The 72,089-nt window shown below is 37.2% G+C and overlaps 1 protein-coding gene across 1 annotated transcript; it reads right to left on the bottom strand.

Annotated features, from left to right (window-relative positions):
- Window positions 1-57,254: 57,254 nt before the first annotated feature.
- Window positions 57,255-63,821, bottom strand: LOC121984234 (60S ribosomal protein L34). The gene is made up of 4 exons (XM_042537072.1): window positions 63,663-63,821; window positions 63,330-63,409; window positions 57,620-57,729; window positions 57,255-57,524 (listed from the first exon to the last, which is right to left on the bottom strand). Exons 1-4 carry the CDS (start codon window positions 63,739-63,741, stop codon window positions 57,431-57,433), a joined length of 363 nt encoding a protein of 120 aa, XP_042393006.1. The 5' UTR covers window positions 63,742-63,821; the 3' UTR covers window positions 57,255-57,430.
- Window positions 63,822-72,089: the final 8,268 nt, after the last annotated feature.

Here is a 72,089-nt window from a genome sequence, read left to right as displayed (position 1 = left end):
GGATAGTTCTTTTCATAATCCTTAAGTTGTCTGGAGGCATAGGCGATCACCTTGCCATTTTGCATCAGCACTGCTCCTAGTCCCAACTTCGAGGCATCACTATATATGTCAAAGCTATCTGCGTTCTCTGGTAGAGTCAGAATAGGTGCACTGGTCAATCTGTTCTCACAGTCCTCTGTCCACTGAAATTTTCTGTTCTTTCTGGTAAGAGCTGTCAGTGGGGAGACTATCCTGGAGAAGTCCTCTACGAATTTCCTATAGTAACCTGCTAATCCCAGAAAGATTCTGATCTCACTGGCATTCCTGGGTCTTTTCCAGTTGCTCACAGCTTCTATCTTACTGGGGTCTACCATGATACCATCCTTTGAGATGATGTGACCCAGGAAGGACACCTGATCTAGCCAAAATTCACATTTGGTGAACTTGGCGTACAGCTGATTCTGCTGAAGGGTCTGCAATACTATTTTCAGGTGCTCTACGTGTTCTTCCTGAGTTCTTGAATAGATAAGAATACCATCGATGAACACGATAATGGACTTATCTAAGTATTCTCTGAATACCCTGTTCATGAGGTCTATGAAAGTAGCTGGAGCATTTGTCACGCCAAAGGGCATGACTACGAACTCGTAATGTCCGTATCTGGTTCTGAATGCTGTCTTGGGTATATCCCTGATGTGCGTAGATTATATACTCTTTTATGCATGTTTTTACGCACATTTACATACTTTGAGCATGCTTGATCTATGCATTTTTATACTTCCAGCTTTCCTTTTAGCATATTTACTCTTTTGGTTTGTAGATCTGCTTTTTGTGCATTTTTTATACACAGGAGTCGATTTGTTGAAGAATCTACATCTTTGGGCAAGCCTTGGAGGAAACAAAGGGAGAAAGCACCAGGCCTTGCACAGGTATGGAGCTCGGGCCGTGTGGAGTTTGGCACCAACAGAAGAGGAAGATGACATGGCCGTGTGAACCTCACACGGCCGTGTCAAGATTTGAAGCCAACCAGAGCAGAAGCCTTACATGGCCGTGTGGATCTACACGGCCGTGTGAGGTTTCCAGAAACCAAGCAGGTTGTGGCCGTGTGCACCACACGGTCGTGTAGCATTTCCAGAGAGCAGAAGGGTCCTGGCCGTGTGAGTCACACGACCGTGCAGCTTTGGCAGAGAAGGAACTGGACATGGCCGTGTGAATCTCACACGGCCGTGTCACGGGGCCGTGTGGCGCCCGATTCCCTCCTCTATTTAAACCCTCCTTCATGAATTGAAAGGGGATCTCTCCCCCTTTGGGAGAAGGCAAGATTTGGTGGTTTCCTTCCATTCTTGGGAGGATTTCTGGGCGATTCTAAGGGAGTTCTTGACGATTTCGACTCCGGAGCGAGGATTGGATCCGAAGACGAGGCTTCTTCGTAGATAAGTTTTCTCTTTCCCCCTTTTCTTGGTTTCTTGGATTGGGGATTTAAGAAATGCTTGTAATCTTCATTTCTTCGGATATTCTTCCTCGATTCATGGAGTAGATCTTGTATTCTAGGATTAAGGGAGTATTTGTATGATGGATTGATGTAATCTCTTATGGATTTGCCATTTTCTTGTTTCAATGACATTGTCTTGCTTGTATCAATTAGATCTTGAATGATTAATGGTGATTTGTGCTTAATTCTCATTCTTGATTGATTGTTTGGATTTCTTGTGGCCTTTGTAAAGATAAACTCTCACTCGATCATCCGAGGGATCCACGTGACAGGTGCAAGCCCGTGTAAGGACATTTGAGAGATAATCTTGAAGAGGAAATAGGAATATTCAAGAGAGTCGGATGGATTTTGTGATTAGTTTCTTGTATCTTGATAGATTAATAAGTTGTGGGCTTCTATGTTGATATCCGAGGAAGGCATAGTAATAGGTGCGCTTCTGTGTAAGGACAATGTAGGTTCACGTCTAATTGATCATATTTAGATACATTTCTCAGTCCTTAGCCGGTTGTCTATTGCAAGAGAGAATCGGCAACTTTCTACAAGTGTTTGGCAATTGAGGGATAAGAATTGATGAACCATTTACATTCAAGAAATCTTACAAAGAAACCGAAACTCCTAGAATCTCCCTTATCATAACCCAAGACACTAAACTCTTGTTTGTAGATCTATAATATTAGATTTGTTTACCTTCACTTTGCATTTGAAACGATTGGATAGTTGTTTAGCTAATTCGCATTGAGACATTTCTAGTGCTTATTCCAGTCCCTGTGGATACGATAATCTTTTATATTACTTGCGACATTTCCGTACACTTGCGGAGCGTGACATTTGGACGCCGGGGACTGCGCTATAACATTAGGAATTATCAATTGAGTTAGACTAAACATAACTTTTCTTTCTTTCTTTACATTTCCATAGTTGTAACTAATTTTTTTTTTTAGAATTCTGTTTCTATAAGCTTTTCTTTTCTTGAATAACATTCTTGACAATTCTTTTTGTTGCAATTCTAATTCTAATTCTAACTTTGCATTCTTGATTTCTAGCACTCTAATCTAACTTTTTTCTGTTTTCTCTTTTGATCTAGTTGCTTTCTTCTTTTCTTTTGTAAACATATCTTGCAATCTTTAGCATATGAATTATTCTAGACATTTTTCTTTTTCCTTTTATCTTTTCTTTCTTGTTTTCATTATGCATTTTATTTCTTGTCTTTAATTCTGCATTTTTAGTTTCGCTTGTAATTTTTTTTAGATATCTTGAGCACTAACATGTCAAGCAGGGCTTCAAGAGAATTTTTCACACCCATGAGCGCAAGATCTTCCATTGATGAATATTATGATTCAGAAGATGATCAATTTGAGTTTCTTTGTGGAGTGTGTGGTAGCACATCTCATCTAGCTGCTATTTGCCATTTTTTTCAAAAGACTGCTATAACTCCGGAACTTCAGTGTTTGGTTCAACCTCAATATCAAGATACATATGAGCAAGTTCCTGATACTTATGGCTATGACTGGGAAGATCATCAAATTCAGTACCTTCAATCCCAGCTAATTTCAGAGCAGAGTGAGCAGTCATTATTCCAACAGCAGATCTCTGACCCTCCTCAACATTATAATCACTTTTGGATGAATCAACAAAATTTGGACTACAACTACATACAAAATGTTGAGTATACTTCCCAAGTAAATCAGAGTTTGTCAAAATTTCAGGATGATTCTTCATTAGATGGACCACATCGTTCACAATTTGATGAGCCAATTGTTTGGGAGGACTCCCAAAACTTAAATACTCTTGCTCCCAATCAGATGAAGACCACAACACAAGATTCTGAAGAGCTAATGGTACAACGGGGAATCTTAGCTTTACGTCTACTACTACAAAATTCCAATAAAGTTGTTGATTCCTCTATTGATGATATTGATGTTAGTGGACTCTTCACTACTTATGATGATGATGTGGTGGATAAAAGTGTAGGTACATGTACTATGGAGGATATGTCCCAAGGATCACCTCCTTTGGTCACACAACCAATTGATACTATGGAATGTGTAAGAATAGAATTGGTTGATGATAATTGTGTAGGGACTTATGCAATGGAAGCAAAGTGCCAAGAATCACCATTTTCAGAAGCACCACCATTTGAGTCTGAGCTAGAGACACTATATAATTCTGAAGAAGTCACATCCCATTGTTTAGAACTTTCAGGTACATCTCAACAATGCAAGGTTAGTATTCTTAGTGATCTTTTAGAAAATTTCATAGATGTACCTATAATTGATTTTGTTGGATGTGATTCATTTTTTGATACATACTCAATTCATACTAATATGGTTTTAGTTCCTTCTTATATAACATGCTTGTGGGAGGTTTGTTTTTCTTTTTGGTGTGAAGGTTTTCAAGAAGCCAATAATTGGAAGCTCATACTGAACCGTCTTCGACCACCTGAAAGAACTTTAAAGAAGGCAAAGATGGAGAGGGCGATACTTCACTTTTTAACTCCAATATTGAAAGCTCTCTTCATAATAAGAGCCCTTGGTAGGAGGGTTCTAAAATATCTTACCCCTCCAAGAGCAAGATTTAGATGAATCTAATGAGGTGGTCGAGCTAAAGACCTTAAACAAGCGCTTCTTGGGAGGCAACCCAAGAGTTCTTTTAGTTAGTTTTGATTTGTATTTTAATTTCTTTTAGTTTGATGCATTCTTTTGATTTTGTTTTCAGGTTAGGTGCAAAACAGAGCTAGACCGTGTGCTATACACGACCAGGTAAAGGTTGCAGAGAAGGGAAGTGTTAGGGCCGTGTCATCCAGACACGGCCATGTGGGATCTCCCGAGGAGAAAAAGGTATAGGCCGTGTCCCAGACACGGCCGTGTAAAGAATCACGAGAAGAAGGATGGAGAGGCCGTGTCCCAGACACGGCCGTGCGAAGAATCCAGAGAGGGAAGAGGGGGAGGCCGTGTGGATCTGCACGGCCCGTGTAGGAGAGTTATTAAAGTCTTCTTTCTACCTTACACGGCCAGATCTTGGCCGTGTTCCGCACACCCCCAACTCTCCAAAACATATCTTTCTCTCCCGATCTCTTAAAAACTCCTCTCTAATCTCTCAAGATCTCTTAGATCCGATTCTCCTCCTTTCTAAGACTTGGACTTTTTGTTCTCCTAACCTAAGATCTTTGTTCTTTGAGTTCCATTTTTCCAACTCTAGATAATTCTTCCTCTATCTAAACTCATCAAGATGTCCAATATTTTGAAGAAACTTCGCAAAGGAGGTGGTGGATCCAGTGGAGACAAAGAGAAGGAGCCGTCAAGGGACAAAGGAAAACAACCAGTGAAGGGCAAAGGCAAAAGGACTTCACGCAACGAAGGTAATGACAATGAATTTAATATTGTGTTTAGAAATGATGATCAAGTAACTAGATTTGCAATTCTTGTCAATAGAAAGATAGTGTGTACTAGATATATGGACCCAACTGTTCTTGATATGCTTGGAATTAGGGAAGATGTAGATTTGATGATTGGGCTTTTGGATTGGAGTGATATTATGTACACACATTTGCCTACATATCCTCGTCTTGTTTTGGAATTTTTAAGTTCATTGGATGTCCATTTTACTAATGAAGATGATTATTTTGGAAAAATCTCTTTTAGACTAATGAATTAAGAATTTCTATGGGAATTTAGTGACTTTAATTCTTGTTTTGGATTAACCACCGGTAGCCCTCATAGGTTTGATCCAAGGTTTAATTGGAATCATTTTTGGAATGCAATAACTGGGTTAGATCAACCTTATGAGCCTTCAAGAGCTAAGGCCTCCCATATGCAAAACCCTATCTTTAGGTATCTACATAGAGTCATGGGTAAAACTATTTTTGGTAGGGGAGAGAGTGATGGGGTGGTTAAAAAGATAGAGCTTTATGCTTTATGGGCTATGCTTTATAAGGTTGAATTTGATTCTGGTTTTCATTTTGTTCAAACCTTATTAAGATCTGCTAGGGCATCATCGGGATCAATTGTTTTTGGTGGTTTGATTACCCGAATAGCTTATAATTTAAATCTTGATGTTGAGGGGTTGGAAATAATTCATGGTAATGACATGATTGACATTGATGCATGCCTTGCTATGAAAATGATCGTTCGGGATGAGAATGGTTTCGCGTTTCCTAGGAGGAGTGGTTCTCCTTTACCCCTTCCTTTTCCTGAACGAACTACTATTCGTAACCCGGCTAATTGGGTAATTTCTGAGTTAGATTTTGAGGATAACCCTTCTATACCTGGAGACACTGAGCCACATCATGAGCCCTCGTCATATGGACACCCGCATCCTTCTAGTTTTATGGAGCCCGCTAGGCATTCTTTTGCATATGGCACGAGATCTTCTAGGTTTGATTTTTCAGATTTTCGTACGTCTCTAGAATCACTTCATGAGAAGCAAGATTCCCAACGAAAAATGTTGGAGGGGCGCTTCTCTTTATCTGATGATCAGTTTAGGGAGGTACAAAATCATTTTCAGTTTACGAGGAATTTTCAAGGTCAAGTGGCTGAGTTTGTGCAGGATTATAATACTGATCAGGCTAGGATGAGAGATTTTATGCAGAGCATGATGCTTACTAGCCAACAAGTAGATGCTTTATATGAGTATCATAGATCTTTGGGTGAGATTCCAGGTTTTCCTAGTTTTCCTATTGGCCAACCACGTCGTAGACCTCCTTTCCCTCGTCCACCTCCACCTCCTCCACCATATTGATTCCATCGGGACTATGAAAAGTTTAAGTCTGGGGGGGTGTCATGTACTGTTTAGTTTGGTTTTCATTTTCAGTTTTTATTTTTTGTTAGTTTTTCATGTTGGTTCTTGTTGCTTTATTTTGTTTGTTTTTGAAATAATCATGGCCAAAAAAAAAAAATTTTTTTTAGAACATCAATCTTCACTTATATGCTTTCTTGGATTCAAGTGAAATGTTAGCACGATTATTGTCTTGATTCATGGTGTTCGAATGGTGCTAGTAGTAAACTTTGTGTAGTTCTTTTTTCTATCTTGGGAAGCATTAATAAGCTGAGAATCTTATGGTGATGAGTTTTAGTTTTGGTTCAACCTTAAGGATTTTATCTTCACTACACTTGTGCTTGATGCTTGAATAGTTGATGTCATTGAAATAGTCATGATTCATCTTGTTTGCTTAGTACTTGGTTTCCATGGTGATTTCTCAACTTTCATTTTGGTTACTGGATGAGGCTCAAATCATTAAAGCTCATTTGGAAAAATCAGAATATCCCAACATGTGTGCTAAAAAGTACATTTGTGAATAAGTTTTGCACAATGCAAACACTTATAAAAAAAAAAAATAAGGGATATAAAAAACAGTTGTCATGAGTGGAATCTAGCAAGTCACCCCTTTGAGACCGAGTTAGGTTACTCGGGAAATGACTGCTTAGCTTCCCTTGAGATTGAGCACACCTTTGAAACCTTGGGTTAGTTGAGAAATATGAACCAAGTGAATGGTGAGTAAGTGCCTATCACTGGTTACTTGTCTTTCACTGGAAACACTAGGAATTCAAATTTGATGACGACTTGACTAGGACATGGATTGAAACTTGAAGGGTGTTGAGTTACTTTTACACTGTGCACAAGATTCTTATGCTTGAACCATACTTTACTTGTTTCTATGATCATGCTTGTTAATGAAACTTTTTGATAGAGTTAAGAAAGTGCACTAGGTTTTATGAATGTATTGTAGAACATATGAATTTAGACTGCGGCATTTTGCTTGAGGACAAGCAAAGGTTTAAGTCTGGGGGTGTGATGTGCGTAGATTATATACTCTTTTATGCATGTTTTTACGCACATTTACATACTTTGAGCATGCTTGATCTATGCATTTTTATACTTCCAGCTTTCCTTTTAGCATATTTACTCTTTTGGTTCGGAGATCTGCTTTTTGTGCATTTTCTGTACACAGGAGTCGATTTGGTGAAGAATCTACATCTTTGGGCAAGCCTTGGAGGAAACAAAGGGAGAAAGCACCAGGCCGTGTACCTCACACGGCCCTGCACTGGTATGGAGCTCGGGCCGTGTGGAGTTTGGCACCAACAGAAGAGGAAGATGACATGGCCGTGTGAACCTCACACGGCCGTGTCAAGATTTGAAGCCAACCAGAGCAGAAGCCTTACATGGCCGTGTGGATCTACACGGCCGTGTGAGGTTTCCAGAAACCAAGCAGGCTGTGGCCGTGTGCACCACACGACCGTGTAGCATTTCCAGAGAGCAGAAGGGTCCTGGCCGTGTGAGTCACACGGCCGTGCAGCTTTGGCAGAGAAGGAACTGGACATGGCCGTGTGAATCTCACACGGCCGTGTCACGGGGCCGTGTGGCGCCCGATTCCCTCCTCTATTTAAACCCTCCTTCATGAATTGAAAGGGGATCTCTCCCCCTTTGGGAGAAGGCAAGATTTGGTGGTTTCCTTCCATTCTTGGGAGGATTTCTGGGCGATTCTAAGGGAGTTCTTGACGATTTCGACTCCGGAGCGAGGATTGGATCCGAAGACGAGGCTTCTTCGTAGATAAGTTTTCTCTTTCCCCCTTTTCTTGGTTTCTTGGATTGGGGATTTAAGAAATGCTTGTAATCTTCATTTCTTCGGATATTCTTCCTCGATTCATGGAGTAGATCTTGTATTCTAGGATTAAGGGAGTATTTGTATGATGGATTGATGTAATCTCTTATGGATTTGCCATTTTCTTGTTTCAATGACATTGTCTTGCTTGTATCAATTAGATCTTGAATGATTAATGGTGATTTGTGCTTAATTCTCATTCTTGATTGATTGTTTGGATTTCTTGTGGACTTTGTAAAGATAAACTCTCACTCGATCATCCGAGGGATCCACGTGATAGGTGCAAGCCCGTGTAAGGACGTTTGAGAGATAATCTTGAAGAGGAAATAGGAATATTCAAGAGAGTAGGATGGATTTTGTGATTAGTTTCTTGTATCTTGATAGATTAATAAGTTGTGGGCTTCTATGTTGATATCCGAGGAAGGCATAGTAATAGGTGCGCTTCTGTGTAAGGACAACGTAGGTTCACATCTAATTGATCATATTTAGATACATTTCTCAGTCCTTAGCCGGTTGTCTATTGCAAGAGAGAACCGGCAACTTTCTACAAGTGTTTGGCAATTGAGGGATAAGAATTGGTGAACCATTTACATTCAAGAAATCTTACAAAGAAACCGAAACTCCTAGAATCTCCCTTATCATAACCCAAAACACTAAACTCTTGTTTGTAGATCTATAATATTAGATTTGTTTACCTTCACTTTGCATTTGAAACGATTGGATAGTTGTTTAGCTAATTCGCATTGAGATATTTCTAGTGCTTATTCCAGTTCCTGTGGATACGATAATCTTTTATATTACTTGCGACATTTCTGTACACTTGCGGAGCGTGATAATCCCCTTCTTTAACCTTCGCCTGATGATAACCTGATCTGAGGTCTATTTTAGAGAACACTACTGCTCCCTTTAGCTGATCGAACAGGTCATCTATTCTTGGAAGAGGATACCTGTTCTTAATGGTGGCTTGGTTCAGTGCCCGGTAGTCTATACACAGGCGCATGCTCCCGTCTTTCTTCTTCACGAACAATACAGGTGCTCCCCATGGTGAGTGACTAGGACAGATGAAGCCCTTGTCAAGCAGCTCCTGTAGTTGCTCATGAAGTTCCTTCAGTTCTGCTGGAGCCATGCGGTAAGGTGCTTTGGAGATAGGATTTGTACCGGGAATGAGCTCTATCTCAAATTCGATCTCCCTGTGCTAGGCCCGGTAACTCTTCAGGGGACTGCTGGTAGTCACATACGACTCGGATAGCTGTTGGTCCTTGTCCCCGGTATTGACTACATGTGCTAAAAATCCCGTACATCCTGAATCAATTACTGTGCCTTCATAGCTGAGAGAAATTTCTTGGGCTTTCTCTTTGTTCTCCGACGAACTCCTGCTTCAGGTTGGAATACAACCGCCACTCGATGGAGGCACCGTATCGATCAAGAAGTTCATTCCAAGGATGACATCGTAGTCGATCATATTTAGCACTATCGATCACAAAAGAGCTCGTTTGCTATAATGACTGCATCGCCTCGAGCGATGCGTGGATGCCATAATTTCTCCCGAAGGTAAGGTCGTCAAAAACTAAGTACCTCTGGAGGTCTCGCTAATTTCTTTGCAAATGCCCCGGATATATAAGAATGGGTTGCCCGAGTATCAAGCACTTTACTGTAAAATACTAATCGACCTGTAACAACCGTCGAGGCATTTGCTATGTCCTCTCTGGTCGGTGAATAGATCCTCGCATTGGTCGAAGCTGGAGGGGCTTCTACCCTGGCCGATATGTGGACCATCTAAAGCGGCCTGCATCTGATGTAACTGAGCTGGCTGGCCTCCATACTGAATCGGCTGTGGCTGAGGAAGACTGGTCTTGTTTGGACACTGCTTGGCCATATGCCCTTCCTGTCCACATTCAAAGCATCCTCGTGTGCCCTTACGACAAACTCCAGGATGGAATTTTCCACAAGTAGCACACTTTGGATAACTGGGCTGCTGGCTGGCTGGCTCTCCTTTTGGGTAACTCCCTGGTTTGCGCTTGTTGCTGGAGTTCCCTTTCCAGTTAGAGCCATGGGAGCTGTGGCCCTGCTGTTTCTGAGTGCCTGAGCCTCCTTGACCTTTAGCTTCTGAGAGGACTTGCTTCTACTGCTTGATGCTATTCTAGTAATGCTCAGTGATTAGAGCACTGCTCACTAATTCTTCTGTGGTTTGTGGCCTATGAACGCCACCAGCCACGTTCATTGCTATTTCCGGCCTCAGCATCTTGAGCATCAACCGAATTCGTTCCTCTCAGGCCGACTAATTGTGGCATGACGAGCCAACTGTTGAATTTCTTCACGCTTCCTCAACTGATAGGTTGCCCTGACGAAACTCGGTGAACTCGTCGTAGTGCTGGTGACCCGCACGTGAAAGAACTCCTCAAAGAATTCCTTCTCAAGTCGGCCCATTTCATCTGGTTCACCGGGCGCTTCTGATTCTCTCCCACCACATACGTGCATCTCCGGTCAAGGAGGCGCACTTCACCTTCTCATGTTCCGGCCATCCAGAAGCCCTCTCCAGTGTTTTGAACCATGCCCGAGCATCCCATGGTTCATCTCTGCGAGAAATTCTCGGCTTGACTCGCCACCGGATCGATAGGCTTCTCTGCGTTCTCGCTGGGCCACCGTGTCGAGGGTCGGGTGGAACCTCTAATCGCCGGCCCGGGTGACGTGGGAGTATTATGCCGATTAGCCTTTAAGGTGGCTATCTCTGTTGCTGTTCAACTAGTTGCTGCTATAACCGAGCCACTAATGCTGTAAGGTCTGGGGGAGGGTGCCTTCTAGCTGGGCGTCCTCGTGCCATTTCTAAAGACATAGAGGACATACATAACTAAGGCAATCATGTTTATATATCTACTATCATTATCATGTTAGGTGTTATCATCAATCAACATGCTACAATATCTATAAACATGAAAGAAAGAACATAATAAAGTGAGAGACGTTTCTTACTTGGAAGTTGCAGGTTCTGATGTGTGTGTAGGAAGTATGGAACATCGCTCTGATACCACTCTGTAACGACCCGCCTTCTAGACTAGGTTAAAGGCCTATCGCTACATTATGCCGTGCTAAATTACTATTGCGGAAATCGGACCGATTAAAATTTGACTAAACTGACGAAAATCTGAACTTAATATTCTAGGTGTACCTAGGAGTTGTACACATGCTAGGAAGATAATCTATGCCTCTCGGATGTCCCGCTAGCGTAATCAGACATTTCAATCGATCCATGAATCGACATCGGATCGATCCGATGATCGATCCAAATTGATACCGCACGAGAAGACTCGGATCGGTCGGTGGCCGATCCAATGGCTATATGGCTTCAGATGGATCGGTCTACACCGACCGATCCAGAGTACACGGATCCTTCAGATATCGGATCGGTCCATCGACCGATCCAGAGTACATCGATCGGTTGGTAGATCGAAAGGTCTCATCGATCGATCGCTGAGCTTCGTTTCATCCGGATCGGTCGGGTGACCGATCCATAACAGACGCCAACTCTCTGTTCGCGACTGGATCGGTCAGCTGACCGATCCAGTGGCACAACCCAGTTCTGATCGATTTGTAGATCGATCTGGGTTTCTGATTTCGCACTTAAACTCTGATTTCAGCACTAGTTCGTGCCAAAACCTCACACAACAATTATACAATGCATGGAAGACATTCTAATATCCACTAACTAGCATTCTAACATGACATAGTGCAAGGTTTATTAATTCATAGCATTTAAACCACTAGAAATGCATAAAAGTGTCTTAAGAAAAAACTAAGTTCTTAATTTGCTAAACTTCCTAAGGATCTTCATTCCAGGTTCCTGCCACACACACCATCACTGCATTGACCTTCAGTTTCCTCTGCTAATCCATTTTCCCTTTACCTTTATCTGCAGTATAAGGAAAAAGTATCTGTAAGCTTTAAGCTTAGTAAGAAACCATCTACCTCACAAAAACATGCAACGATGCAATCATGTTTTTAAAGAATGCTATTTAAAAACATGCACTGGATTTGTTAAAGCATGACATACTGAAGTTACATGGCATAAACACTGAAACATGGCATGCATAATAAAATCTAAGCATGGAGCTATCTCATGGTATCAACTAGGAGAACTAAACTGAAACTGAAACTAAAACTGAGCTAAAACTATATTCACATAACTAGATTACGAATTTGAAAGCTATTATCATAATAAGTGAAAATAGTAATCATGCTGCTATTTGGGCCCGGCAACTATACTTGCTGTGCGCGCATCCCTAGCTAGACCCGGGTTTGCAAGTCCCGCATTTAGTAGGGTTTACTAGGTTATCTAAACCTAGGGACGACTGTGGGAGCTCAACCCAATGGATATCTAATCCTGTACAGTGCCACTAAAAATAAAATACTGAATATAGCTACTAATTGTTTATTTTGCTGTTTCTAGGTTATCTGAACCTAGAGCTAGGTTATCTAAACCTAGAGGCGACTGTGGGAGCCCACCCATTAGACCGTAGTCCCATGTAAGCTGAAACTAGACTAATATACTGATTTAAATGCTACTAATGCATTTAACTGAGCTGTTAAAAATATCTGAGGTAATATTTAGCTACACTAATCATTTTGTCGAACACTTGGTGTGCTCCAACTCTCCCCTCTAATAGGGAGACCACCTCTAGGCACCCGACAACGTCTAGAGCCTCCAACTGAAGGAGAACAATGTGTCTGGCCCATCTAGAGGTACTCAACTAGATCCCTAATCTGCAAGGAGGGTTTAAACACACCCTATGTGTCAGAAAAATCTGCATATAACTAAACTAATGCATAGAAAACCAAACGGAAGCTACTTATACTGCAGGTGAGGGGTTTCTTACCTCCTATTTGGATTTTCTTACAGATCTAAGCGCTAGGTTTCCCGGAGAAGAGATCTCTTCGATGATCTTCTCGCGTCTACGCGTTCTTCTCGCGGAGAGGAGCGTCCTCGTATCCTTGATGTTGCTGGAAGATGCTCCTATGGCCCTAGGGATGGAACCCTAGGCTTGCTTGGCTTGGGCGCCGAGAGGTGAGGAAGGGAGAGGGTCGGCGGGTGAGGGTTTGAGGAGGAAAAGTCACGATCAAAATAATCTCCTCACTCATTTATTTCCTATTTATATTAAGTGGTAATTTCCTCCCAAACCTAACATAAATATTATTGAATCCCTTTCCTTTCAGCACGGCCCTGCTGGGTTCATCTGGTTACTAAGGCTAACTAAAAGTTATCGGATCCGAGAGGTCCCGGGTTCGATTCCCGCCTAAGCTATTTTGCGGTTCTAATTATTTTTGCTACTTCCGCTATTCTAAAAATTCCGGAAAAATATCTAAAAATTCCAGAAAAATCATAGAATATTTCTAAAATAAGTTTGAGAATTTTCGGGCGTTACAAATATATGCTAGTCTAGAGGATAATAGTTTTGAAATTATCTCGTAGAAGATGGTGCAACATAAGATAGGCCTAAAATCTACAACTTAACTAGCTTGTGGAACTTTCATCACCAAGGAGATGAGTGACTGATTCTATTGATTGAGTAGCTTCTTATGCCAAAAAAATTCATTAACTGCTGCTAGCAAATCATGTTTAATAGTATCCCATGAGTGCTTGTAGAATTTGGTTCCATATCCATCCGGTCCGAGTACTTTTTGATCACCAATGCTGAAAAGGGCACTCTTTATGTCATACTCGGTGGGCACTCTATGTAGGGCAGCTTGCTAGTCTGGAGTCACCATTTTCCCTAAATCTAGGCATCAGGTTGGAAGGGGTTTCTTTGAATGCTTGTGTCAAGTAGACCCTAAAATGTGTCCATTAACTCATCCATAATCTCATTCAGATGTGCTACTACCATTCCTCTTCTCAAGCACTAGTATTTATCTTCTTCAATTTGCCATCTTCACTAGTGCATGGAAGTAAGTGGAATTCCAATCCACCTCTTTAAAATACTTGCACTTTGCCTTTTGTCCACAAAATAGATAGTCTGCCCGACTTAGTTGAACAACTTGCTTCTGGACTTGCTTATAATTGTCTTCAAAAGTACCTAAGGTATACCCTAACTGTTGTAGGTAATGCAACTTCTCTTGTGCATGACTTGCTCTTTCCTTGATATGCTAAAAGTGTAATTTGTTAAACTTCTTGAATTCATCCTCAGACTATTCAATTTTTGATTGACTCTATATTGTGATGTGCCTCTATGGATTCTTGAGTCAAAGCTAGTCCATGTACTATCCACCACGGTGCTATAGTCCTCATGAGTGGTCCACATGTTGTAGTACATGAAAGGTTTGTTGATGCTCTCTGCTTCTCCCATGATGGTCGTTAGGCATGGTGTGTGATCAGATATATGGCCGAGTGTGAGAAATTTTGCCATTCCCCTCATGTCTTGTTCCAACCATGCTTTGTTAACCATGCACATATCCAATTTGCATATTTGACCATGTGTAAGAGCACCCAATTTGTGGAAGGTCTTCTAGATCATTCTACATAACACAGTCGTAGAAATCCACAATTTGATACGATGTAACCGACAAGCCACCTTGCTTATCTACAACCAAAGGGGGGAGTCGAAATCTCCAAGTAGAATCCATGGTATTTCAAGTTTAGCACCTATAGCATTGAGACCCTCCCATAATCTCCTCCTACTTGTAGGATCGAAAAGCATGATAGTAGAGGGAGTTGAATATCGCTAATTTAAAAACCTTTATTTCTTTTTAAACACAGACAGAAATGCGTAGCGGAAATAATAAAGTAAGACAAGAAAGACTCGGGTGGTTTACTTGGTTCGTAGCCCAGCCGAATACTACTCCAAGGCCCACAATCCTTTGGACTGTTTTTGAAGGGCCAATCACTAAAATCTCTTCTCAAAAAAACTTTTAGAGAAGGAGGAAAGCGTATAGAGATAAAGGTGATAGTAATAAACTACTATCCCTTTAATAATAAATACCTGAAGCAAGGTTCTAAAATTTGCTAGGAGCTAGTCGGGTGATAGACCAGCGCCTAGCGCCTAGGCAGCCTAAGCGGAGACTAGGTGTCGTTAGGCGAATTCCTCAATATCCCTTGTTTTATGTGGACTATGGACAATGTCATAAGTAAATCTAAATGTTGTCTTAAATAATTTCATAGCAATGGAGATCTAACTATGTATGCTGAAATAAATGCATACTTTCCAATACCAAAAGATGAAAACCTATAAAAGACAACTAATAGTTTTGTGCAAAGAAAATATACTAGACTCAGTAAATATGAGTAAAAGAAATAGTTGAATAGTAGAACATTCAGTAAGTTATCAGAATCATGTTGCAAATAGTAGAACATATATCCAACTCGAATTTTAAAACCTTGTAATAAGCTAAAACAACTTTAGTGGTGGAAAATATTAGAAAATAATAACAATAGTTCAATTCAAGATTACATCATTGTGAACCAGTAACCACTAAGCAAAATATAATTGTTGAATAACATAAATCATGTCTTAACAAAATGAGTTCAAAATTACACAACTAATAATATCTCATAGACTCATATTTATTCTACTTCTTCTCCATAATTTTCAATAACTTGTTCTTCATCAGACACAAACTCAATATCATTATTATGATCCTCCTCTTCTTTTTTAGATGTAAAATCATCTTCATGAACTTCTCTCACTCTAGAGCTTCTTCGGGGTTATAAATTTTCATCTGCTCCACTTGCTTCATCAACCATTTGTCATGTGAACCCAGAACCTAGTTCAACTTCATCATCTTCCCCACCATCCACAATCCAACATTGTGCATTTGAAGCATCTTTTGCAAGAAGGACATCGACATTTCTTTCTTTTTCTCTTTTTTATTTGTTCAACAATCTAGCATTAAATTGGACAAATACTAGATTGTTCAACCTGTTGGCATCGGACTTATTTCTTTGTATGAATCTAAAAAAATAGAGAAAGTAAATATTATAGTTAGTACCTGAATATAGAGTATAGACGTTAAAAATTATAGCTAATTTAATTAAAGACTGAAAGTTTAAAACTTACTCTTTCAAATGTACTCTAATTTCTTTCACATCCAGATGAACTTGTAGTTAATGAAAGTATCCTCAATGCCACCCTTAGCAAGTTAGGTGTGTGAGCACCGTATGTACTCCACCATGCACATGGATCAAATGTATCATCATTTTTTTTACATGCTTCTGCTGCCAATGTTTTTCCAAATAACCCAGTCTTATCTCTATATTTTGGTAATTCCTTGTTAATAATTGTATCTTATAGTTCTAACTCATTGGCATGCAAAGTTTTCATGCATTCAAAAATCCCCGCCGCGACCTCCTCATAAAGAGTAATAGCTATCTTTATAGTAAAAATAAGGATTCAACAAAAAAAAAAGCAGTGGTATGTAATGATGTATCAAGTATATCCTTCATTTTTGACTCAATAATGACTATGATAGGTTGATAATTTGATTCCACATTGTTCAGAGCTATCTTGATATCTTCTTTAGCATGAAGAAGCTCCCCATATAGAAACTCCATCGATGGCTTTCTATCTCCATCTACCAATTAAAAAACTCTTACCAAAGGAGCAAATATTTTCAAATAAAGTGTCACACCATTCCAAAAACTCATGCTTATCACTGTAGAGTAAACTAATTTTCCTTTGTTTGTTTTTGACCATTTACATTTCTCCCACATATCACTTGTAAACATGACCCTTAAACTAGCTTTTTTTTTCAATCAAACTTTGCAATGTGAGAAAATTTGATACAAATCTGGTAACTTCTGGTTGGACTATGTCTCTCTTCTTCGTGAAACTTCTCATCAATGACAAAGTCTTATGGTGAGCATAGATGAAAATGGTAAAAAGACTTGGATTGCTCAATAACCTTTTTATATCATGGAAGTTTGCCAATACTTTCAAGCATGAGATCCAAACTCCCATCCGATGTCATTTAACTTTCTTCTAAGAATCCCGGATTCTGGTTGAGTGACAAATGTTGTCGAAGATGGATTGCTTGCCATTATGATAACAGATAATCTGAAAAAAAATTATATATAACAACATAACATAATAATAAAATTTAATTATATCGTACGATACAAAATAATGAAATATAACATTAACAAGTCTGAGAATATTTTTTTTATATATCTTAATCTAATTAATAATTTTTTTTTAGATATTTGTTTTTAAAAAATAAAATTTAAATCTATTTTTTTATATTTTTAAATCTGTTTTATATATAAATTAATAATATTTATTGGAATTTTTAAAATTTTAATTTAATTTTTATATTTTTTAAAACTGATTTATATAAATTAATAATATTTATTAGAATTTTTTAAATTTTAATATAATTTAAAATTTTTAATATTTATAAATCAGATTAATATAAAATTATAAATTAATAATATCTAAAATTTATAAATAAGATTTATATAAATTAATAATATCTACTATAAATTTTTAAATTTTAAATATTTTTTATATTTTTAAATATGATAAATGATAATATTTATTAGAATTTTTTAAATATAATTTTTGAAATCTGTTATATAAATTAATATTTATTAAAAAAAATAAATATATTATTTATATATATAATCAGATTTATATAAATTAATTATGTTTATTAGAATTTTATATATAATTTTATATATTTAAATTTGTTTTATATAAATTAATAATATTTATTATAAAAAATTAAATTTTAAATATATTTAATTGGGATCCTAATTTAATTAGGCTTTATGAACTCTATTATTGAAATTATCTCAGTTAGGAATTGTTTTAATTTATTAAATCTTAAAAAAATTACAAAATAAAAAATAAAAAAAATGTATTATCGCGCCTCGCACGGACGCCACCGGCGCCTCGCGGTAGGCCTTCGGCGCCGTCGGAAGCGTCGTCGGACAAGTCCGATGCGTCCGACAAAGTCTGGTGTTGCTTCTAGCGGCGCCGGTAGCGTCGCGGAAATCTTTCAGCACAGCCGGAAGCATCACGACGCTATCGGCGTTGCTGGAAGCAACGCCGAACTTCGCCGGACACGTTCGGCGACGCTTCTAGCGACGTCTAACGCCTTGCGACGCGTCCGGCGTTGCCAGAGAGTTGCCACGACAATGAATCATGAGAAACAAAAAAAAATAAATTAACAGAAACTTACCTAGAAGCCAAATGCGATGAGAGAAGACGAAGGCGAAGAGTCGGCGATGAGAGAACACGAAGCGCCTCCTCGATAAATCCGATTTAGTATTAAAACCCCTAAAATATGCCTAAAATGGCTAGGCCCGTCGAGCCCGTTGAGCCCGCCGAAGCTCGTGATGGTCGTCCAAGCCCTCCGAGGACCGCCTAGGTGGCCCAACCGCCTAGGTCATCCGCCTGGCTGGTTTCCGGCGCGGCTTGCCGCTGCACAACGCCTAGGCGGCCACCTAGGGCATTTTTCGAACATTGGCTTGAAGAATGAAGTTTGAGTGTAGGTTGTCAGAGAGCCTGTCGGTGTAGTAGTGAGATTTGCACGGATAAAGTATTAGAACAAAAATGAGACGTGAAGAGAAAATTGAATTTTTTAGCCTATGATTTGATCTCTTTTTATAACTTTTTGTTCGGTCAACTGATCCTTTTTTCGATTGATTGAGCTCCTAAATTTGGCCGGCTTTGTGTCTAGGTTCACGATCTACCCATGTCATATTTTTCGTGAAATCTGCCTTTATTGGTAGACTGACTCCCTATTCAGTTGGTTGGACAATAAAACTTCCTTTGGTACTTGATTTGATCCAATACCAGCGGATGAGAAGGACGTGTACAACACCTCCAAGGGATAGGAAGCCGGAGCGAAAGACTACTTGAGGATGAAGGCCAGAGTTGGGTTCGAGTGAGTTCAACTCTGGATGGTCGGAGCATCACCCAAACGACCAGAGCTGCATACCAAACAAGTCAACACTATGTTGACTTGTCCAAGCACTTGGACCATGTCCAAGCGCCCGGATTCCAGGCGGCTAGACAAGGTTCGGGAATTCGGACCCCCTGGCACTGCAAGGGAGCCTTAGCGAGCCGTTGCTACTATGACATTGTATGTCTACGTCAACAACACTCCAGGCTCCAAGACCAGTCCAGGCGCCTGGGAGAGGATAAAATTTTATCTTCAGACTGTTGTATAGCCATTGTGAGCATATCAGGTGCACCACTGGGGTGCCCAGATCAGCTCCAAGCGCTTGGAGATGCCACATCAACAAAGCGGCTAGTTCGACTAGTAGGTTATAAATATAACTCCGATCCTCTTCATTTCAACAACACACTTGTACTTTCATCTACGAATTATGTCTTTTTGTTCATGCTTCAAATTTCTATAAGAGACCTCTCTGCCTACATTGAAGGAGAATTTTAATGAGCATACACTGCCTTGGATTAGTAACCTCCCCAATTGTAAAGTAAATAATTCCTCGTGTCTCTTACCTTTTATGTCTTTTACTTTGTTTACCTAATATGTGTTTGTCCTTGCTAAGTAACAAGAGATTAATTTTAAATTATACTTGCAGGCAATTCATCTCCCTCTTACCGATCTCAACAAGACCTAAAATGAAGACCACATTACAAGACTTAGAAGAGCTCATGATGCAACACGGGATCTTGTTTCTTCAATCCCTACAACAAGTTGATATGTTAAGTACATATTTAGAGATACAGTCAAATCATGTGTTAGAGGGGATGGAGTGTGAAGCCGATGGCGATATTGTTTATGATTTTACAGCTTTACAAGACTCTTCTACTATTTTGCATGGCGATAATGTATTTGGTGATACTCTAAAGATTGATAGTACTATTGATGCATCTTCTACCAACCTTGCTATTGATCTTATTACGACCCCTTATAACACATGCCTGATTAATGATGGGATTATAGAGGAGGCAGATGTTGATATTAGTATACAAACCTCCGAGTGGGAAGTGGTGGATAGCCGGAGACCTAGAGCTGGACACTCCCACTTTTGCCTGTACCTTACTTTTATTAGAACAAAGACTCAACATCAGTTGTAATAACTGTGCTCTTGGCATGGATACTTCAGTTGTACCTTCTCTAATATCCAGAGAGAATCTTCAAGAAGAAGAAGGAGAGAGTAATGTCTCATGATATGTTTCTCACGATAAAAGCGTCGCGCGCTGCGAATGCTCTACTCTTAATCGCAGTTGCGGTGCGCGCTATGAATGCTCTTAACGGCAATGTGCAACTTGCGGTGTCGATGTCTTATGACTTTCAACAGCTTGCAGCTGTGCAGCGTGCAATGCACGTTGCAGATAGCATAGTTGCACGTTGCAGAAAGTTAAATTTGTTATAGTACAAGAGAAACACAATATTTATTTCTCTAGTAATTTAACTCGGTCTCAAAGGGATAAATTGTTAGTTTTCACTCATGATAACTATTTTATATCCCTTATTCAAATGATTTTTTTTTGTGCTTTAAAGGTGTAGCACTAGCACAAATGCAAATATATAGATGCAAATGCAGGGATTTTAATTTTTCTAAGTGAGATGCCATGATTCGATATTATCTAGTAACCAAAATGTAATTGAGTTGTCACCTTAGAAATATAAGTACTAGTCTAGTTCTATGAATCATAACTATTTTCAGCATTATCTATTATCAAAATTAGATAAAGCGTAAAAAGATCTTAAAGCAAGATCAATACTTAAACTCTTACAGTAAAAATATTGCTCACTTCATGCTATCATGGATAGAAAAAGATAAATCATTAAACATATTAGCATCATAAATAAATAATAAACCTCATGAAATCTAAAACAAGTGTGCTAGCATTTTTACATTAAGGAATAAACAATCATGATGTGATGAATGATACAACTGGAAAAAATTTATTATGCAAAAAGAAAACTAACTAGAAACTAAACTACAACCCCATACATCCCCCCAGATTTAAATATTTCATTGTCCCAATGAAAACTAGAGATGTAATATAGAGGAGGTTTTGAAGTTAGAGAAGTTACCAAGTGATGAGCTCTAAATGGTTGAGACATTCATGTGCTTAAAATACTCCTCTATCTAATATTTGTATTCCTCCACAACTTTGAATCCTATAAAAAGAATATAAAAAAGAAAAATTAAGTAGATGATTTGGATTGTTATGAAGAAAGAAAAGAAACTAAAAGCTTAAATGAAAACAAGATTGAACTTGGGGTGTTTCCCAAGAAATACTTATTTTAAGTCATTAGCTCGACCCCTTATTTGGTTCACTTAAATCGTGATCTTGTCTGAGTGAGATGCCTCTGGACTTTCTAGCTAATGGCCCAAAATATGGTGGTTAAGAGCATTTACAGTGCGTGTCACATGCTGTGGTTTGTGTTGTTAGAGGCGTGAAGCGCACCGAGGTGCAAAAGGCTCTTAGAGCTCGAGGCGCGTGCCTCTTGAACATGAGGTTGATTACTAAACTACTGAGACATTCATATAATATGTCAAATATGATAACTATTAATATTTCACACACACAAATATCAAATATAACAAGCAAAACAACACCATGATAAAATTAATAAAAGTTTCAAACTTTCAAGTTTCAATTTTCTAATCTAAATTAACAAAGTTCATCAAAACAAGCATAATAAGTCAAATTAATCATTAAGCTCAAGATCATCCTCATTGTATTCTTCTTATTCTTTATCTTCATCTTCTTCAAATTCAATTTCTTCTTCTTCATCTCTAAGTCATAGAGATGAGTGTCTCATAGAGGAAGATGTATTTCCCTTATCGACTTGTTTAGGCCTAGCATGTGAACTAGAGGCCATGTCAAATTGCGTTACTATAGCTAGGATGACACGTATTGATACAAACTTCACAACTGGGGAGAATGTCTCTTCAAAATCAATACCCTTCATTTGGGTATATCCTTTTGCAACTAATTGAGTTTTGTATCGATTAATCGATCCATCTGATTTCCTCTTTATTTTGAGAATCCACTTATTCCCAATAGCCCTTCGGCCCGGAGGAAGATCGATTAAATCTTAAACTTAATTCTTTCTCATTAACTCCATTTCTTCATCCATTACAACTTTCCATTCTTTTCTAACTGAGCATCTCAAAGCTTCCTCAACTATTTGAGGTCCTTATCGTCAACTGGGAGAATCATCAATGCCTCATTCTCAATATCAAATCTTCTCCGAGGAATAATCTGATGACTACTTCTTCGTAGGTTAGACTGTTGAGAAACTGACTCATTCAGTGACAAATTACTCCTACTAGGTTGACTAGATTCAGACATCTCCTGATTTGTTGATAAAGGAACATTATCCTCCTCTGTCTCATATAGAGGAATTATTTTATCAACTTCACCTCGTGTTGGAAAATTAGTTTCAAGAAAAGTAGCATCTCTTGACTCTATTTTAGATATGGTTCCATCTTATTGCTCACCAATAAAAACATAACCCTTAGAAGTCTCAGAATACCTTATAAAGATACACTTCTTACCTCTGGGTCCTAATTTGTCACATTCGTGAGTCTTATCATGAACGTAGGCAGCTGACCCCCAAGGTCTCAGATTACTCAAATATAGCTATATGACTGTCCAACGTTCATGTGGGATAGGTGGAACTGACTTTAAAGATACCTTGTTAAGTATATAGGCCGCAACTAATAATGCATCTCCCCAATAGGAGATTGGCAAATTAGCCTGTGCCATTATAGATCTAATCATTTCAAGAAGAGTCTTATTTCTTCTTTCAGCAACTCCATTTTACTATGGAGTTCTAGGGATAGTTAGCTGTCTAATAATCCCTTTCTCAATACACATTGTCTTGAACTGATCAAACAAATATTCACCTCCACGGTCAGTGCACAAAGTTTTAACCTTATGTTCCAATTGATTCTCATCTTCGTTCAAGTAATGAATGAAGCAATCTAATGCTTTATTTTTATGAGAAATCAAATACACGTGACCAAAATGAGTGAAGTCATCAATAAATATAATGAAATAAGAACTTCCATTTCTAGCCTTCACATTCATTGAACCACAAATATCTGAATGAATTAATTGCAATGGCGATTCAGCCCTAATAGCCTTATTAAATTGTTTCCTAGTTCCCTTTCCAGCAAGACAATACTCACATATAGACAAGTTAATCTTAGCATGAGTGCCTAAAAGACCCTCCTTATCTAATCTATTCATTCGTTCTTGTCCTATATGTCCTAGTCTAGCATGCCCAATTTCATCATTAACATCAGCATTACTAGTTAGAGCAATCTTTGAAAAACAACCATCATTATTATTTGGTTCTACATCAAGAAGCATAAAATCATTTGTTACATAAACATGCCCAATTAACACAGAGTTAATTCAAAGTTCCACACAATGGCTATAAAAATTTACACAATAACCTAAATCAAGAAGACAAATGACAGAAATCAAATTCCGTCGAATCTCAGGAGCATACAGGACATCATGTAGAAACAAGGTACGCCCACCACGTAGGTTGAGCTTCCAAGTGTCAATTCCTTTGACTTCAATTCTTGCATTATTTCCCACATATATCCATTTGTTGCCAGTTGATACCCGACAGTACTCCACATATGTAGCTCGATCACGAGCTACATGGTTCGTTGCTCCTGAATCTACAATCCACAAAGGATAAGAATCAGCTAACAACACTATACTTGCAACATAATGCTCATGGAAAGAAGTTAAATATGGATCTACCTTTTTAGACTTAGTACAATCCCAAACAAAATGACCCTTCTTGTCATAGTCATAGCAAGTTAACTTGCTCTTAGGTCTTTGTTCATATTTCTTTCCTTTCTTATTGATTTGATTTTTAGCAGTAACAACACTAGCCTCCTTTCCTTTTCCCTTTCTTAAACTATTTTTTCTTATTTTTGGAACCAGAACCTTCAGCTTCAAAAGCTTGACCAAAAATATTTGCAAATTCAATTCTCTCCACCTCAAGCTCAACATGGGGTGAGACATCAGTGAAAGACTTGATACTTTCACTATGAGTCAGATTCTGTTTCATCGTTTCCCAAGAATCAGGAAGGGAACGAATAACTACCTAAACCTGTTGTTCATCGGTAATGCATAACTAGCAGTCTTAAGCTCTCGAATTATGTTACCCATCTCCCTAAGATGTTGAGTCATGGTAACATTCGAGCATTTTTTATGGCTATCAAATTTAATTGTTAGCTGATGGAGGTTACTTAGACTTACTCCACTGTACTTCTCTCTAAGGGCTGCCTAGACAGCATGAGCCGATGGCAATGGCTCATATTCAAATACCAGGTCATCCACCATTGAACTAATCAATATTCCTTTAGCAATGGAGACATTCCTTTTCCATGCCTTATAGACATCAAGGGCACGTCTATACTGCACTGTAGAACCATCAGTCGATTCTTCCATGAATTGATTTACAGCCTCTAGAACTTCTTGTTCCTCAAGAACGTATTGTATCTTGAGGTGCCAGATTTTGTTGTTATCCCTATATAATTTTTCTCCTTTATTGAGTTCAGCTATGATGTTTTTAGTTGCCATAATCTACATAAGTAAACACATTATTTATTATTTCAATATAATTCATATGCATGCAATCAATTATTGACTCACTGTAAATTAGAATTAGTTTACAAAATCAAGTGATAACTATGTTTCCACTCATCATTTATATGTTCCAATCTAATCAACATTGATTAATTATATTACATGCAACCCATCAAATGAACTAATCATTTTTCATATGAACTAATCATATGGATATATCAACTAATCATAATTAAACATGAACTAATCATGAATATGAACGAATCATTGAACATGAATGAATTATGAAATGAACTAATCATTTTCAAGTTTGTTAACAGATAACATAATTTTTCATAACATAACTCTGTTCGTACATAACGATAGAAATTATTACATGACTCAAAAACTAAATGGGCTATTACTGTTCATACATAATGACAGCAAACAGAACATTAGTAACATAGATAAGCTAGCACCACTCCCACTAGGATAAATGCTAGTACAATGGGCATTTGTATCCCATTCATCCTAGACTCAATGATGGGTGGATCGGCCTTAGATGTATCCATCATATCCATTTCTGGATCTTCTACACACTCTTCAGGATCCTCCTCCGATTCTTCGGGGTCCTCCTCAAAATCTTCAGGATCCATTTTTGGATCTTCTTCAAATTCTTTGAGATTTGGATCCTCCTTAAAATCTTCAAGATCCATTTCTGGATCCTCCTTAGATTCTTCAAGATCCATTTCTGAATCATCCTCAGATTATGCGGGATATGAATCCTCCTCAAAATCTTCAGGATCCATTTCTAGATCCTCCTCAGATTCTTCGAGGTCCATTTCTAGATCATCCTCAGATTCCATGGGATTTGGATCCTCCTCAGATTCTTCGAGGTCCATTTCTTCGAGATCTTCAGGACCCCATTCCAATTGAAGTAACTGCCTGCACATCTCTAAATATGAGATGTGCCTTTCAGAATCATCCCAAAGTTGGAATGCTATCTGCCTAAGATGTTCCAACAGTGAATAAACCAGAGCTCATCTTCTTTCTTTGTCATGGACTGGATACCCTTCTCACTTGAGTTTCTAGAACAACCAATTAGCCAACCAATAAGCCAACCGACTCCGTGATCTGGGTTATATTCCGGCTTCTTGATCTCCTCCCAAAGCTCATGTTGTTGTTCATAGCGACCAGTCATCATGTATATTATTCGTGGTATCTGAAATTGAAAATAATGATGGCAGTATAAAACTGATAGACCAGTAACAAAAATCGATCTAATTCAATTCCCACATATACATGGAACAAATATATACTGAATGCATAAGCAAATAAGAAAACTAAATTTTCTTTATTTAGGGAGTCTCATGTGACTGACACATTTGATCTGATGATCAGCTCCTGTGTTTGGTCTGTTTTTCTGTCAGAACTAATATAATTGGATAGAGATGTTTTATCTATGTTTGTTCTGACCCATTTAAGTCAATCTCAGACTTATTGATTAAACTTAGATTTGTTTGATTAATCGAATGCCTATTGGATTAAATATGACTCATTAAAACAAATCAAATCTTTACTCAAATCTGACCCATTAGGAAATTTGATCAAATTCAGCCAATTAGAATGAATCTGGTCTAATTTGATTAGCCCGGCTCATGCAATTAAAACCACCCCAATTAATCCAATAATAAACTGATCTAGTTAAATCAACAAATGATTTGAGCCAGATCTAGGTATTATTGAATCAAACTGATCTAGTTAAACCAACTAATAGTTTGAACTAGACTTGAGTTTGATGGGACCAAATTGGACTAAGATTTAATTCAATTTTCAATTAAATATACATTTTGTACGGTATTCGTTAAATAATGAATGCATTTAATTTAAAAAAAAAATCAAACGTTAATATCAGTTTAATAAAAAACTCAGTTGCATTAGAGACGTTTCATTTTTTTATTTGATTTAATAAAATCAAAAAAAAATCTCAATATATTATTTGACGGATGAACAGAAATTACTACTGTTCATCGTCTTTCTCACGACAAACGCGAGGCTTCTCGACTTTCATCGATATTTAAATACAGTTGTCGGCGCTCCTCTGCCGCGACTTCATGCTGCCGAGGACTGCACGATTTCTTTGTAGCCGGGTGGAAATTGTGAGATGCTAATTCTTGCAGAGATCACGATTTCTCAGTTCCGTGATTTCTCAGTTCCGCGTAGTGAAATTCATGCTTTCAAAAACACTCTGATACCATTGTAGTATCTTTGATAACATCAAATAAACACAAGATAAAAGCGGTAACTACTCACAGTGATCTCCCAAGAAGAAATCGAAGAAGCCGTTGGATGTCACTGCTGTCGGAAGCGTGATCACATATGAACCGGAAAGCTCTTCAAGTTTCATGAGTCAAATCCCTTTCCTTTCGGATATTTTCCTTTGTCCACCGTCGCTTCTACTGCATGCACTCTGATCACCGTGATTTTCTTCTTCCTACGATTGTTCTTGGATGCCAGTATAAATAGGAAATAAGCATGGGTTACAAACAGATGCTTTGATGGTATTCAATGGAGGAAGATAAAGGTGAATGGACACTCATTCATCTTTCTAACATTGCAACCGATACGACGTCCAACATCTTACAATTCCCCTCCTCTACTAAAAGTAGACTTTCCAAGTCTGTTGCATCCCTAAGGTAGAGTCCTTATCACAAGGTGTCACCTCCCTCGCCAACTATCCCAACGCCTACTTCTCTCTTTTTCTCAAAGTGGGGATCCTCCATTCTCGATTTGTTCACTGTTACTATCTTTATTGCTTCCTCTACTTTAATCTCTTCTACAGGAACACCCACACCCATATACGGTTCAAACTTAGCAACCCCATTGGTGAATTCTCTTCCTGTTCGATTATTTTCTTTTACCCAAACAAAGTGTTCCTTCTTGGAATGTTACAATCTCTTGATGTGGCCGATGACTAATGAGGTTTTATTAATGAAGAGGAAAAATTACTTAAATTATGTGTACTAATGCATTTTCATGCAGTGCCTATTTGACAATGCGCCTTAACAATTTGTGACTTTGAGGAATTCCATCATGACTGGTTACGCCCAACACATGGTGGTAAAAAGTGAATACGTTCATCCCAGCGTCCTCGCGAATTCGTCCATAAGGGAGGCATTAATTTACTTTGGTTATACGCAACACAAACAATACGACAAGGTGCTGCAAATCTGTTCATGCATTGATACATGGGATTTTGATGAAAACATGTTCTTGTGCTAATGTCCGATCACCATGTACTCCAAATGTAGCTTTATTCTGAACCTTATGGTTGATTATGCACATCAAATATTTGATAAAATGCTTATTCGTAATATTATTTTTTGGGCATCAATTATCCATGGTATATTTGTGTCTATACTTATATCTGAAGCTTCAGACTCTTCTGATGGTACCACCCACACATGTTAAGGTTTGAAAGTCATCACGGGATATTGTGTGCTCTAGGATATATGGCAGTTGAATGCATGAAAAAACCACCAATATAATGATGTAGTTGTCATTCAGAATTTAGAACTGGTATCTATTGCAATGGAAGCACTTGATCATATTGGTCTTAGATGTACATTACCTTCATAAATGGCAAACTAGAATTCTTTCTATAAGCTAAACAAATTATTCTCTGGAGATGATATTAGGTCTCATCAAAGGAGTTTGGTTTCCTTGGGTATACTTCAGAAAAGGAAACTTTTCTAATACAATAAGCACGGGTCTCTATGGGAGATTGTTTCCGATTATTTCTCTCTCTACAAATGATGAGTGGATGTTTAACAGTTTGTCAAATCACTATTAGGTGAAAATGACATTGAAGGGGATGTCTCTGTATCAAGTTTGCTATCTCCTTATTATTACTAGGTAAATGTAAAATGTTCCTAATGTCATGTTTACTGGAAGTTATAACTTGTGCAATGAAGGCGACATGATTGAATCTTCCAACCCCAAGTCGTCCATCCGATCACCGTGGTTGGTCGTTCGACCACTAGTCATAATGAAGGAAAATGGAGTGAACGCCTGAAGAGGGGGTATACTTAACCTTCAAGCTTGATTTTTTGTCTCTCTCTTTTTAACTTCCAAACGTTGCTAAATTCGTCCGAGCATCACCATAAAGCATACGTCGAAGTGGTGGACTTGATCACCATGGGAAAGTGATGCAATGACAAAAAAAAAAAAGAGAAGATAACACAATATCTCTTGGATCAAATGAATAAAAGAGGTGGGCCCCCTCTTTCATGGACCATTACACTTGGTGGGACCTACTCCCTCATGTATGGTTGTCGAGCGCTCAGTTTCCAGACGAGATCCTGTGGTCCCGTTTACCTTGGTCCATCTTTGGATCAGGGGCAGTGATTAGAGGAATTCAATGGTCTCCGTCTGTTTAGAAAATGAGGACCATTAAATCACTCCAATTACTACAATGGATCATATTCGTTAAAGGATCCCTATGGTGATGCTACTTCCATTGCCAAAGTATAATGGCGTCGAGCAATGTCTTTAGTGATGGACCCTACTTCATGCCAGTGCTAAGCACCCACTTCCTCGTACAAGTGCTACGAGCACCCACTTCATCGATGTCGAACACTCATTTTTTTATCTTAAGAAGAAGGGTGGCAGAGGCACTCAACCCTCACCTACATCAACAAGGAATGACTCTGATGATATTCTCCAACCATTTCATTGAGTATTATCTTAGCATATCTACCAACTTTTCATCATGTCAGTATACACCAGGGTGATCGGCCATAACAAATCCTTCTCTCCTGTTGCGGATGTGGTGACAGCAACACCTTTTTTTTGTATAGATGGAGGCTAAGGTTCTCAATAGTGGGAGCACTTCATGAGGAGAAAGCTATCTAGTCACATGATAGACTTCTTCCCTCTTGTGATCCAACTCTCGACGCTATCATCGATTGTGTTAGGTTGGAAGTCACTCATGTTGTCCCAGGGCGTAGCACAGACGGTAGACGCATAACATTTCTAGTGTAATGACCAGGTGTCGATTCTCAGGAACTGATGACTTGAGGTTTATCCTACCATGCGCCTAACATCTATGTACTTGCATATACCTCCCCCATATTCGTGAGGTTAGTACTAGGAGGACCATTATATAGCGAATGTGCATTTGAAAGTCGCTCATACTGCTGCGAGCAGTTTCCACAAGTGACCTACTCTTGCATCGTGTTCTCACCGGTCAATCTATGTCGATGATGCCTGTTGCACATCTTTGACCTAATGGCAACACTATTTAACTTTATCTTCTCCTCTCCTTTGGTTTGCAGGTTCTCTATACAAGGACTTGGTAAAGGTGCTCGATGTAATGTTTGAACCAAACACTGTCCACATTGGCATAAGCTACTCCACCGAAATATTTGCCTCAACTGTCTGTCGATTCAAGAAGTCATTAACTATAGCTGATGAGACCCCAAATTGAAACACCAGGCTGGGTTAGCTTTTAATTTTCACCTTCTAGATTCTGAATTTCTCGTAATATGCATTTATAACTCAATTATATTGTCTTTCTCTATTATATTCTCCTTCTCTGGTGCATCTGGTGTGTTTTTTATTTTATGGTTCTCGATGAGCTTTTTGAAATATTGTCTTGTGGGATTTTTATTATTTATAGACCAATGTTATACTTCATCGCCATTACTCTAAAACTCTTGAGGAGCTCAATGTTACTTGATTCACCTAATATGCTTTCATTGGTAATTTCAAGGAGTTTTTCACTCACAAGATAAGTGTCCTTCCACTTAGTATCTTACTTTTCTATTATAGTTTTATTGTTGCAGAGGAGATTATTGTTGGTTAGTCCTAGGAAAATGTACCGGTTCCACTGTATAAAAATTTTGTACAAGTGTCAAACCTTTCCTTAAATAACCTATTGTGTTATTTAGAAGTTAAATTAGGAATCGCAGACGGAACTTAATATCATTGATTCCAAATTTAACTTATGTGTTCTTAATGTTTTAGATTTAAATCGCAAGCAGAACTTAACACTATTGATTCAAATCCACCTATGTTATTAATTCAATTAAATATTAATTTCTAAAATTGGCTTTCAGGACTGCATGGTGAGGCACATGGCCTTCTTGGATATGGGAGCAACCACCACCGCCTAGACAAAGCCTTTTAAGGAAAGCTAATATTTAATTTCCTTAAATAACTCTAGGTTAACCAAAAAGAACAATCGAATCACAAATTTGAAAATAAAGAAAACATAAACTCGAAAAACTAATTCGAAATACTAGATCTAATGTCTCTTGTGTTTGGAATTCATACAAAGAAAAATAACTAGTATGATGTGGAAGAAAATTACTAGTTATACCTTCTCTTTGTATGTTAATGACCTCGAGATCTTCTGCCGTATTCCTGCCTCGCCTTGGACATCGTGTGAGCGACGATCCTCCAAGATGAACACCACCCAAAGAGCTTTCTTCTTCTTCCACTAAAATCCGGCCACCACCACCAATTTAGGAATCAAAGAGAGCAAGGGAAAGGGAAGGGGAGAGATCCGACCATCATGAGAAAGCACAAGCAAGAGACTAGAATTAGATGCCTTCTTCTTCTTCTTCTTCTTCTTCTTCTTCTTCTCCTTCTCCTCCTTCTTGTATCCGGCCACTTAAAGAAACCACAAGCAATATGTGGCTGGCCCTAGCATGATAAAGAGCTAGGGGCCGACCCTAAGGAGGAGACTAGAGAGAAGAGAGAAAAAGAATTCATTAACCCATGAAGCCTCTCCTCCTTCTTCTTTTATAATACTTGCCCAAGGCAAATAAGGAAAAACTTTTTACAAAAAAATTAAAATCTTCCTCATGTTTTTTCCTTTTCCCTTTTTATTTTTCCTTTTCTTTCCTCTTGATTGAATCAATCACCAATTATAGATTAGATTGGATGATAATTTAATCCTATTGGTCGGCCCCTATAAGGAAGGAAATATATATATATATATTTTTTATAAAATTTTACAAGAAGAAATCCTCTTATAAAATTTTACAAGCTCTCTTTCAATTTCCTAAAGTAGGAGTTAAAAAAAGGAAAGTTTTAAAAATTAAAACCATGTTTTAAAATTTAAAACTTCTCTGATAAAATTTCCTTTTTTTAACATGGTGATAGAAAATTTCAATTTTAAAACTTCTCTTCCTTTTTTTTTCTAAACCATGAGGATGGTTAAAAAAGGAAAGTTTTAAAATTTTTAAACTTTCTTTTAAAACATGTGGCCTAATTCAATTAAGGAAAGTTTTTAATTTTAAAATCTCTCTTTTAAAACTTGTAGTTTTCTACTAAGAGAAGATTTTAAAAATTCAAAAACACCCCTCCTCGTTTGAATTATTATGGCCGGCCCCCTCTTGCTTGGGCACCAAGTAAGGGGTCGGCCCCCTTAAGAGGATATGATGGCCGGCCATTGCTTGGTCACCAAGCAATAGACCGACCCCCTTCTTGGACACCAAGATGGGCCTTTCTTTGGATGGACTTGAGGCTTTATTTAGGCTACGACAGGGACCTAGAGGAGAAATTGGTTTTGGCCTTCCGATGAGCTTGAGTATCCCATGTTCGCCCCGAACACACAACTCAAGTTCATCGATAATAACTCATTCCACTAGAGAGTAATTATCGCACTACCGCACCAATCCCAAATTACATTATGGGCTCCTTCTTATCATGAGTGTGTTAGTCTCCCTGTGTTTAAGATTACGAATATCCACTAATCAAGTAAGTTACTGACAACTTACTTAATTAATATCTTGCTCCAAGAGTAGTACCACTCACTTCATTGTCATGTCGGACTAAGTCCATCTGCAGGGTTTAATATGACAATCCTTATGAGCTCCTCTTGGGGACATTCTCAACCTAGATTACTAGGACACAGATTTCTTCTATAATCAACAACATACACTATAAGTAATATCATTTCCCAACTTATCGGGCTTATTGACTTATTGAGTTAAATCTCACCCATTGATAAGTCAAAGAAATAAATACTAAATATATGTGTTTGTTATTATATTAGGATTAAGAGCACACACTTCCATAATAACTAAGGTCTAGTTCTTTTATAAAGTCAGTACAAAAAGAATTTACCTCAAATGGTCCTACTCAATACACTTGGAGTGTATCAGTGTAATTTATTAGTTAAGATAAACTAATATTTAATTACACTACGACTACTTCAACGGTTTGTTCCTTTCCATCTTAGTCGCGAGCAACTGTTTATAATTTATAAAGAATCGACAACACGATCTTCTGTGTGTGACACCTCAGACCATGTTGTCTACTATATAAATTAATTGAACAAATTACATTTAACAAATAAATGTCGATATTGACCACTATGATTCTTTATTTCTAAATAAATATTTATACAAAAGCTAGGCTTTTAGTATACACTTTAACAATCTCCCACTTATACTAAAAGACTATGCTGCCATAAATACTGCCATACATCTTATTCCCAACCCTTCAACATGCCCATCAAAAGCTCTTGCCTTAAGGACCTTAGTTAAAGGATCTACAGGTCATCACCTGATGTAATCTAGGCGGCAACAACTTCTCCTCGTTTATACGATTTCTCGTATTGGGTGGTACTTGCACTCCATTGTGTTTACTTGCCTTATGGACTTATGGTTTCTTCGATTTTGCTACTACACCACTATTATTACAATAAATTGTAATAATTTTTGGACAAACCAGAAAATATGTCTAAGTCCATCATGAAGTATCTGAGCCATACAGCTTCTATAACTGCCTCAGAGGCTGCCACTTACTCAGCTTCTATGGTGGAGTCTGAAAAAACACCTTTGCTTATCACTCTTCCATAGTTATGACTTTACCTCCTAAAGTAAACACAAAACTCCGAGGTCGACTTACTATTGTCCCTATCCGATTGGAAGTCAAAATCCGTGCAACCCACACACTATATGAAAATCGTTAATAGACTTCGGATATTATCCGAAGTAATAGGTAATTAATTACCGAAGTAGACGCACATGAAGTAAAAGGGTAAATTTTTTACTTCACGACACATTACCGAAGTCTATCACCGGTTCAAAATCGAACCGATTTTGAAGCAAAAAAGTTATATTACTTCATCAAGACCTTTAAAAATACCGAAGTAAAATCATTATATTACTTCATAAGTTACGTTATTTGACGAAGTAAAATATGTATACGACTTCACATTTTTTTAATTTTGGTATAGTAAATGTTTTATTTTACTTCCGCATAATTTGACTTAGTCGAAGTATTCATTATCGTACTACTTCATCGTAGTATAGAAGTAATAGAGCATATTTTACTACAACAAAAAAATTCAAATGTAGCGAAGTAATTGATACGAACTACTTCCCACATTTGATAAGTAGTGAAGTAAATAGTTTCTTTAACTACACCAATATTTAAATTTATAGAAGTCTTTTGTGTTGTATTACTCCATCATTTATTCTTACCGTCGAAGTAATTGATAATATTTTACTACAATATAATTTTAATTGGCCAAAAGAGTATATGATCACACAATATTTTTCACCATCAAAATTAAACAAATATATCATAAATATGTATCGAATACAATCCAAAAGTGTATTCATAAAAGACACGTATAACCATAACTCAAAATTTTTTGTATCCAAAATTCTCTAAATACAATCCAAAATTTATATCGTAGCCTACACTTAAGCACCAATATAGAAGTAGACGAATTCGCTCCATTCACTTCTAACTTCATCATACTGAGATTGATCGTAATACTGTTTATTTTTTGATGTTGCAAACTGAAATATAAACAGAAGTTTGAGAGTCAATGTAAAATGATTCAATATTTCATAAAGAAGATATTTTATAAAGAAGAAATTCACCTTCATCTCCAATTGGGGATATTCATCCAAGACTATCTCTTTCATGTATCGCATTATACAATATCCACATTCAACACCACCTTTTTGTTTTAGATTACCCTAATCAAATTGAAAATGTCATCAATAAGTTATAATCCAAATAATAAGAATTATTAACTGATGTCTAAATACATAGTCGCAATACATACCGTCAATTGTTTAAAACCAAGTTCTTTTGAATTACCCCTTGATGCATTGTATAACTTGACCCCACTACATTGTAAAAAATAGAAAGTTATTTTTTCAACCTCTAATGAATTTAATGTATATATTCACAATTAACATAATCTACTACCTACTTGGTCATAATAGTTTGTCAAGCATGATCTCGGTTCCTATTACTCAAAGAGTCCAATAAATATATCATATTCTTATCTTCATTAATTAGAGTCAGAATCCAATGGTACCTGGACAAATGAAAATATAACATTGACTAGTATGTAGTAGGAATTGATAAATAATTAAAATCTTATCCAGTATTGTATGGAATGAAGCAGATACTATCTCTGTTTGATGCTCTCAACTGCTCAGCAATATGTTGTGACAATTTACTGCCTTCTTCGCCCACACCACATGTTGGTATGTGACCAGGATCCACAAATGAAACATACTCAGCTCTATTTTCTTTCTTCAAGTATTTGTAAAGGTAACTGCAAGATAATTGCAAGGTAATGATAAAGTAATGACAAATCTAAATATACCCCATGTAAACCAAACAAAAGTATATGAATAAATATTGCAAACGAAGCATAGCATTTGAACAAATATTGTATTTAAGACATAACATACCCCATGTAAACCAAAATTTGCCTAGCACCTATCTCTTTCATCTCCATAAAGCACAAGATATCTTCTCTTAGCAACCATCTCTAATGAACTGTTCCACACCCTCCTCATACTATTTGGACCTTCTATCCGAGTATATCCAGGATTTATTCATTTCAATCTAGCAAAATCCCTAAACAAATAGGTCAAAATCTGAAGATATTAAAGTAAATAAATAAAAGTTAAAAAAAATACTACATGCAACTCAAAATGTAAAATCATTGGAACTTCAATTTGTGAAATCTAATACAAGTAAGAAGAGACAGACCAAAGAGGTTGGTGTGTGGTATGAAGAAAAATTTATTAAAATTAATATACTAATCTCTAATGGTATTAAGTTGTTTATTATGTTGGTTAACAAAAGAGTGAGTAGGAATCTGTGTGAGTAAGAAAACATTAAATGAATCAACTTGCACACCATTCTTTAACACACCATTCTACAAATCTTGATTTGGTTAAGGGTTTCCAGCTTTAGCCATATCAAGAGTACGAATCAATGTTTGGAACTAACTTTAGAGTTGCTGAAGAAGCATAGAAAACAAGCAAGTCTATGTGCTACTAAGTCTATGTGCTTAATCTATGATACAGAGTTTCATGAAATAAAAAAGAAAGAAAAGAAACATACACACACAGAGTACTCTAATAAATAAAAAGTAGATAGTCTTACAATTTGTGGTTTCAACAAGAACATCTAATGAAGAATTTTCTGTGTGTTTTCAAACGCCAACAAAAGCCCTAATTCTATTGTTTAAACTGTACATATTTCATAATTTAGTTGTCCTCTACTAATTGGCTCATAATTTTGGATGGAATAATGCTTAGTTAGTACTTGAATTTTTGCTCATGAAATTGGCTCATGGAATAAATAGTACAGTTGCCTGTCTCATTCCTTTTAACATAATAAGAGATTTATTAGCAAGAGGTTTGTATTTTGTTGATGTTATTTCCTCTAATACCTAGCTAGCTAAAGAATTGAAACTTTATATGAACATGTAATTTTGTGTGCATAGACAATCAAACTTCATATCATTTTAAGATTATGACCGAAACTATATCCAGGTTATGTATGCATTAACCTCGCATACAAAGAGTTGGAAGGATATTTAATTTTGTATGTGCACACTCACACTAACATTCACATTAAATTTCATATTATTTTTTGGATTTGATATTAGACTTTTTCTTTATCTTAAATAGTTAGGAACCCTATCTACATTTAAATAGAATGCCCTTTGTACCTTATTGGTTGACTTATTCCTAGCTACTCTATTCCTTCTACCCACTGCTACCCTCTCTACAGCTTCCCTTGCGTCCTGGCTTAGTACCATGGTCCTTGCTTTCACTCATATTACAGCTGGTAAACAAACCTCTGCCTTCTATATCTTATCCATTTTTTGTTACTCTATTGAGGCAAAGAAGATTGATGTAAGTTAGCAACTTTCTGACCATCTAGTACTTAACCTTTGGATCATTAAACACTTGATTTAATTGAATGTGTGATTCACTTCACAATCTTTTTTTTTTTACTTTAAAATTTGTGATTCACTTCAATGCAACAAGGAATTACTTGTATGGTTGGGGAATCAATCAGTCTTACTTTCATGGAGGTAGGGTTCAGATTGAAAAAATCAACAGTACACAAAAACATAAGGTATCAGATAACAAATAAATACCTATAAATCTTCAGATTGATTAGACCAAAACCTCCCATCAATGCTTCCTTCTGTTCCTGCAATTGAGGTTTTAAGGTTCTCAGAATTCCATAACGATTGTTGATCAATGACAAGGAGAATGATTTCGTTAATTTGAGGATTCAAAAGATTATCGTAAACCTAAGGAATCACAGAGGAGGCAGTGCTGTGGAGGAATCGTGGTGGAGACGAGTGATGGAGGCCAGCGGCGTCTGGAGGCGGCGGCGACAAGGATGCGTGAACGTGGGTGAGAGGAACGGCAATGGCGATCGCGGGTTAGGGAGGAAAAAGGGTGAGAAGCAGCGACAGAGATGATGAGCGTGGGTGTGAGGAGTGGCGACGACAAGAGCAGGTTAGTGAGAAGAAAGGAAAAGGATCTATCGGGGCTTGAGCGGGGGTGATCTGAGGAGTGGCGACGGCGAGGGTTAGGGATCACGTGAGAAGGAAGAATCGGCGAGGGAATAGCTCGGGCAAAAACTAAAGACACGGCTTGGGAAAAAAATTAAGCACTAAACTATATAGGTTATAATTAAATTACTATATTATATGGTGATATTACTTCATCAATTATCCATATAAAATTTATTTTATAACTTATTACTCCCCCGAATATATAGTATAAAGTAAAAAGTCAGATAAAATTAGAAGTGAGGTTCACGTTTTTAAACCTATGAAGTATAAATTTGTATTTACTGCATCAAATTTATTATCGAAGTTGATTATCAAATATTACTTCGCACTTGTTGATTGACGAAGTAAATAGTGGTGAAGTCTATTGTCGATTTTCACATAGTGACAGGGACCAAATTATCTGCCTTGTAAGCTAGCATATAATCTCTAGTGCCTCTAAGGTACTTCAATATATGCTCTACCGCAGTCCAATGTCCTTATCCAGGGTTACTTTGATATCTGCTAACTATGCCCTTGGCAAAATAGATTTCTGATCTCGTGATAGCATACATTAGGCTTTCGACAGCCGAAGCATAAGGAACTGCCTTCATTTCTTCTATCTCCTTTGATGTTTTCGAAGACATCTTTTTAGATAAAGCTACTCCATGCTGAAAAGGTAAGAAACCTTTCTTGGAATTTTGCATGCTTAAAACGAGCAAGGATTGCTTCGATATATGAAGCTTGGGATAAGTAAAATATTTTTTTCTTGCGATCCCTTATTACTTTGATCCCAAGAATATATGCATTCTCCCAAGTCCTTTATATCGAATTGTTTGGACAACCATACCCTTACTTCTGACAACACTTTGATATTGTTTCCAACTACCAAAAATGTTATCTACGTATAGTACAAGAAATACCACCACGTTTTCATCACACTTCTTGTATACACAAGACTCATTCGGTTATTAAATAAATCCATAGGTCTGGATTACTTTATTAAACCGGATGATCCAAGACCTTGAAGCATTACTTCAGTCCATAGACTGATTAAGCTTACACAAAAGATGCTCTTTGCTCTTTGCAATGAACCCTTCTGGTTGCTATATATGGATGTTTTCTTCAAGACTTCCATTAAGGAAAGATGTCTTGGCATCCACTTGCTAAATAGATAAAAGAATCCGGATAGACTTAAGCATGGCTACCGGTGAAAAAGTTTCCTTTTTCAACAAACCTTGCTTTGAAAGTTTCCACCTTCCTGTCTATCCCTCTTTTCTTATTGTAGACTTATTTTCACCCAATGGCTTTTACACCATTTGGTGATTTTATAAGCTCCCAGACTCTATTAGAATACATATATTCTAATTCTGTATTTATTGCTCTTTGCAAAGATACTGCATCTTTATCTTGGAGTACTTCGTCATATGTCCAGGGATCAGGTTCATGTCCACCAGAGATCAAGTCCAAAGACTCTCCCAAAGCATGAATCTTTTAGGTTGCCTAACAACCCTCCCACTATGATGAGACACTTTCTGCAATTGTGTATCATTTGTGATACGTGTTGCAGTTTCTTGTGATATTTCATCTTGTACAGTTGGTAATAGATTAGACGTGTCCTTTAATTTCCTTAAGAACAATTTTTACTCATGGGCTTGTGGTTCATAGTATAGTCCTTTTCTAAAATCGGGCATTGGTGCCAACAATGACCTTCCGATTTTAAGGACTAAAAACCTCTTTTCATTTTTCTAGGATAACTCACAAACTAGTGAACTCATGTCCAATATTATCAGTGTCTCTCATGTGCTAGACCACCCAAATCTGAATATGCTTCATATTAGGCTTACGGCCAATCTGCAATTCTATGGGAGTAGAGAGTTCTGACTTAGAAGGTACTATGTTCACTTCCGTTTCCAGTGTATATCCTTAAAACGAATTTGGTAATTTTCTGAATAGCTCATCATCGATCTAATTATTCCATAAGAGCCTTATACCTTCTTTCTACTACATCATTCTGTTGGGGTGTATCAGGTGCAGTTAGTTGGGATTAAATCCCGACTTCTGATAAGTGACTCCTAAACTCTCCTAAGAGGTACTCGTTACTACGATTTCACCGTAGTGACTTGATACTTTTACTTTGACGTTACTCCACATCAGCCTAGTTACTCTTTAAACTAATCAAAGCACTTAGACTTGTGGCGCGTCAAGTAAATGTATCCTTATCTCGAATAGTCATCTATAAAAGAGACGAAATATTCGAAACAACCTCTTGCCTAGATAGTCAAAGGTCTACACAAATCAGAATGAACCAATTCCAACATATCTTTGGCTTCATACCCCTTAGACGTAAAAGCTTCTTGGTTATTTTTCCTTCCAAGTAAGACTCGTAGGTTGGAAAGATTTTCACTACCAATGAACCAAAGAGTTCATTGGTTATTATCCTTTGAATCCTACTCAAGTTAATATAACCTAGCCTTAGATGCAAAAAATATGATTGGTTCATTTCCGAAGGTTACTTTCTCTTATGTGTTATTAATTTTCATTTATTGTATCGTGGGAGTTATTGGATTATAAATTGTCAACCAACGTACCAGAATAGATAACTTTCCTATTTTTCTTGATAACAAGTTTGTAATCAAAATAGACAGAATATCTATTCTTTAATAGCTTAGAAACCGAAATCAGATTCTTTCTAAACTTAGTACGTAAAGACAATTTCTGAAAATCCATATTTTATTCCTATCAGAGGATAAACATCTCCCACTGCAACAGCTGCTACTTTTGCAGTAGTGCCCATGTAGATGGTGTTTTTCCTTTTCATATAGCTGTCGGGTTTCCTGGAACCCTGTAATGAATTGCAGACATGATTAGTGGCATTTGTATCTACACTCCAGGTACTGGTAGATAACACCACTAAACATGTTTCAACAACTAATGAATTAAATATACCTATATTGTTCTCAGTTCTAAGAGGACAGTCTACCTTAATGTCCAAGTCCTATCATTATAATTGGGACTACTAAGTTTTTTTTATAGTATAACAACTAGGGGATTGACATCCTAAGAATCACAAAATATTTGGTCAAGACCAACACTTTAAAATCCCCGTGAATTTTGTATGTCATGATAGTGTGGACGTATACAAATTCAAAAAGGAGATTTTGTCCATTAATTTTATTATCTCGTCATCCTAACTTCATGACAAATAAAATTAATAGTTGGTCTATCTTTGATCAAATATTTTGGTCAAAACTTTGAATTTAAAATAACATTGATTCTTCAAACAATATTATTTAAATTCACCAACACCTCAAACACCGGGAATTTTGCATGTCACGATAGTGTGGACGTATACAAATTTGAACATTTGTAAGAGGAGGGTTTTACCCATTAATTATCTTGTCAATAAATCTTTATGACAAATAAAATTACCTCAAACACCGTGAATTTTGTATGTCACGATAGTGTGGACGTATACAAAACCAAACATTTGTAAGAGGAGTTTTTCCCATTAATTTTATTTTCTTATCATCCTGACAAATAAAATTACCTCATACACCGTGAATTTTGTATGCCACGATAGTGTGGACGTATACAAAAACTTGACATTTGTAAGAGGGGGTTTTAATTTTATTATCTTGTCAACTTATCTTTTTGACAAATTAATAGTTGGTTTTCCTTTGGTCACACAAATAATAGCAGTGACTCCGATGGGGAGGATACTATTAGACGTGCCTACGTGTATACCATTACTTGACACTAAGTCCATTAATAAGATTGTGTCCCTTCTGATGGGGAAGATCACACGCTCTTAATTAATTTCCTATAGTCATCCTAAATGGAAGTTTGATCTAGTGATCCGCATACAAACTCATCCGATATGGAGGAAGACACTCAGAGCCAACGCGCAAGTTTGTTTACATCACTTACAAACCAGTAATGGAGACCGTGGAATTTATTAAAATAAATCCCTCTCCCACTTAGTTATTTAAAGAGAGGAATTTTAACTATCCTAGCATACATCACATGCATACATACACATCACAGTAAATAAAAGCAATAAATATGGAAATTATTTTTCCAACTATTATGACCTTTTCCATCACTGTGCTCCGTGTGCTCCAACCCTAGCTGCTGTCACCTTTAGCCACCACCATTGGGTCGAGATGTCGCATCCATCTTGCTTCTTATTCCGCTGCGCCTCTGGTGCTTCAAAAGTACCACGCCTCGCAAGCATCCGATCCGCGACAAAAATAGAATTTTACATGTGTCGATCCTATATTCCACGAGGGAATGTACATGAAATCTAGATCAAAAATAAAATTCTAAAAATCTAGGGCTAATACAGCTCTTGCTGTATTAGTTACATACAATCATGCACACACACAATAATGCCCTTGACATGTCCAAGGGTCCAATCACACACAGCATCTATAAGTCATAATAGTTGGAGCCTGCAACCAAAAAGTTAGCACATCCTACTATTATCCTGCCTAAATTATGTATGACATGTGCAAAACCTATTTGAATTCTAAACACACAGAGGTAAACTCTAGCTCTGATACCAATTATTGGTTAGTCCTAGGAAAACGTACCAGTTCCACTGTACAAAAATTTTGTACAAGTGTCAAACCTTTCCTTAAATAACCTATTATGTTTTTTAGAAGTTAAATTAGGAATCGCAGATGGAACTTAACATCATTGATTCCAAATTTAACTTATCTGTTCTTAATGATTTAGATTTGAATCGCAAGCGGAACTTAACACTATTGATTCAAATCCACCTATGTTATTAATTCCATTAAATATTAATTTCCAAAATTGACTTCCAGGACTGCATGGCGAGGCACATGACCTTCTTAGATATGGGAGCAACCACCACCGCCTAGACAAAGCCTTTTAAGGAAAGCTAATATTTAATTTTCTTAAATAACTCTAGGTTAAACAAAAAGAACAATGGAATCACAAATTCGAAAACAAAGAAAACACAAACTCGAAAAACTAATTCGAAATACTAGATCTAATGCCTCTTGTGTTTGGAATTCATACAAAGAAAATTAACTAGTATGATGCGGAAGAAAATTACTAGTTATACCTTCTCTTTGTAACGACCCGACCCTTTGGCCTCTTGGGCAGCCCTTGTGGCGGCCCAGCTGGCGGCCCTTATGTCGTCGGCCCATTTGGCGACTTCTAATGTCGTCGACCGACGACCCTTGGCCGTGCCGTTACTCACTAGGTCTTCCCACCCCTGGCCAGTGGATTTTTGCCTCCCCCAGGATTCGAACTCTAAACCTCCAGGCTTAAGTATTAGAGTTTATGAATCCTGGTAACCAAGTGAGATCAGGATGGAGTTTATGTTGATTTTGAGACAGAGTTCTACGACGAGTTTTTCCGCCAAAGGATCACCAATAAGCACTACGAGGAGTTTATGGAGTTCAGACAGGGTGATCTGACAGTGAAGGAAGCAGTTAAAAGATTCAACAGGCTAGCTCGTCTCTGCCCAGAACTAGTAAGTACAGAGAAGGAACGAGTCAGACTGATGCTCAGGATGCTGAAGCCAATGATAGCACTTAATGTGAGTAGTGGAACTCACCAACCCCAGACTGGCGAAGAGCTGGTCAGCAGAGCCTTAGTAGCTGAGCATTACCTGAACAACATGAAGGCACAACGAGAGCAGCACAAGCCAATCAAGATAGAAACCAAGACTGGGGGAAATCAGAAACCCCAGTCAAATAATCAGAACTGGAAAGGCAAGGACACTAAAAGAAAGCAGTGGAATTCAGGAAGTAACCAGAAGGGAGGACCAGAAACCAAACAGATTAAGCTCCTTCCCTGTCCCAAATGTGGGAGAACACATCCAGGAGCCTGCCTCTTGGGTAAGACTGGATGTTATTCTTGTGGTCAAGAAGGACACATGGACAAACAGTGTCCTAACAAGTTCAAAGCACCCCAGCCACAGCCAATACAATATGGAGCCAAGCCTCAACTACATTATATGCCTGCAACTCTGGAAGGACCTCGGATCAGTCAAGGAAGGTTGGAAGCCCCACCAGTTCCAGCCTTTGACAATGCCAGAGTATTCTCCCTTACCAAAGAGGAAGCTGCTGGTGCCTCCACGGTCGTAACAGGTCAAGTAGTTATTTTTCAGCATATAGCTACTGCACTATTTGATACTGGGGCGACCCATTCTTTTGTATCCATACCTTTTGCCAAAGAACTACAGGTACCTACAGAAAGCATGAATTCCAAGTTCCTGACAACTCTACCTTCTGGAGAAGTCATGGAATCTAGTCAGTGGCTTCGGTCTGTACCAGTCAGAATTTCAGACCGAGAGTTATGTGTTAACCTGGTGGTCCTCGCTATGCAGGATTTCGATATCATTTTTGGTATGGATTTCCTCAGCAAGTACAGTGCTTCAGTGGACTGCCGCAGAAGGAAGGTGATCTTTAGTCCAGAAGGTGAACCATCCTTTGAATTTACAGGAGTGCCAAAGAGGAAGACTCAGAAATTTCTCTCTTCCCTCACAGCTCACCAGATGCTAGCTAAAGGGTGTGCTGGTTTCCTTGCATTCATTGTGAGTACAGAAGAAGAAGAAAGACCTAAGCAGGAGGAAGTTCGGGTAGTCTGTGAGTATCCAGAGGTATTCCCAGAAGAGCTACCTGGACTACCTCCCAACAGAGAAGTGGAGTTTGAGATTGAACTGGTTCCTGGTACCGGTCCAATTTCAAAAGCTCCATATCGCATGTCTCCAGCAGAGCTAAAAGAGTTACAAGAGCAACTTCAGGAGCTACTTGACAAGGGTTTCATACGCCCTAGTCACTCACCATGGGGAGCTCCTGTGTTGTTTGTCAAGAAGAAGGATGGATCTATGCGGATGTGCATAGATTATAGAGCTCTGAATCAAGTGACCATCAAGAACAGGGACCCAGGATCGATGATTTATTTGATCAATTGAAAGGGGCAACAGTGTTCTCCAAGATAGATCTGCGCTCTGGGTACCATCAGTTAAAAGTGAAGGAGAGTGATATACCCAGAACTGCTTTCAGGACCAGATATGGACACTATGAATTCGTGGTCATGCCTTTTGGTGTGACTAATGCACCTGCAGTCTTTATGGACTTGATGAATAGAGTGTTCAGTGAATACCTTGACAAGTTTGTCATTGTGTTCATCGACGACATTCTAGTCTATTCCAGAACTTCAGAGGAGCATGACACGCACTTGAGAATAGTTCTGCAGACCCTTCAACAAAAGCAACTCTATGCTAAATTCTCAAAGTGCGAGTTCTGGTTGGAACAGGTGGCATTTCTAGGTCACATTGTTTCAAAAGAAGGCATTCAGGTAGATCCAGCCAAAGTAGAAGCGGTCAGCAACTGGAAGAGACCCAAGAATGCCAGGGAGATCAGAAGCTTCCTTGGTTTAGCTGGGTACTACAGGACTTTTCCAGGATAGCCTCTCCCCTTACAGCCCTCACCAGGAAGGACAAGAAGTTTGAATGGTCAGATAAATGTGAGCAGAGTTTTCAAGAACTCAAGAGGAGACTGACCAGTGCTCCTATACTGACTGTTCCAGAGGGTGACAAGAGTTTTGACATCTACAGTGATGCTTCCAAGATGGGCTTAGGAGCTGTACTCATGCAGGAAGGAAAAGTTATAACTTATGCTTCAAGATAACTCAAAGACTATGAGAAGAACTACCCCACTCATGATCTAGAGCTGGCAGTCTTTGCACTGAAACTCTGGCGACACTACTTGTATGGAGTCCAGTGCAGAATCTTCACAGACCATCAGAGTCTTAAGTACTTCTTCACTCAGAAGGACTTAAACATGAGACAGCGCAGGTGGTTAGAGTTGGTCAAAGATTATGACTGTGAGATCCTCTACCACCCAGGTAAAGCTAATAAAGTGGCAGATGCACTAAGCAGAAAGTCCAGTGCATCCTTGATGTCCTTATCATCATTAGCCCTGCCACTACAGAAGGAGTTGTCAGATTTCGAACTTGAAATTATTTATGGGCAACTTTCTGCATTGACCCTAGAGTCAACCCTGCTTGAGGATATACAGAAAAAGCAAAGTGAAGATCCATATATCCAAAAGATCAAGCAAGGAATACAAGAAGAAGGAAATTCAGAATTTCGAGTATCAGACAGTGGAATTCTTTATCAGGGAAATCGCCTTTGTGTTCCCAATGATGAAGAGCTGAGAAAGAGAATTTTAGAAGAGGCCCATAGTACGCCATACTCTATGCATCCTGGTTCTACCAAGATGTACCAAGACGTGAAACAGAAATTCTGGTGGTCTGGACTCAAAAGAGATGTGGCTAAATATGTCAGTACCTGCCTGACATGTCAGAGAGTCAAAGCAGAACACCACGAGGAGTTCTACAGCCTCTTCCTATACCAGAGTGGAAGTGGGAAGACATATCCATGGATTTCATAACAGGTCTCCCAAGAACCACAAATGGATACGATGCGATATGGGTGATAGTGGACAGATTGACCAAGTCTGCTCATTTCCTAGCCATCAAGGTGTCACACTCTATAGAGCAGTTAGCACAGCTATATGTTAAAGAGGTGATCAGACTTCATGGAGTTCCCAAATCTATTATTTCTGATAGAGATGGGCGCTTCACCTCTCACTTTTGGGAGTGTGTACAGACTGCACTAGGCACCAAGCTCAAGTTCAGCACAGCCTTCCATCCTCAGACTGATGGACAGACAGAGCGAGTAAATCAGATCCTAGAAGATATGCTCAGGGCTTGTGCACTAGATTTTAAAGGCAGTTGGTGCAAGTATCTGTGCTTAGCTGAGTTTGCCTACAACAACAGCTACCAAGCCACCATCAGGATGGCACCATATGAGGCGTTGTATGGCAGAAAGTGCAGATCACCTATATGCTAGCAAGAAGCAGGTGAAAGAAAGGAAATGGAAGTGGAGCTGGGCATTCAGACAGAGCTGATAGAAGAAATCACTCAGGCTGTACAGAAAATCAGACAGAGGATTGAGACTGCCCAGAGTAGACAGAAAAGCTATGCTGACACACGCCGTAGGCCACTGGAATTTCAAGTAGGAGATTCAGTTTTTCTCAAAGTTGCTCCTATGAAGGGGGTGATGAGATTTGGCAAGAAGGGCAAATTGAATCCTCGCTATGTAGGACCTTACCTGATTACAGACAGGATTGGGAAGGTAGCTTACAAACTGGAGTTACCACAAGACATGTCAGCAATACACAATGTGTTTCATGTCTCCATGTTAAAGAAGTGTCTCCAGGACCCTAGCCAAGTGATTGAGCCTCAGTCAGTGCAGATCCAAGAGGATCTTAGTTTTGAGAGTAGACCTACACAGATAGTGGACAGAGCAGTCAAGAGACTAAGAAGCAAAGAAGTACCACTAGTGAAGGTCGTCTGGCAGAACCAGAAGCACGAGGAAGTCACTTGGGAGCGGGAGGACAGTATGAGACAGAAGTATCCAGAGCTATTCTAAGTTCGAGGACGAACTTTTTATAAGGTATGGGGAATTGTAACGACCCAATTTTCCTTATTTTAAGTTCTAAAAGTCCATAAAATATTTGGAAATACTTTTAAAATATTCTAGAGATTTTTAGGAATTTTTAGAGTATTTTTATGTAATTTTTGGAGGTCGTTTAGTAGAGTTACAAAAAGAAAGAAGTTTTGATAAAAAAATGTTAAAGGGGAGACTCGAACCCAAGACCTTGACCCGAACCGAATCTCAGCTGAACCCAGCCCAACCAGCTGAGCTACAAAGTTTTTTGTTAACCTTATAAGGAAAGAATTAAGTTTATAGCATAGTTAAGCGATATTTTAGAAACCGAAAATAAACTTTGAAAATAAAAAGGTGCGCGGATAAGGATTCAAAGCCTAGACCCTTGGTTTGGTTGAGAGCCGACTAACCAACTGGACTGCGCGTGTTTTATTAACCTAGTATGGAGAGAAATAGATTTAAGCATAGTTGGAATCGAATTCAAACTAGGTTATAAAAAGAGGTTAAGTTAAGAGAGGAAAACCTAAAAAACTTTCTCTCGAAATTTCTCCTCTCCTCTCTCGCGACGGCGCCGACTCTCTCGGGCGAAACCGCAGCCAAGGCTAGGGTTTCCTCCTCTCGACGTCGGCGAGGCGTTTTCCGGCCGGTCTCCACGCGTGGGTGACCATTCCGGCAAGGGGAGCTCGGGAAACACAAGAAAAAGGGAGAAATCGGAGCTCCACCGAAACCCTAGAGCGTTTCCTTCGGATTGTAAGTCCAAGAACCGGATGTAAGTGCTTCTCACCTGCGGTAGGAGTAGCTCTCGGGTTTTATTTGTGTTTTGTTGTAAGATGAACAACAGTAGCCTTTCATTCTAGTTTGTGGTTTCGGATTTGACCTTGATCTAGCAAATTGGTATAGTTTTTCTGGTTTAAATCTGTTGGTGTTTTTATTTAGTGCACGAACAGAAGTTTTGAAGGTTTTCCGTGACTACCACAGCATGCTAGTTAGATGTATTTATCTTACACTTCAAGCATGTTTAAGTAGATATAAATTACTTCAAGCCAGTGTATGATTGAATGATTGTTAGGAGTCAAGAATAAGTTAGTTTTTACAAGCTTGAAATGTGGAAAACTCTTACTGCCATGAGCTGCTTAAAAGTTGTTCCTTATGACCATGTATTCTCCTTTTAGTGGCTGAGGAATTCTGTTGGAATCGGTTTGAATATATATCCGGTTACATTTCAGTGATATAGTAGTTCTTTCTTTAATTATTGTGGAGTTTTGTTTGAATATGTACTGGATAATATTTTATATCAGTGCCATGTAGTTAAATATCTCTTGTTTGCTGAATAAATGAGAGAAGTACAAGCAAAGACCGCTGGCGCAGTTGGTCTGTTGAGTTTTTTTTTATTGTAACGACCCGGCCCTTTGGCCTCTTGGGCGGCCCTTGCGGCGGCCCAACTGGCGGCCCTTATGTCGTCGATCGACGACCCTTTGGCCGTGTCGTTACTCACTAGGTCTTCCCACCCATGGCCGATGGATTTTTGCCTCCCGAGATTGAACTCTAAACCTCCGGGCTTAAGTATTAGAGTTTATGATCTCAGTAACCAAGTGAGATCATCTCACTTGGTTAGTAATCATAAACTCTAATACTTAAGCGGAGGTTTAGAGTTCAATCGGGAGACAAAATCAGCCAGGGTGGGTGGAAGACCTAGTGAGTAACGACGACATGAGAGGTCGCCAAATGGGCCGACGACATAAGGGCCGCCAGTTGGGCCGCCGCAAGGGCCGCCCAAGAGGCCAAAGGGCCGGGTCGTTACACTCTTTGTATGTTAATGACCTTGAGATCTTCTGCCGTATTCCTCGCCTCGCCTTGGACATCGTGTGGGTGACGATCCTCCAAGATGAACACCACCCAAAGAGCTTTCTTCTTCTTCCACTAAAATCCGGCCACCACCACCAATTTAGGAATCAAAGAGAGTAAGGGAAAGGGAAGGGGAGAGATCCGGCCATCATGAGAAAGCACAAGCAAGAGACTAGAATTAGATGCCTCCTCCTTCTTCTTCTTCTCCTTCTCCTTCTCCTCCTTCTTGTATCCGACCACTTAAAGAAACCACAAGCAATATGTGGCCGGCCCTAGCATGATAAAGAGCTAGGGGCCGGCCCTAAGGAGGAGACTAGAGAGAAGAGAGAAAAAGAATTCATTAACCCATGAAGCCTCTCCTCCTTCTTCTTTTATAATACTTGTCCAAGGCAAATAAGGAAAAACATTTTACAAAAAAATTAAAATCTTCCTCATGTTTTTTCCTTTTTATTTTTCCTTTTCTTTCCTCTTGATTGAATCAATCACCAATCATAGATTAGATTGGATGATAATTTAATCCTATTGGTTGGCCCCTTGCTTGGGCACCAAGCAAGGGTGGTCGGCCCCTATAAGGAAGGAAATATATATATATATTTTTTTATAAAATTTTACAAGAAAAAATCCTCTTATAAAATTTTACAAGCTCTCTTTCAATTTCCTAAAGTAGGAGTTAAAAAAGGAAAGTTTTAAAAATTAAAATCATGTTTTAAAATTTAAAACTTCTCTTATAAAATTTCCTTTTTTTAACATGGTGATAGAAAATTTAAATTTTAAAACTTCTCTTCCTTTTTTTTTTCTAAACCATCAGGATGGTTAAAAAAGGAAAGTTTTAAAACTTTTAAACTTTCTTTTAAAACATGTGGCCTAATTCAAATAAGGAAAGTTTTTAAATTTAAAATCTCTCTTTTAAAACTTGTAGTTTTCTACAAAGAGAAGATTTTAAAAATTCAAAAACACCCCTCCTTGTTTGAATTATTATGGCTAGGGGTGTAATCGAGCCGAGCCGAGCCAAACTCTTGAATGTTTGAGCTTGGCTCGTTTATAATCGAGCCGAGCTCGAGCTTTATTTAACGAATATATTTATGGCTCACGAGCTTATTCGAACTTTTATCGAGCTTTAACGAGCTTAATAAATATAAATCATAAATTTAAATATCCATTAAAAACTAAATTATATATTTAGAGAAAATTATAATATTATTATTAAAATTTATAACTTTTTTCTAATAAATAAATTTAATATATTTGTTTATATTTTTCATAAGTAGAGTGTAAAATCTATAGATTCAATATCAAAACTATTATTATTTTTATTTAAAAATTACTTAATGAGCTTAACGAACGTGTTCACGAGCTAACGAGCCGAATATTGCGAAGCTTGAACTTGGTTTGTTTATCTTAACGAGCCTCGTTAAACGAACTCAAACGAGCTTTTATCGAATCGAGCTTCGAATAGCTCGCGAGCGGCTTGGTTCATTTACACCCGTAATTATGGCCGACCCCCTCTTGCTTGGGCACCAAGGAATGGGTCGACCCCCTTAAGAGGATATGATGGCCGGTCATTGCTTGGTCACCAAGCAATGGACCGACCCCCTTCTTGGACACCAAGATGGGCCTTTCTTTGGATGGACTTGAGGCTTTAATGAGGCTACGACAGGGACCTAGAGAAGAAATTGGTTTTGGCCTTCCGATGAGCTTGAGTATCCCGTGTTCGCCCCGAACACACAACTCAAGTTCATCGATAATAACTCATTCCAATAGAGAGTTATTATCGCACTACCGCACCAATCCCAAATTACATTATGGGCTCCTTCTTATCATGAGTGTGTTAGTCTCCCTATGTTTAAGATTACAAATGTCCACTAATCAAGTAAGTTACTGACAACTTACTTAATTAATATCTTGCTCCAAGAGTAGTACCACTCAACTTCATTGTCATGTCGGACTAAGTCCACCTGTAGGGTTTAACATGACAATCCTTATGAGCTCCTCTTGGGGACATTCTCAACCTAGATTATTTGGACACAGATTCCTTCTGTAATCAACAACATACACTATAAGTAATATCATTTCCCAACTTATCGGGCTTATTAACTTATCGAGTTAAATCTCACCCATTGATAAGTCAAAGAAATAAATACTAAATATATGTGTTTGTTATTATAATAGGATTAAGAGCACACACTTCCATAATAACTAAGGTCTAGTTCTTTTATAAAGTCAGTACAAAAAGAATTTACCTCAAATGGTCCTACTCAATACACTTGGAGTGTATCAGTGTAATTTATTAGTTAAGATAAACTAATACTTAATCACACTACGACTACTTCAACGGTTTGTTCCTTTCCATCTTAGTCGCGAGCAACTGTTTATAATTTATAAAGAATCGACAACATGATCTTCTGTGTGTGATACCTCACACCATGTTGTCTACTATATAAATTAATTGAACAAATTACATTTAAAAAATAAATATAGATATTGACCACTGTGATTCTTTATTTCTAAATAAATGTTTATATAAAAGCTAGGCTTTTAATATACACTCTAACAATTATTTGGTATAAACATATCTAGAATTTAGATATCATCAATAGAAAATGCTAGGTCCTCTCATCGCTCACTAAGATGGGTCTGCATATTTCTTCTATTCATATCTTCATCTATTTTTACAAATTTTGTAGTTGGAAAATTGCATCATAAATCAGTTCTCGATTGTCTCCTAATGCAAATAGAAATTGGATATATCCAAACCACGTCTGAAGGCCAACTAAAGTTGTTGTTCCTATTCTTGTTATTGGACTAATTAGTCATGGAGTTGTTTGAAAGGATAAGATATTATATAATTCATACAATATTCTAAATATCTGCATTAGTATTAGCTTTTGATTGGAAGCTGCAGACAGATTTTTATGGTTCTATTGTGAAAATATTGCTATCAACTATCTTACTTTTTAAATTATTCTATCTAATGTTATTTCAAGATATGTTTTGTAGGCAAGATTATCATTATCAATGATTAGTTATATAATAAAAAGTCGTCGGGCAACTATAACGGCTTATGAGTCAGGTATCTTACAGTAGCCCCTTGGCTACTTTCTATGATAGACTCCGGGCTACTCTTATAACAATCTCGGGCATTAGTATAACAACTTAAATGTCAGATAAACTAGTACTTTTGAGTAGCTAATAATGACCAATGGATTAAATATATATATATTCCTACTACCTTAAGGCATAATTTTTACTACATATGAGCATCAATATAATGACATAAAGGCCAGGCAGCTAACGCTTTCGAGCTAATAATGGCAGCCAATGTGCCAAGTATTATTACTCTAATAGCCTATGGGCATCAGTATAATGGGTTAAAGGCTAGATAGCTAGTGTCTCTAGGCCATAATAACGGTTAATTGACCATGTATATGTCTAACAACCTCCAAGCAAACTTCATGTATCTCTATATCCTGATGGTCTATTGAAGCAAGTAGTTTTGTACAATCTTGAGCTATTTTATATATATCTTGTCATCCTCCATTTGGAATCAGTTTTGAGGGGTCCATTTTATTAATATCACCAATGAACTCCCTAAGGGGTAAGGGTTAGTTTTTTTCTTGATTGACATTATTCCCTAACAAGTATTGGTATTATGGTCTTCTTACATCCCTTTAATTGTATTTTGGGGCAAGATGAGACTTTGGTGTTTCTGACATTCCTACTTGGTAAGTTAATTGTCTTGTTGGAACGGGTGGATTGGATAGAGGGAGTGAATAGTCTGTAATAAAAATTAAAACCTTCTCTTGCTTCTAACTTAGCAAGGACACACAAATTAAATATAATAAAATAAATATATAAAATAAAGTAGGGGGCTCAGAATTTTTATTTGATTACAACCTGGGTAGTTGTTAATCTAAAACTATAGAAAGATCACTAACAAACTCCTCCTTTGACAACGTTGGAGTCGGAGAAGCTCCTTACATCAATTGGAAGCTCAAAGAAAAGATTACAAAATTAAAAGAACAAGTGTGTTTGAATTTCTAACTCTAAGGCACTATTTATAGTGCACTAGTCAAAATAACTGTTTTGCTGACATGCCAATTTAGGGTGCCTCCATTGATCCAGAACACCTTCAATAGGATAAAGTTTTCCAATGTTCGGTTGATCAGGATGAATGGAGATGCCTCGGTTCATCAGGGGCACCTCAATTCTAATGGAGGTGCCTCAGTTTCGATGGAGATGCCTCAGTACGGTTGGCGTGGACTCCGCTACTTATCTCCGTGGCAATGGCTCTAATCTCATTCGAGGCGACTTGGATTAATCTGAGGCACCTTGGTTATGGTTCATTCGAGACGCCTCCAGTCTAATCTGAGGGGCCTCTAGTACTGTTCATCTGAATATTCAATATCAGCATTGATCATTCTTCAGTTTGCTCGCTTGGGTGATTCTCTAGTTATCCGAAGTTGATCTCACTTGAATTCAACTCTGACCTTCTCCTTGAACAGACTTTCTCTCGGCTTCTCGTCCCTCGGATGCACATTGTGCATCCTTCTCGCTCTACCGATGTACTCTTCCATAACTCCTTGTCCCTTTAATGCACCAAGCTCGTTGACTTCCTTCCTGTATTATCTTTCTCGTTCGTTGAGTCTTTTACTCAACTTCTTATGTTTCTAAGTCCCTGTACACTCAGACACAAGGCATCAAACACATATGACCTAACTTAACTTGGTTGATCACATTAAGACTAACCCAGGATACTTACAATTTGATGCTCTAACTTAACTTTTTGAGTCTGAATCAAGCAATTATATTATTCTCAAGGATAGACCTATATGATGAATTACTCTCATTTTGGTTGCAAGAACTAGAGTCTCTATTCTTGCTTCTCATAAGAAGGTTATCAATGGTATTTGGAATGATTGAAGTGCAATACTCAGTAATATCCTCTTGCATGATTTGGATTTCTTATTTTATCAGATCGCCTTATGATATCACAGTAATATTGTTTTTCTATATTGTTGATGATTGGTCTTCTACTTTTTTTAGTATTTTTATTGATGGGCTCTATTGGGATGTTAGTAGACTTTTGTTATTCCTAGATTGCTAGTTATCCCCACCAAGGGATCAAACTTCTCTCTCCAGTCAAGACAAATTAGTTTTCTAGTCCTCTTTATATATTCTCATTATTATCTTCAGGTGGGATTGGTCTTCTGATCTTCATGAATTCTTATTATTATCTCACATTGGGTAGCTTCTTTTCTTGACATTCTCTCTCCTTGGTTAGGACTAATCCGACTTCGGATTTTTCTCAATATTCTTATGTTCTGCAACAGTGGGATTGAGTTTTCATTCTGATTGGGACTTTTTAAGATTTACAGTATTCTTGGTTTTTCTGATTATCTTTATCGGATTTCATTCGACTGCGCTCCTTAGTCTGACTTGAAGGAGGGATATCTGATGGTAAAAAAATTTATCCCCGAATAATGGGGTTATTCTTTCTCAAGTTTTGGGATTATTTCAATCCAAGTATTAGGGACAAGCTCTGTCAAGCAATATGGCAAAGACCTACCAAGGCGAGCAATATGGTTAAGTTCTACCAAATAATATAACTAAGTTCTGTCAAACAATATGGATAGGTTCTCCCGAGCAATTACATTATCGAATGCTACAATAACACCACTACTGCAGTATGCTATAGCAAATGCTACAATGTTCTGGAATCTCTAATTAATTCCCAATTAATTTTTCTATACTAAAATGCTACAATATTCTAGAAACTCAAATTAAATCCTGGGTAACACTGCCACAGTTTCTAGAAACTCAAAATAAATCCCCCAACTACAGTAGCTATAGTATACTAGAGTTATGCTACAGTTTTTCTAGAAATTATTCTTTCTTTGAACAATTCAAGTGTCCAAATGCTCATTGCTACAAAAATGTTATAGTAGTGCTACAATAACATTTCTACAATATTCCAAGCCATCAAATTGTTCTTCCAAGTAATATAGTTCTCGTGCATTACGGTACATTGTTGTTATAATGTCCCGAGCAATCAAATTATTCTTCTGAGTAATATAGTTCTCGGGTACTATAGTACATCATTACTACAGTATCCCGAGCAATTAGATTGTTCTTCAGAGTAATATGGTTCTTGGGTACTATAGTACATTGGTGCTACAATGTTCCAAGCAATTATATTGTTCTTCCAAGTGATATATTTATCAGGTCGCTACAGTAATGCTACAGTATCATTGCCATAATAATGATACAATACTGCTATCTTATAGTATTGCTATAATACCCCCAAGCGACTCGATTAGCCATCCGAGCAATACATCCTGCTGCTACAGTACTGTTATTATAGTATATTACTACAGTACTACTATAGTATCTCGTAGACTAGCCGTTGCTATAGTACTATTGCTACAATAATACTATTGTATCATCATCGCAATAATGCTACAGTTTGTCAGTACAGTAATGCTATAGTATCGCTACCATTCAATATTGCTACAGTACCCCCTCGGGCGACTCGATCAACCGTCAAAGAAATGCAACCTTGTTGCTAAGCACTAGTGTTACGGTACTGCTATAGTAGTAGCAATTTTCCAAAAAGCAATGTGCTCTCCTAAGTAATCACATTTTTTAGATGCTACAGTAATTGTTACAGTGCCTTGTTGCTACGTTACTACATGATGCTACAGTACTAGTGCTTTTCCAGCCGAACTTAAGAAACCTTAAAGCATAACGACCTGACAACTTGTTAGCTAACAACCAGATAATGTTAATGTATGATTTAACAACTGTCTCCTTTAGCCCTCGACGGCCTGACAAGGTCAAGTATTACGTGGGGATTCCTTTTTGAGGGCTATATAGAGAAGGGATTGAGGTAAATGGGGGGAGGGGTTGTTTCTTCTCTTGAGCAGAGGTGACTCTTCTCCAAACCTTAATTATTAGCATTGGTTTCTACTTTCTTTTTCTGGTTACTTTCTTCTTCTATTCTTGAATGGAGAACTAACTTGAGCATTGGAGTGGCCGACCGTTAAAGTTGTCCAGTTCTAACACTCCTTTACTTCTCATGCTTTTGGATTTTGGATCGAGGAGAGATCATCAGAGGTTTGTGGAGAGGAGGAACTCAAGCAAACAAAAAGTGACACCATCAGTTATAAACCAATCTATTAGCCTCAATTGCATTAATGCACTACAAAAGAGCATCAAGTGTGTTCTTCTCTATGATGAATACGACAGAAGCACTAAGAGACTTCAACGGCAGTTCAAGGTGCATGATCTACTACTTCAATATTTCCTCAACTCGCGGACCAACCCAAACACATCGCAAGCCGACTTGCACAGGTTGTAGGCCCAGGCAGGTAGACCCGCCTGAATTCGCCTTTAAATGGATTCATAAAATTTCAACCCAATCCGTTTAAATTATTTGGTGAGGCAGGTCAAACTGACGAATCCAACCCAAATTGACAACTCTAATAGCAATTATAATTAGCTACTACAACATGTAATAGTTATAATTACCGTAATTGCTATAACATTGTAATAGCTTTTACTTTCAGTATTATTACTGCAGCTACAACTAGCTATTACAATATATAATCGTCAATATAATATCGTTGTAGTAATGTAGCAACTACTTAGTAGCTATACAAATGTAGTAGCAACTTAAATAATTAATACAACTATTTTAAAGTGATTTTGATCTAGTTAAAATGATTTTAATAAAATTTAAAATTTTGACCAAATTGATAAAAATATTTTGATAAAATAGTATTTAGAATTTAGAATTCATGGTTGCAAAGTCGATTATGTTCATCCCAATGTCTCCACCAACCCGTCCTAGGTAGAATTTAGAATTCATGATTCAACTATAATTGTCCATCAACTATTCAAGTAGTTTTTATAATTATTTTAAAATGACTTTTACATATTTAAAGTAATTTTAGCTACGTATATGAAGATTATTTTAATGTAATAGTATTTTATATAAAACAATTTTAATTAAAATAAAATAGTTCGTTTTTATAGTGTAGCAACGAGTAACTAACATACCTTATAACAGTTTGTGAGGGTTGGAACAAGCAGTATTTTTTATATAAAACAACTAGAGGGTGATTTGAATTTTTTTTTTATCTTATTATACTTGCATGATTGTGATAAGACAAGTGACAATTTAAGAAAATACAATCATAATTTCACCTCATATTATCTATAAAAATGTTCTATTTCTTTAAAAAACTTATCTTGGACAATTTTTTTTTTCTCAATACCATTTTAGATTTTATCTGGATTTCGAATCTAAAAACTTGCATTTCTCACATGTAGGTATGTTTGAAAGGTTTTCTTGCCTAGTGAATCTAAGAACTTTTATTTCTAACATGTAGGTGAATGAAAAAAAAACACATAAAAATCTGCAGCCCAATTACCTCATGTATAACATCAATTCTAACATCACCACAAACAATGCCGCAAACACAGGAACAAAACAGATCCATGGAATAATAAACCAAATACACCTAAAATCTCAGGAAATAATACAGTTATACCACGTACAGTGCCGCCACATTAACACGACAAGGGAAGTAGATAATTCTACTGAGAATATCGACCGAACTATTGCATAACACAACTCATTTAGTTTATTGGCCTAGCTCTTGGACGACTGCTTCTCTTTAGTCTTTTGAATTTTCAAGACCTTCTTCACTATCTTCTGCTCTTCTACCAGAAAGGCTCGAATGATCCTGGAAATGAAGAAATAGAATTGGATGATAAGGTGCAAACTGTACAAAGTTATAGGCTATGAATCGGCTAACGTGCTGAAGCCCAAATTACCCACCTCTCTCTGACAGCACCTCCAGATAAAACTCCACCATAAGCTCGGTTCACAGTCCTTCGGTTTCTGGATAGCCTAGACCTCTTGTACTGAGTGGGTCTCAAGTGAGGAATCTAAACACGAAGGAAAAGAATCAACATCTAGAAAAATCAAAAAGAATAAAAACCTGAATCACATCAAGAAACAAAATTTCAATCAAAAATAGATGGCAATCCATTAGGCAATGAGCAGATGATTTTCTGAAATGAACCTATAAAAAAGCATAGGAACATATGTATTGACAATTTTTTCATAATGGCAATGATGAAATACCAATAGTGTGACCACAAGAGCATGTGAGACCCTCCGCGTTAGTTTATCTTTTTCAGCATTTGGCATTTGACCGACTTGCCAGATGCATATAATTTAAGAACAATTTTTTTTCACAAAAAACAACCAAAGAAAACTGTAACCTAAGTTCTGCTGTTGCAGAAGTGATATAGTGAGAGGTTAAAAAAAAAAAAGCACAAACGAACCAGAATAAAAGCTGGGTCATAAATGTCATGGGTTCTGTACTATTTCAAACCACGAGGAAAAGCGGATTAATCCAGCACCAGTGCACCATTGTTCCGCAAGCAGACACGGAATAATTCTTCAAAGTCCTGTGTTAGACCAATGTAGGGGTGTTCATGCACTGAAATGGATTGTCTAAACAATTGACAGTCATTTATAGACATCACTATTCTTCAGCATAAAGATTATGGCAAGTGATGATGAGATTTTATCCATCATGATGAAATTTTATCCATTTCAGATAAATTATGCATATCAAAATAAGATTTTCACTTAATCCTGCATAATTAAATCTTAACAAATATATAGATCACTTGAATCTCATCAAATATATGGACCACTCAACTCTCAACAAATATATAGGCCACTTAAAATGTCAAAAATAATCTTTTTCAAATATTCTCCCACTTGATTCATGTATCTTGTCATTCACTGGAGTAAACAAAATACATGAATCAACAGTAAACAAAATACAGGAGTCACGGTGAAAGGTGAGGAGGCGACTATTATGTCTCATCTATCACAATTTATTATGCTTCTCGAGCCAATATAACTTAATGAATAAACCCTATATTTACTCAAGATCCAACTTTAATGATATTTCTCAAATGTGTACACAAATAAATATGAGAAAATGTCAAATTAGAGTTTCATCAATAATTAAATTATTTTTATAACAAAAATTACATGAAGAAACAAGCCCCATTCGATCGACATGACCGTGTCATGCCTTTAGTCAAAGGATCAACAATCATCAATTTAATCCTAATGTGTTCAATAACTACCATCTAAATTACATGGAATGATTTAGCAAGAATATCAAATATTACAATTATAACAAATAAATAATTACAATCAAAATATTTATATTTACCCAAGTAGCACAATAATACTTAACTGTAATAATATTTCTATGTTAATTATTTGCATAATTGAAAATTGCACCATGTCTAAAGTCTATTTAAGAATTACATATCCATTGAAAGTTTAAGAATAACATCGAAATTAGAATTCAGAAAATTAATTCTTAATACATGACTAAATAGATATGAGAACATATTACCAAATGTCAAAATTATCAGTATCAAAATTAATTAGGTAGAGGGTAAGTAAATTAATTTAACTAAATAGCAAATTATATAGAAAATTTGTACAAAACAAATTTCAAAAATTTTCTAACAAATTTTAATCGAATCGAGGAGGAGATAATATAGCACCGTTACCTACTGTTAGAACTTAAATCATGATTTTCTATATTCAAATAAACATAACGAACAAATGCAGAATAAGATTGGATATTACCCCAGCCATTGATATTCCAATAAAACTTGAATAAGACTCAAATATTCTTTTATCAATTTGAGAATCATTTATGCACTCCAATCCTTATTATAAATGGTGTAATAATTGTTGAAGGAGTGTGTGATTAGGAACCTCAAAGCCACTATTTATAAGTAACTTGTTACCATCAGAGTCAATCCAAAAGATTATGACAAATTATGATGAGATTTTATCCAATTCAAGTAATTATGCATATCAAGAAAATATTTTACACTTAATTATGCATAATTAAATCTTAATAAATATATAGACCACTTAAATCTCAACAAATATATGGGTCACTTGAAATGTCAAAATAAAAATTTTTGATATAATCATGATTTGCTACAATCTTCTCTTAAATTGGCTTTGTCATGGTAATGATTTACCAATAAAGAGTGGCTTTGAGGTCCCTAAGAATTGTTACGCCATCTATAGTGAGGTTTGCAATTCTTAAAAGACTCACAAATTGATAGAAGAATATGAGTTTTATTCAAGCTTTACTAAAATATCAATGGTTAAAGGTAATATTCGGTCCTATTCTCCATTTGTTCATCATGTTTATTTGAATATAGAAAACATGATTTAAGTTCTTAAAGTTGGTATCAGAGCGAGTTTTATCTCTGCCTTAATTCGATTAAATTTTTTATTTCAAAATTTTGTGAAAATTATTTTAAATAATTTTTCTATAATTTGTTATGTTGAATCAATTTTCATTACCTCCGCCAAATTAATTTTGACACTAGTAATTTTTCCATTTTGTGAGATGTTGTTCTTATATGTATTGAGTCATATATTAAGAATTAATTTTTCTAAATTTTAATTTGCATGTCATTATTGAACTTTCAATGCCTGCAATTCTGATGACTTTAGACATGTTCATTAAATAGAAATACTATTATAGTTAAAATTATTGTGCTAATTTGGTAAATAAGTATATTTAATATCTTAACACGTATTATGATTGTAATTATTGACTTATTATGATTGTAATATTTGATATATATGCTAAATCATTTCATATATATGCTAATTAAGTCAAAAAAAAATTAGCACTTAAAACTCACATCTACTCAAATTTAATTATTATTGAATTATTTATAATTTTATATGAATAAGTTAGTTAATAATAATTATGAGGTGGCATAAGAAATCATGAACTAAGAGAATTTTTCATAGACGGTTTAAATTCCTCTAAGACTTAACCAAACTTTCCCGAAAGCAATCTTAGAAAGTGATTTTGCATAATCGTCATTAACGACAATAATTAAGTTGTTTAATGATAATTATGAGGAGACAAAAAAAAGAAAAAATTAAAGGAGTTTGCGGCTGGTCTTCTGAGGAATATTATTCTATCTAAGGAGTTTAGTTTTTAATGAGGACTCACCCGATCAAATTTTACTATGCGCACAAGTTCTTAGTAAATGTTAATTGTATTATTAAATAATTATTATGTAAAGCATTAAGCGGAAATTTTATCTAGTGAATTGTATAATTTTAAGTAATTAAAAAATAACCATAACATTTCTAATCATATAAATGTATACATTAAGTGAATTTAGATCACTTAATATATATTAATTGTGATTTATTTTATAAATATAATAGATTTTGCTGCACATGAATTTTTATTATATCTATATAACTAATTAGAAGGGGAGCCTTGGCGCAACGGTAAAATTATTGCTTTGTGACCAAAAGGTCACGGATTCGAATCCTGGAAACAACCTCTTGCAAAAAGCAAGGTAAGGCTGCGTACAATGGATCCTTCCCCGAGACTCCGCATAGCAGGAGCTTCGTGCACCGGGCTGCCCTTTATTTATATAACTAATTAGGATAAAATATCAAAATTAATTTTCCTTAATTTATCAAGGGTAGTTAGGGGAAATTAATTTAATAATTTTATTATAAAGTTATATTTAAATCTAATTTGATTAAAATTTTAACCCACAAGACAATTTTATGTCACTAGATTTTCATTACATAATTTACATTGGTAAAACATGACATTTGCCTAAAAAATTTTAAAGTAATAAGCATGTGTCTAAGTTTATAAGTAGTACAACTTGTGAATTTCTCTGATATGCATTGCAACATTCTCAAACTTAAAGGGGATGATTATAATGTTTGAAAGTAAAGAATTTTCATTACTGAAAATAGCATTCCTGATATAGTTGGCCCTTATGAAAAATGGGAACAATCTAATTGTCTTTGTGTAATGTTTATAAAGATCAAGATCTCTGCTGATACTCATGGTTGAGTTGAAGAGAATTATAATGTTAAAAATCCACTTAAGGTAATTGATGAACAATTTGCAACTAAAGACAAAGCTCTAACTAGCACCTTAATTATGTATTTTAATGTCTCATATATTTGTTGAGATTTAAGTGGTACATATATTTGTTAAGATTTAATCATGCATAATTAAGTGAAAATCTTATCTTGACATGCATAATTATCTAAAATGGATAAAAGCTCCTCAGGATTCGCCACAATCTTTTGAATTGATTCGGTAATGATAAGAGTTACTTACAAATAGTGACTGTAATGTCCCTAATCACACACTTCTTCAAGAACTATTGCACCATCTATAGTGAGCTTTGGAGTGCTTAGAAACTCGCAAATTGATAAAAGAATTATTTGAGTTTTATTTAAGCATTACTGGAATATCAATGGCTAGATGTAATTTCCTATCATATTCCGCATCTGTTCATCATGTTTATTTAAGTAGAGAAAAACGCAATTTAAGTTCTAACATGTTGAGGCACAAGACATCAAATATAGAAAAGGCACATAGAGCTAACAACAAGACATTCTCAAGAGATGTTCATTTCATCTACAAAAAAAATCACAACATATACAACTCTAAAACATCCATAAGCTCTTTTAGGCATAAAATCAAAACAAATAAAATTCAAAATGTGGAGAGAGAGAGAGAGAGAGAGAGTAGAAGTTAAATTAATGGTATAACATATCTCTACTAACCAGTGTTCTTAAAATCGGCCTAGATAACATATCTCTACTAACCAGTATTCTAAAAATCGGCCTAGGCGGCAACCTAAGCACTAGGCGTTCGCTAGCCGCATCGAAAACATGCTAATCAACCAGCCTAGGCGGGATTAGGCGGCCCTAGGCATCGACTAATCGGTCAACTCGTCTAGGCACTGCGAAAATAGTGTAGGGTTTTCATGATTTGTTTTAGTTTGGACTTTTAAATTTAAAGCTCAATTAAAAAAAAACTAAAATGTAATTTTGAGTTTGTGTCCGATGATGATATTGAATTTGTGTCCGATGAAGAACAAATTTTTGAAAAATATGGAGAATAAGAAGTAAAATAAATTTGTGATATTTTATTCGTTATGTGATTTTGAACTCATTTTAAATTTGATGTTATTGTGTTGGAGTTATAGAATATGATTTATTATATAATATATGTTGATATCGTGGAATCCGCCTAACAACGCCTAGTCCCTACCTAGACGGCCTAGGCGCTAGGCCAGGGTGTAGCACCCGACTAGCGCCTAGCGAATTTTAGAACCTTGCTACTAACCCATATGATTTTATAAGTGAAATATACATCATCATTTTCTTTTCATATAATTGATGTTAAATGACCCGCAATATCATCACAAATTGCATATAAAACTCAAGCATTAACTTTTCTCATTTTTAAAAATAATAATAATAATTTAGACCTAGGTAGGGAAGGAACAAAATCATATCAATATGCTGGTTAATGCTGATTCATTATAATAACAAAAGCATTCAAATCTATAGTTTCTAACAAGATAACAAGTCAGAAAATTTTTAAAGATAAACAAGAAGCAGCAGAAGTGCAAACCCCTTGGATTCTCTTTCCAGTCACAGGGCATTTCGGTCCGCTGGCTCTCTTGTGAGTGTACTGGTACACGAGCTTCCCACCTGCACTTTAGAAAACAAACCAATTCACAACGAAACGAACCGTGATTACGAGAAAACGAATTGCCAGACACCTTACGCCAAATTATCAAGAAAACGAAAACAAAATCCTTGAAATAGAAAGGGAATAATTTTAAACAAGACCAATAATCAAAGTAATGGAATGGAAAATCGAATCATTTAAAATAAAGCTGGGCCATCAAGAAATTTGCTAAAAGCTGGAACCACGAGAAAGGAAGAAAAATTGGATCTTTACCAGGGGTTTTGACTACACGAGTCTGATTCGATTTGGTGGCATAGCTATGCCTCTTCCGGTAGGTTAACCTCTGCACCATATTGCAGATTTCTTCCCCTCCGCCGCTGCCTATATGAAGCTTGAGATAAGCAAATCACCAACTGTTGTAGCGTGTCTGTGTGTGGCTATAAACAGAGCGAAGGCAGCCTAATTGCCTAAGAAAATGACCTAGATCCAACGGTCCGCAAGAGATCCATGCGACGGCTGTGATCCTTGAGTATAATTTAATATTTTTGCCTGAAGTCCAACCTGGATCCTGTAAAACTAACCATTATAAAAAATGAAGAGAGGATCAAGATCGAAGGAAATACGGAAATTTTCCCAAAACATACTCTTTCCATTTTACCTTTTCTATTAAATTTAATCTTTTTTTCCTTTTCTTTGCTCATTCTTCTCTCTCCTCTCTCATCTTTCCCTCCTCTCTCTTTCCTCTCTTCTTCTCAATTTCAGGTAATATTTCTTCTCTCTCCTTTCTCCATATAATATTTCTTCTCTTTTCTCCTCTCTTTTTTACATTTCTCTCTTCTCTCTTCTCTCTCGTGCATGTATAAATATCAAACTCATGTAGGACATGATATAATTCTATATAAACTTAACGTGAACCTAATATATATTCATATCATGCTCAAGACCCAACATAGATTTGATATATATCTATATCAGACTCAACGTGAGTGTAATATAGAATCATATTAGGGTCACATTAGGCCTAATATGAATACATATCAAATCTAATATGGGTCTAAGATTACAAAAAGTCCAACGATGTCATTCATTGATTATTTCGACTTTTCCAAGGTTGTTAAAATATAATTGGAAGAATCTATTCTAAACCCAACGTGGGTCCATGTTGGACATAATATGATTTCATATCAAGCCCAATATGAGCCTGATATGATTCATATCAGGCTCAATGTGGACCTTAATTATAAGATTTATATCAAGCTCACATTAGGGTTTAGAGTCAATTCTTCAAATTACATTTATATATCTCCAGAGAAGTTGAAATAAGCAATGGATGACACCGTTGGACTCCTTACGGTCTTAAAAATTTACAGGACCTGAAATGGATCTAATTGGACATGCCTAGGTCCATTAGTGGATTTTGGTTAAAGCTCATTGATGGACCTAGACATGTCCGATTAGATCCATTTCAGATCCTCTGAATTTCTAAGACAGCAAGGAGTCCAACGATGTCATCCATTGCTTATTTTGGCTTCTCCGAGAGTGTTAAAATGTAATTAAAAGAATCAATTCTAAATTCAACATGTGCTCACGTTAGGTCTAATATGGAATCACATCAAACTCATATTGGCTTGATATAGAATCATATCGAGCTCATATTGGGCCTAATATTCATATCATGGTGACAAAAGGTGAATACGCTCGCCCTAGTGCCCCGCTAATTTATCCCAGGATAAATATGCAGAAGGTAAATCACGGATAGTTACTAGCTTTTGAAATATTATGCAAAAAGAGAGAGAGGAGAGAGAGAAATGAAAAAAAAAAAAAAAAAAAAAAAGGGAGAGTAGAGGAAAGAGAAAAGAGGTTATTAGAAATGTAAAAAAGAGAGAAGAGAGAGGAGAAAAGAGAAAAAGAGAGGAAAGAAGGAGAAATAAGAGAAAAAAATAGATTTGACAAGAAGGATAAAAGAGTAAAAGTATAAACTTAAATGTGCCTTTTGATTAAATATTAAAGTAGCACGTGTTTTTTTTGGTTAATTTAAAAATATAGATGTGTGTTTTTTTTAAATTGCTCATGGCAATATTTTTTAGTTAGAAAATATTTTTTTCCTTTAATTTATATCATTAGTTTTTCAATTTTAATTAAGTACTAAAACAAATGATATAAAAAGGTTGATAATAAAAAATATCATTTAATTTTAATCGACTAACTAATAAAAGAGAATCAACCTGTCGAAAATAAATTATTTTAAGGATAAATTATTAAATAATTACTTTGATAGTAAATTATTAAATAAATCATTAATAAACTAATATGAACTTTTAAAATGAAAAATATACAATTATTAAATTATAATAAATAGGCTAAATAACTTTAAATCCCCTTATGTTTTCCTTCCAAAAGCAGTTTGCCCCCCTATATTTAAAAAATGATGTTTAGCCCCCCTATGTTTTAAAGAAAAAAAGATAAAAAATAATAAATGACCTGATATATATTGGTGTAATATTCCCTAGGTCAACCTGGTTGACTGAGCTTGAATTGAGTCAAGCTCGAGTCTTGATTTTTGGATTTCGATGTTTGACAATACATATAGACAACACATGAAGATTGCAGGTGCAATTGTTCATGTGGGAAGATTGCGAAGGAAAGTCAAGTAGGTCAAGGTTGAATGGATACTTGACTGGAAAATCCTGGTGAATGAAGTCAGGTGAAAGACCTAGTGAGTGAAGCTAGGCAGAAGGAAATCCTGGTGAGTGAAGCCAGGTGAAAGTCCTAGTGAGTGAAGCTAAGCAGATGAAAATCCTAGTGAGTGAAGCCAGGAGAAAGTCCTAGTGAGTGAAGCTAGGCAGAATAAAATCCTGGTGAGTGAAGCCAGGTGAAAGACCTAGTGAGTGAAGCTAGGCAGAAGAAAATCCTGGTGAGTGAAGCCAGGTAAAAGACCTGGTGAGTGAAGCTAAGCAATTGGGAAAGTCCTGGTGAGTGAAGCCAGGCACGAGGAAATCCAGATGGATCAAGGCTGATCGGACATCTGGTGTTGGAAAGTTCAAGTAGGTCAAAGGGATTGACCGGATACTTGGCACGAGTTGGAAAGACCAGGTAGGTCAAAGGGATTGACTGGATACTTGGCATGAGGAGGAAAAGTTCAAGTGGGTCAAAGGGATTGATCGGACACTTGGTGAGCGAGTATTAGCAGGTCAAGGGTGACCGGATGCTAGGCATGATGGACCAACAGGTCATGGTTGACCGGATGTTGTTTTAGGGGACTTTGGACTTGTTTTTGGGCAAAAACAAGGAGCTGGATCGATTAGCCGATCGATTGGCACATGCCCAATCGATCGACCGATCGATTGTGTGAGTCCCCGCGACAAGCCTTCTCCCAATCGATCAGTGGATTGATTGGGGAGAAGCATCGCGCGAACAGAACAGCTCTGGATCGATCAACCGATTGATCCAGAGCCCTCAATCGATCGGGCGATCGATTGGGAGCTGCGTCTTCGCGCGATAAGCCCTGGATCGATCGGCCGATCGATCCAAGCAATTCCCGAGAGCACAGAGGTGGTCTGGATCGATCAACTGATCGATACAAAGCCTCCCCAATCGATCCAAAGCCTCCCCAATCGATTGGGAGCAATCCGATTGATTGGGATTCGACCGTTGGCGTCGATTAAAGCCGTTGTCGAGCTCTTTCTCCGCTAACGCTCGCACTGTTCAGCTCCGATCTTCACAGCAGCTTCTCCACAGCGTTTTCCACTCTCACTGCCAGTTCTTGAAGGATCTTGGAGAGACATCCAAGTCAAGAGGCATGACTACAACAAGAGGAAGAAGCTAGGGTTAGGGTTTTCACTGCATATCTTGTAAGATATTTCTTGTATTTGTCTTCCCTTGCTTTCTTGTTGTATTGAGAGTATTGTAGGGCTTCTCCGCCTTCGGTAGTTACCATAAAGGAGTGTTTTATTAGTGGAGAGTGCGTGAGTGTGTGGATCATTGGACTAGTCACCTCTTCTTGAGGTGGATACCAAGTAAATCTACGAGTTAGTGTTGTGTGGTTGTTTCTTTGTATTTTCCGCTGCATTTCATCGCAAGAAGCAAGCAACGATGAGCACGGGATCGCGCCGTGCTATTCACCCCCCTCTAGCTACATATTTGGTCCCAACAAGTGGTATCAGAGCAAGGTTGCTCTTCACCGGAATCATCGCCGGAAAGGGAAAAGAGCTAGAGGGTGAAGAAGTTGGAATAAAATTCTTCAAGTCAAAGATTTTATCAAGCTCAACTTTAATGGAATTCCAAGACGGACTTGGATTCGATACAAGGGTGCCTCCATCATTTATTTCAACAAGCTTCGATCTTTGGAAATCAAGGATCGAGAATTTCTTGATGATGGAGATAGAGCAATGGTTTGCGCTAATGGAAGGATTTGAAGCTCCAACAAATTCCAAGGGCAAAGTTCTCAAGAGGAGCAAGTGGAGCCAAGAATAAATCCAAAGATGTGAGGGCAATGACAAAGTGACCAAGTTTTTGGTCAATTTATTGCCAAGCAACATCTTGGAGCAAATTGGAGATTTTGAAGATGCCAAAGAGCTATGGAGAAAATTGGCAAAGATTCATGAGATCCCCTCCACTCTACTAAGCCAAGAAAAATCCAAAGAGGGTGACTCATTGGAGCAAGACCAAGAGGAGGAGAATTCCGAAGGTGAGAGATGCTCATCTTCCGAACAAGAAGTCCAAGAAACTTCATCTTCAAAGGAATGCAATGAAGAGGGCAAGGAGAGGGCATACTCCTTGTTCCATGTACAAGATGAAGATGAAGAAGTCTCCACCTCTAGGATTGAGGGGGAGTGTAGATCATTGACACCGGAGCAAGAAGAATCCTCCACATCCGGGTCAAGAGAAGAAGAGGATGAAGAAGTTTCCACCTCCACAAGTCAAGCTAAATCAAATGAAGGATCAAGTGCCATCCCTACACATGAAGGTATAACTAATTCAATTAAAAATAAACATCACATTGTATATTTTGAGTGTAGGGAACATGGCATTACAAGAGCAAGTGCCCCAAGTTGGCCAAGAAGAAGGGCCAAGTTGTACTAAAGAGTAAGGAGAAGCCCAAGGAGACCGCCCCCACAACAAAGAAGAGCAAGGAGCACATTGTGTGTTTCTCTTGCAATCAAAAGGGACATTATAGGAGCCAATGTCCCAAGGGGAAGAAAGCGGTCAAGGTTCATGGAGAAAGCACAACTCAAGGGGGAGCCTCCAAGGTAAAAAGAAAGGTATCATTTATTGAGCCTACTCCCTTGAAAAATGGTAAAAAACATGCTAGTTCTAATTTTTATCATTTTAATGCTATTTACCATAAGAATAAAAAGCATGAGAGCTTTAAAGAAAAACATGTGGCTCTACATGCTAAAACTATCACACCTAGGTTTAGAAAGGTAGATAAAAATCTAAACAAGGAAACTAAGAATTTTAGTTATAGGTCTAGAAATAAAAATGCTCATGAATTCATTGAAAAACCTAAAGCTATGGACTTAAGGATGGAAAATCAAGTCTTGAGGTCAATACTTGATAAGTTAGAAAAGACCCTAAAAAGGATGGAAAATATCCTAAAAAGGCAAAATGAGCAAAACCTAGGTTTAGGAGCACAAAGGTCATCCAATGGCCATAGAGGTTTGGGATACAAACCCAAGGCTAAGAAGGATGTAATTTCTTACCATTGGATTCCATATAGCTATGGAACCGAGTCTAGTTCTAAGAGTCAAGTCAAAAATACTAGGGATGTTATCCCTAAGAGTATCTTTGCAACAAATGTAACTAAGACTTCTAAGAAGTCTAAGCAAGTCACAAAGAAGTTCACAAGGGAGGTTATTCCTAGGGTTGACCTAGAAAAGGTGATCAAGGCTTCTAAGAAGCCTAACAAGGTCACTAGAAAGGTATTTAGGGAAGTTATCCCTAGTGAATACCTAGAGCATCCAAGGAGCATCAATAGGTTTTGGGTTCCTAGGAGCATTTTCTCTACCCCATAAATGGGTTAGAGAGTATCAACTCCGATTAGAAGAGTAGTTAACCCAACTTTGATGAAGTTGACACTCGGAGAGCATTTTCAAGGTTATTATTAACCTTTGAAAATGATAAGGGGTATATGTTTACTCTTGGGAAGAGTAAAATGTGTCACATTTTGAGAAATTAGATGATATTTTAAGTGACACAAATATGGAAAATCAAAAGAACTACCAAGTTGGGATTTTGGTATGTTCTTAGGAAATTAAAGGCAATATATGCCTTAACTTAAAGTGGTTACTCTTTGAGAGAGTAATTTGTGCCAAATTTTGAGGAATATGCTTAATTTAAATTGGCACAATGTAGGAAAAGGCAAAGAAAATGTCAAAATTGGGTTTTGGCATTTTCTTGACGAAATTGGGCAATCTAAGATTTAGCTAAGGTTTTAGAATACTTAGATAGGTAATCTAGGTATATTTCATTAATGCTAAAACTTGTCATGCTTTGTTTGTCCATCATATGTCATGACATCATGTTTATTCTTGCATTCATATTTTATTATGAAAACCATAAAAATATCATGTCATGTCATACATACATCATGTAGTTATAGGATATTTTCTTTTGAAAATTATTTCTTTTTGATGTATGCCATAACATTATCATGCATTAATTTATTTTATGCAAACTAAGGACAAATGACATTCATTAACATGTAATATCCTTGGTGGATGTTCATCACCTCAAAATGCCTAGATAAATATGCATGATCCCTAGAATAGGGCAAAACCAAAGTTTACATCTCACTAAGAACTATAAGGTGACTTATATGTGGTTTTGTACACATTAAATACAAGTGAGATGTTAGGATGATGAACAAAACTCAAGATGTTGATTTAGTGCATTCTTTTGAGTTTTAGGTTCATCAAAACACATAGTTATGTGTTTTCCAATCATTGAAAAAACTAATGTACAAGTCATGTGCATTGAGCCCAAAGAACATGGTTGGATATTGGTTTTGAAAATCAGTTTAAAATACTTTTAGAAAACTTTGATGAAGACTATCTTTTGATAGTAATTATCATTGAAAAGTTAGACACAAACTAGAAGAAACCACTAAAGTTTTTACAAATTTTCAAGTTTGTGTCAATCTTGAAAAATAGAAAGTATTTTCATAGAAAATTATTTTTCCTTGATAGTATGTCTCCTAAGTAGTGTCTACATGAATTTTCACGATTTTTAGAATTTTGTAGAATTTTTGGGGAGTTTCTGAAATTCACTGAAATGAACTTTCAGTTTTTCAGAGCTCCAATCGATCACCCGATCGATTGGAGTGCCTCAATCGATCGGGCAATCGATTGAGAGGAACTTTCCAGCGAGTAGAAGCTCGCTAGATCGATCAGCCGGTCGATCCAAGCAGTCTGAATCGATCAGTGGATCGATTCAGAAGGGTTTAATCGATTGGAACCCAACTCCAATCGATTGGGAATGCTGATTTTGACTGGGAAAGTTTGATTTCAGCATTTTGGACCATGTTTTAGTCTATGTAACCATTCCTTACCCCTCAAAACATATTTTTATACATCTAGGGGGAGTTTTCATGATGAAAACTAGGATGGATTAGTTAAGGAAGACTAAGTAGAGGTTTAGGTTGAGGTTTGGTTTCATTATTGAATTTATGAACCTCAAAACTTCTAAATTTGGGTTTCCTAAAGGTTTAGGGATTCCAAGTCATTGTTGGTGCAATGACAGAAGTCACGATCATATCTTTAGGGGGAGTTACTCTTTAAGGACGTGAACATTATTTTTCATACACCTTGAAAGGTGGTTAACCTTCTTTCGTGAGAATGCTCAAGGTTGGGCATTTGACTACAATGGAGAGTGGATATCTTCATTGTTTCAGTGAGATATGCTCAAGGATGAGCATTTGATGAAAATGAAGGGTATGAGACCTTCATTTGAATCGTGTGAATATACCAAGTGGTATATGCTCAAGGATGAGCGTTGAGAATAATGAAGGATATGGGACCTTCGTTGTTGTGTTGTGAGCAACGAGTAAAGTTGCAAACAACGAAGGGTAACTCTTCATGAGGAGAGTTTGTTCTTGATGTGTGCCCAAAGATAGGGAATGTTTGTGATGTGTGCCAATAGGGGGAGAATATAGGGGTTAAGTTAGGCCTTCATTCCCTAAATAGGGGGAGAATGTGCATCGCCCTATGGGAAAAGGGAAGGATGAAGGGAATCCTCATTCATATATTGGCATGAAGGAAGTTAGGCTATGGGATTAGCTTAACTTAAATAAGATATTGTCAAACATCAAAAAGGGGGAGATTGTTGGTGCAATATTCCCTAGGTCAACCTGGTTGACTGAGCTTGAATTGAGTCAAGCTCGAGTCTTGATGTTTGGATTTCAATGTTTGACAATACATATAGACAACACATGAAGATTGCAGGTGCAATTGTTCTTGTGGGAAGATTGTGAAGGAAAGTCAAGTAGGTCAAGGTTGAATGGATACTTGACTGGAAAATCCTGGTGAGTGAAGCCAGGTGAAAGACCTAGTGAGTGAAGCTAGGCAGAAGGAAATCCTGGTGAGTGAAGCCAGGTGAAAGCCCTAGTGAGTGAAGCTAGGCAGATGAAAATCCTGGTGAGTGAAGCCAGGAGAAAGTCTTAGTGAGTGAAGCTAGGCAGAATAAAATCCTGGTGAGTGAAGC

This window comes from Zingiber officinale, chromosome 5B (genome assembly GCF_018446385.1).
Source record: "Zingiber officinale cultivar Zhangliang chromosome 5B, Zo_v1.1, whole genome shotgun sequence".
Taxonomy (NCBI): domain Eukaryota; kingdom Viridiplantae; phylum Streptophyta; class Magnoliopsida; order Zingiberales; family Zingiberaceae; genus Zingiber; species Zingiber officinale.
This window is presented reverse-complemented; position numbering and strand designations above follow the sequence as displayed.

What these genes read in the sequence shown, in the direction of transcription:
- LOC121984234 (XM_042537072.1), bottom strand. Translation starts at nt 63,741, where the DNA reads ATGGTGCAGAGGTTAACCTACCGGAAGAGGCATAGCTATGCCACCAAA. An exon ending in CTGGAAAGAGAATCCAAGGG is followed by an intron (nt 57,730 to 63,329) that starts GTTTGCACTTCT and finishes CTTCGTGTTTAG; the next exon opens with ATTCCTCACTTGAGACCCAC. An exon ending in GGAGGTGCTGTCAGAGAGAG is followed by an intron (nt 57,525 to 57,619) that starts GTGGGTAATTTG and finishes CTTCATTTCCAG; the next exon opens with GATCATTCGAGCCTTTCTGG.